Source organism: Oryza brachyantha, chromosome 8, assembly GCF_000231095.2.
Source record: "Oryza brachyantha chromosome 8, ObraRS2, whole genome shotgun sequence".
Taxonomy (NCBI): domain Eukaryota; kingdom Viridiplantae; phylum Streptophyta; class Magnoliopsida; order Poales; family Poaceae; genus Oryza; species Oryza brachyantha.
The window spans coordinates 4,795,261-4,856,312 of record NC_023170.2 but is presented as its reverse complement, the minus strand read 5'-3'; the positions used below and the strand labels follow the sequence as shown (position 1 = coordinate 4,856,312).

Sequence of the window (61,052 nt, the reverse complement as noted above, 5' to 3'; positions counted from 1 at the left end):
ATATAAGGTATATATGTTTTACCTATAAATAAATTTTTGTTTGCAAAAAACAATGTTTTGTCTTTTCTTCTAAAAAGCAAAAATGATGGGAGTCTATAATCGTTTTCTTTTCTTGTTTGACCTGCATTCTAGGAAGTTGGAGGTGCGCAATTAATTCAAAATTTTAATTTAGTTGGGGGAAAATACAAAGGCTCTCTTAAAAGTTTTTTTTTTTTTTGAGAACGGCTCTCTTAAAAGTTGATCAGTGCATTTGTCGTGCTGCTTCATTTTAAAGGAGTCATTTGTGTTATTTCTTAGTTGTATTTAGAGAAGTGATATTAACAGTTACCCCTAAACACTAGGTTGCAAAGCAACCACCAGTGCATTGCTAACATACCTCATTACATTTGTCCTATCCTATAATTATACAGCATGGGCATAATATTTACTTATGGGTAGAGTTAAAATCATTGAGAGCCATACCCATTCGACTCTACCATCGCCCAGCTATGCTTGCATTCAGGCTAGTAAACTAAAACTCACCTACAAGTCTTTAAAAGTGGGACTCATGAGAAAGCTGTGGACAAAATGTAAGTTTAGTTTGGACACCGACATATATCTGCAACAAAGAATTATAAAACTAATATACTACGAGAAAGCTGACAAAATGTAATCACGTGCCATGGTGAACAACACAACGCTACTTAAAAAAGAGAATAATACATTGCGTACCAATGACTTTAGCCCAATTCCATGATTTGTCACTTACTTTGTTTAGTTCTATAATATGATATGGACTTTTTCTTAACTTCTACGATTTACCATTACTATTCAGTTAGCCTCCATTAGTATGTTTCATTTTTTATATTGACCAAAATACCCTTGGGTCAAAAACTCCCAAAACTTGGAGAAAGAAATCCAAAATATCAAATTCTAAGTTTTCGGTCAAATTTTAGATGCTTTACAATATAATATTTACAATATGAAATTGCTACAGGGCATCGAAAAAATGCGTAATTAGCCGGTGGACACCGTAAGATCACGAATTTGCTGCAGGGCACCACAAAAGTGTGGTAATTAGCTATAGGGCACTCCAGCCAATTTTTTTATTATTTTTGAAGTCAAAGATTCTAAAAATGACGAGATTGCCCTTGGTGGCTAACCCGTTATGCGCCCTTATCGCCACTGGGTTGCCACTGTCGCCACCTGTTCACTCGCCCTGTAGGCTAGGGTTCGGGTGTGATGCGGCGCCGAGACCAACTGGGTCTGGTTTGACTGGACCCAATCGACATAACATGTCGGCCGCCGAGGGCAATCTCGTCATTTTTAGAATTTTTTACTCAGAAAATAATAAAAAATTGGCCGAAATGCCCTATAGCTAATTACCACACTTTTGTGGTGCCCTGCAGTAAATTCGTGATCTTACGGTGTCCACCGGCTAATTACGCGTTTTTTCGATACCCTGTAGCAAATTTTGCCTTTTAGAATATTTGGACAAATTTTGAATGTTGTCCTAGGGGTATTTTGGTCATTAAAATAAAAATGAATAGTACTAAGATAGGCTAACTAGACGGTGATGGTGAATTATATAAGTTAAGCAAAAGTCAATGGTATATTTTAGAGCCAAACAATGTTGGTGGCAAAACATGAAACTAGAACAAAGTCTGTGGTATACATTATATTCTCTCCTTAAAAAATGTTGATAGTTCAGTTCCAAATCCCTTGTTTGTGGCCGATTTTCATCCTGCACCAATTTAGCAGCACTCATGCAAGGTACATTGACTATGACTAATTTAGAACCAACACCTTTGTGTTTCCAAGAGTAAAAAAGGAAAGACAACTTTCGAGTAGCTTGAATTGAGTTGATTAATCGAACCTATGTATCTCTGAAATGCCCTAGACATCCAAAAATAAAGATGAACATATGAACACCAATTAATAATCGTCATATCCTTATTTCAACATATGAACAACACATCCATATCCTCAAGATCAACACAAGAACATGTATATCAACAATCACAAAAGTGGATGTGGGTGGATCCACCTACCACCAACACCATCACACCTCCAATGGGCCCACATTGTCACACTTCCAACCCATAGTTGACGTCATACCTTTCAAACATTGCCATGTAGGTAAGAGGTAGTTAGATATAGTGACCCAAACGTCCATGCCAACAGATCCACTGACTAGGCCAAAGAGGAAGGGAGAGAAGGAGGGGCGACAAGACGAGAAAGAAGACCATGTAGCCTCCGTCATCGTCTCAAGCCGCCACCATTGTCAGTGGTGAGGGAGAGAGGTAGAGAGGAGAGGGGAGGAAAGAGTGCTATCTATAGAGGCAGAGGAGGAGAGGGAGAGAGAGTTTTTATTAGTGTAGTCGTCAGCTCAACTTGATTTATTATTGGTCCCTTTTTTTAAAAAATTTTTGACACCTATAACATTTTATAGGTGCAAGATATTTTTAAAAGCTGCACCTGTAACATATTATACTATAATAGATCATATCATTGACTTTTTGGTACATATTTGACCATTCGTTTTTTTTGCAAATATGCAAAAATTTAAGTTATAAATAAAATACTCTCTTCAGACTGACAAATCTTGTCATTTTGGACAATAAATCTATCTTTATATGTGATTTTTATTAAAATATATACAATAAACAAATAAAAAATTATTTTTTTAATGTACACTTTATGACTCATTTGTACATGTTGTCCTCCTAGCAATTTCAAAATACATGTTTTAAAAGTTATTAATAGTCAAAGTTTTAAAAGTTTGACCACACCGTTATCCAATACTACATGAATTATGGAACTGGAGTGAGTACACGTGGTAATAAATCCAACCACAACAAAATAAATATAGTAAAGTTTATGGCCGGTCCTCAAAGTTGTAGTGAGGTGTCATATAGGTCCATGATATTTCAAAATGCACTTTGAGATCCAAAATCTTGTTTTAATGTATCATCACGGTCCAAAACTCGTTTGACTCTGTCTAGGCGTCGACGTGGCATGACACGCGGACATGATTCTTGCATTCTCCTCGCTGAGCTTGCCATTTAATCCCTCTCTCACACCCTAAGTGCACAGGCTACCAAACCTTATTATTCCCCACCGTTGCTCCAAGGGTTTACTTGCTACGAGCTTCATCTAGAAACAATTCATGGGGAGCAGCGGAGGGTGGTGGTGAGGTGCGTCTTCCATGGCTAATGCGACTAGCTCATCGTCATCCAATGTTAGGAGGATAAGACCATGTTTACCTTAATAATATATATCCATTCATCTTTTTTACCTGAATAATATATATCCATTCATATTCTTTTACCTGAATAATATAATTTAGGCCCGCTGGTATTAGGCCCTATAAAAAGATGAATGGATATATATTATTCAGGTAAACCTGGTCTTCTCCGAACATTGGATGATGATAAGCTAGTTGCATTAGCCATGGAAGATTGTCACGCCTAGAAATTTGGTGTAAATTTTTGAACAATAGCATGCATTAATCTCGGTCCAGGAATCAGCCCGAGGACATACTATGACAAATTAATACACAGTTCCACGACTTAAAAACATATAAAAACAATTAACTATCGAAATGCAGCGGAAAAAGAAACAAGGCTAAACCATCTAATCTTCAGCTTCGGCTGGCGATTACGGCTCCACACCATAGGCATTCTTGACGGCGAACTAAACCTCACTTCAACTTTGGGAACAGCCTTCTGACTTCTGACTTAGGCTCTAGCACTTGCTCTGGTGGGAAAAAATTAAGCAAGGCTGAGTACAAACCACCGTACTCAACAAGTAACACCCATGAGAGAAAGAATAATGAATGCAATCGGGTATGAAGGAATAGGCTAAGGTTAACTTGCATAAAAGCATCAGTAATTTAGCAAAAGAGTAGAATAAAATAGACTGAAATAAAAAGTAAAGAAAACATTTAAAATAATCATCACTGTTCAACGTTACACCATGTTGCAACTGGCCCAGACCGCTGTCGAACGTTACACCACGTAGCGACAGGGTCAACCCTCTGTCCAACATTAAACCACGTTACGACAGACCCGAACCACTGTCAACGTTACACCACGTTGTGCAGGGTCAAACCAGTTCCAAAATTAATCAAGTTATTAATGGTGCAACTAATCCTAGTGAATCTATCAGTTCGCCCAATAGCCGCGGGCACAACTATTCGAATAGTTTTTCTCTGCAGAGGTGTACAACTTTACCCACAAGACATGGCTCCCAAGCATGTTACCATGCCCCAACGTATCACCACGATACCTCAGTACGGAAACCATGATAAGACCTTTTACCTAACCCTCCCTAGACAATCGCACCACACTTCAGGTTTCGCCCTCTCCTTTACACCAAGTCGGGCAGCTCCCTCTTGTGCCTAGGTGAATCCGGAAGCAGCACAGGCCATCGTTACACCACGATGTCCCGTCCATACTCCATCATGCTCACCCTTGCCTCGGTACGTCGAATAGGGACAAACTAGACTACGAGTCTCACCGTTGCCCATTCTGGTTTGTGGTTAGTACGTGTAAGACTTCCAGGTTTCCTGAGAACCGGTCCTTAATTGCTATGGGCACGACTCTCAAAAACATGCACCCACAGCCCACCATAAGCAATATTTTAGTTGTCATTAATCCACATCGGGAAATTAATCATGATCTCAACCATTAAAGGTCTATCAATGTCTAACAAATAATTAAATAACAATTGGTGAGCTAGTTGAACTAAGCATGGCTAAGCATTTCCTAAGCCTATTTCTCTTCAAATTAACCCTGGGATGACAATAATAATAAATGGGAAACAACGGATATAAGGGTAATTGTCCAATAGATAAATAAAATAAATAGATTTGCATAAAACAATGCATGTTTGAATGTAAAGCAGAGATTTTATAATCATGGGATCAATATGATCAAAGAAGGGTGCCACTTGCCTTGCTCAGACCAACGAGGAACTTCGGCAACGACTTCGAGAACGAACGGCGCTGCGACGGGGTCAAAACCTACGACAACCAAAGCAAAATAAGCAAAAACAGACTATAAAACTACTGAAACAGAGAAAAAACTATTTTTAATGGATTCTTGGCATTTTTCTGGATTTAATGAAACTTGAATGGACCTAAACTGAGACTAGATAAATTAGTTATGGATTTTAAAAGATTAACTGTGTTTTTAAACTAAACAGAAAACCTTATTGGTTTATTACACAATTAACTGAAGGCATGACGGAGGAAAAGGGAGTATGACAAGCGGGACCCACTAGTCAAAAACTCGGAGAGAGAGGAGAGGTGATAGTGGCTGGCGTCTGGGGCCCGCGGGGAGAGAGGGAGCTAATGGGCGGGGCCCACATGTCGGCAGGAGGTGGTGGCTGGTTGGTTGGCCCTACCAGCCAGAGGGGACACAAAACAGAGGAGAGGGGTGGGAGAGATTGGCCAGCAGCGGCGGGGAACGGGCGGTGGTGGGCGGCAGCCGGCATCGATGGCGACGAGCGCCGGTGGCAGCGAGCTCCGGTGAGCGGCGGCGACGGAGATCGCTCGGCGCGGGGAGGAGGAAGGGGGAGACGGTGGCGATGGCTGGCAGCACGTTGGCTAGCGACGGTGGCGGCGACGGCTTGCACGCACGGAGGCGGCAAGAGGAGGAAAGGGAGCGGACGGGGAAGGGGCAGCAGTGTCGGTGGTGTGACGACATGACATCGAGCGACGCGGCGCGACAACGAGCGCCGAGGGAGATAGGGAGGAGGAAGGGGAGATGGGCTCACTGGCGACGAGAACGGCAGCGACGAGTTGGCGTGGAGGAGGCGGAGGTGGCGATGGGGTTGCGCGGCTCGGAGCGACGGCGAGCGGCGGGATCAGGTGGTGGCGACAGCCAAGGGAGAGAGAAGCGGCGGCACAGCGACGGTGCCCGGCGACGACACAAGGGGAGGGCAGCGGCCGGCACGGGGAGAACGACGGCGGCGACGAACGGGCACGGCGACGCTCCGACAACGGCGGGGTCGCATCGGCGACGGCGAGGCGGGGGTGACGACCGGCGGAGGGGCGACGACGACGGCCCGAGCGCGCGAGGGCATGGCGGCGGCACCGGCTCGGCATCCACAAGCGGAGAGGAAAAGAGAGGGAGAGGGCGGCGCTCACTGGCGGTGGAGAACAACGACGATGGCCGATGCCACGTGGGACGGCGCCCAGCGATGACGCTTCGCGATGGAGACAGTGCACGCAAGGAGGAGCGGCGGCGAGGGCGAGGGCTGGAGAGGCGAAGGAGGGCGGCGGCGGCTCGAGCAGGCGAAAGGGAGCGAGCAGCGGCCGGTGGGGATTTTATGGGTAGCGGCCAGCGCGTAGGGCGAGGAGGTGGTTATCAGCGTGGCCAGTATGCGGCGCCGGGAAGGGCGTGTGGCGGTTGGCGGCACCCGGGGAAAGCAGAAGGTGGTTGCGGCGGCGCGAGGGAGCGAGGCGGCGTCGCACGGTGAGGCGTGGCCAACGCGGGTGACGCCGCGCGGATGTAGCGCCCGCACGGCGTCAACGCGGTGCTGGACGCGGGCGAGGCACGTGGCGCGAGCACGGCTGAGCGCGGCGGCAGCGCGCGACAGAGGGGCGACATGACACGATGGAGACAGCGCATGCGCGGGCGTGGGCTAGGCGAGCGCGAGGCGCAAGACCGGCGTGGTGACCGGGCATGGCGCGGCACGGTGGCGTGGCATGGCGCTGGTGGATGATAGCGGCGCAGCTGGGGCACGCGATGACCCGAGGACGGCGAGCTCCCGCGAGGAGGCTGTGGCGTGGGAACGGCGATGGGCACGCGCAAGTGGGCGGAGTGACCCGGTGGGCGACGATGCGACACGACACGCGCGGAAGGCGGTGCGCAAGCCGGCGTATGGCGGGGCGAGCGGGCGAGACGACGGTGGCGCGCGCTAGTCGGCCGGGCGACCAGCGCGGCCAGCGCAGCGGCGAGGCGTGGCGGGACGGAGTGCGGCTGGCGATGAGGCGGCGCACCGACATGGCGAGGCGACGTCGCGGTGCGACGCGGGCATGCGGCCAGAGGAAGACGACGGGGCTGACAGGTCAGTGGCCTGGAGAGAGGAGACTGAGGCAGGAGTGAGTGGGCTGGGGTGGGCCAGAGGAGAGAGCTGGGTCGGCCCACGGGGGAGAGGGGAGGAGGCCGAAGGGAGTTAGGCTGGGAGGCCGAGGGGAAGGAGTTGGGCCGGACGAGCTGGGCCGGGAGAGAGGGAAAAGGAGGAGTGGACCGAGGGAGGCGATGGTGACTTCGAGAGTGAGTTGGGCCGCGGCTCGGGAAAAGCGCGAATAGAACACGCACTCGCAAAACGGAACTAAAATGTACACGAATTAGAGATTCGCACGACGAATCAGATTCGCAACACGAACTTGTGCACTGTTAGCGGGAAGACGACGGGATTGAACGACCTGTTAAATTGAGGTGTAACGACTCGCTAAACGAAAACTATACGACTTTAACGTAAAACCAATCCACGTGCACGAAATTGAATTTCATGCTGTAGATCAATCTCACGCTAGCCAATTAGATTAGAAAATTTAAGCAATTACATGGTAGATCAGTAATAGATTGATTCGCATGAGTAAAACGTACGCGAACCTGAAGATTGACGACGGATTAGATCGGCTTTGGCTGCTGCGAACAAGGAGCAGCAGAGTTGCTAGCGGCTTGCTAAGCAGTTGCTGGACAGCGGCGCCGGTGAAGCAAAGCGACGGCGTGGGCGCAACGTGGCTGAAAACAAAGGCGGGGAAAAGTGATGGCTTGGAGTTTTATTTATACGAGAGAAGGTAGAGATTAATATTGGAATCCATCTCCTATTAAAAAGGAAATAGATAAAATTTCAAAGGGATAATAAGAGATATAGTCCAAATAGAAAGGGATTGATTTTACCGTCAGAGAAGGAGAGGGTGCGATCTGGAGGGGAGGAGGAAGAGGACGTGCGACAGGGGGTGGAGGTGGCACACGTACAGGGGAGAGGGGAAAGGAATTGAGGGCGCATGAGGGAGGATCGCACAGGAAGGAGGGCAAGGAGGGAGATCAGCCAGGGAGGAGGTGGGAGTACGGCTAGGGTTGGGGAGGGGGAGAGATCGCAGGGAGGAGGGGAGAGGAGAGCACGACAGGGGAAGGTGGGGGGGTGGAGATCGCACAATCAGGAGAGGGCAGAGGGGAGTTCGGCCAGAGAGGGAAAAAAAGAAAAGAGAAAAAGAAAAGGAAAAAGGGAGAAAGAAAGAAGGGAAAAAAAAGAAGGAGGGAAAAAAAGAAATTGCCTCCAATTTTGCCGATTTTTATTAAGTTGATTGGAGCAAAATTTTACTCTGAAATTCAAATATAACTCTTGTTAATAATTTAAAATGCTTTCGGGACATTTTAGAATATTCCAAAGAGCTTCCAATTAAATTAAATTAATTTGTACTGGGTTTTTCTCCTGAACTTCAATTAACAAATTATTTTTAATGCATTATTTAATTGAGTTTTAGCTAGGGTAAAACTCAGGGCGTGACAAAGATGCACCTCACCGCCACCCTCCATCGCTCACCACGAATTGCTTGTAGATGAAGCTCGCGGTAGGTAAATTCTAGGAGCAACGGTGGGGAATAATAAGGTTTGGTAGCCTATGCACTTAGGGTGTGGGAGAGTGATTAAATGGCAAGCTCGGGGGAGGGAGGGAATGCAAGAATTATGCCCGCGTGTCATGCCACGTCGACGCTCGAACTGAGTCAAGCAAGTTTTAGACTGCGATGATAATTTTGGAGCTTAAAGTGCATTTTAGAATACCATGGACCTATGTGGCACCTCGCTACAACTTTGAGGACCGGCCATAAACTTTACTTAAATAAATAATAGTTAATTAAGTTTTTTAAATAAGAAGAATGATCAAACTTGCACCGAATAGTCAATGTCATTATCTTTACTACTATAAAAACTTTTAGTGGTGGTGGCAGTCAATCTGCAACCACTGTTCCCTTAACTTTGTAATATTATAAATCAATCAAATCTAGATAGATATCTACATAAAATCAAATTGACATGGATATTTTCTATATAAAAAAGATGGTCACATATTTCATGAAAAGTATTTTTCTATTTATTCTAGTAATAACATAATATATTTTTATCTTTTGCAAAGCACAAGCATTCAGCTAGTCTATTGAAATATATAAAGAGTATTAGTGCTGGTTTTTGAAATAAACATCACCTATTATTTATTATAGGCGTTGGTTTTAAATTAACTGGCACCTAGGATACATCCCCTATTAGGGGTTTTATAGTAGCTTTCTATATGATTGCAGCAATGTTGAATACTTGAATTGACAAAACTTGGACGAAGTGACAACACATCTTCTTACAATTCATATGTTTCTGGACTGTTACTGGCCATGCTTACAAGGCATTTTTACCTGTAAGTCAAACATACATGGCCAACGCAAATGAAAAGTAATTTTTGTGGAAGGGGCTGTTTGGTTGAGTGCCGTCGTCACTCATACCATATATAAGGGCCAATTTTCACTTCATCTTCTTGCTTCTGTTTAGACTTATAAATCAAAATTTAAATTTTTAACCTTAAATTTGGAGTTGATTTTAGAGTTTTTCAGCGAAGTTCATTTTTCAGCCTTGACTTTTAGATAGCTAAGAATACATATATAAAATTTTTATTCATAAATTATTTTTTATTTACAAATATACAATATGACGATCACCCTTTTATCATTCTTAAAGAGGTATCAAAATTTTTAGTGTAAAATTTCATTACCTCTATATATTAAGTATTAGTAATCTAGAGCTACCAAAATTCTACATAAGAAATTGATAACTCAAAATAAAACTAACATAAAATTTTCCATATATTAGACATGTTGTAGATTTTAAGTGGTTATTTTTTTATTGTCACACTTGTGACTAGCCGAGCTTTTTTTTATTCATGTGGGCTCGCTTATAGTAGACTAAGGCTGCGTTCGTTTGGGTTTGTGTTGGGTAAGTTATCTGACGTGGAAAACGTAACAATAGATTAGTACATGATTAATTAATTATTAATTATAAAAAAATATAAAATACATTAATATGATTTTTAAAACAACTTTTCTATAGAAAAAATACACCGTTTAGCAGTTTAGGAAATGTGCGGGTGAAAAACGAGAGAATCTGGGGTTAGAAGATAGAACTCCGAACGGGGTCTAAGTGTGGCTAATTACTTGATAGCATAAGCCACAAGCTTGTCTAAAAGTGGTGGTTTGGCGAACTTGACCATCTTCCAAAAAGACTTATATATTTGTACTCTGGTATAAAAGCCAACATTTAAAAAATAACACCTAATCATATTGTAAGCAACTTAAAAAAATTCAAAAATGCTTAGCTTCTCAAATTAACAGGCTGGGCAATCTTATCTCACGTAAAAGAAGTACTAAAATATATAAATAAGAGAATCTATTTACCATTGAGTTTATCTCGGGTAACAATTTATCACTGATATATTGATATTATCCACTTCTCTACTATATCGCTGAGTTTACAATATGCCATTGCACCAGATGATTTTCTCCAAAATACCCTTATAGACTTACGTGGTTAACAATTGAATATATACACACACAATGAATCCAGGGAACACCAAATATCTTATAATATGAAACAAAAGAGAGTAAAAATTTGTGTATGAGTTTATACTTTTTTATCACTACATTTTTTTAAATATAATTTGTATATTATACTTTTTTGCGAGGAATTTATTTGTATATGATACATAGAATACTTTGTTTGTGCTGCTATTATTAATGTAAACTATCCTTCATATCCTATATAAAATATTTTGTGCTATTTTTTGTGTAAGTGACTCCTCTCATTTCACACAAAAGAAACTTTCAAAAAAGAAAATCTTGAAACATATAAAAAAACCTCTATGTCCTGAAAGAAGACTATACAATTTTTTTCATAATTATCTTAAACTTCTACGTGGGCTAATGTTATATGTATTTAATGGTATATTTAGATATTTTTGGAAAAAATAGTGAAATGGCATGTTATAGACTAATTGACATCATAGCTATACACATATGAAAATCAACTTGTTAAGGTGCGTAGGTAAAGTTTGTTATATTTCAAAAGACGGAGTTGTCACTAGATAAAAATTAGCCATGGTTTCACGGTCATGTAGCTGCAAACCAACAAACTTCTTAATATAATTTCAAACTATGAACCCAAATACAAAGTATTCCATTCCAGTCTGGTCGTCCAGTTACCACCGGTCACTACCTTCACACTGTTAGGCTACGTTCTTTTACTGAGAATGATAAACGATGAAATCTTATCTAATTTTTATAGCTATTTAATTATATAAATAATAAATTAATTAATACAATGTTAAAATATATTTTAGAAATATGAGATAATAAAATTTTATATAAAAAGTTTATAAAAAAGTTATTTAACAGTTTGAGAAACTAACGTGAAAAAACCCAATAAAAAACCTGTAAAAGAGCCCAGCCTACCACTAACATTATCATGAACAAAGCAAACTAAACTACCCCGTCCAGATGGCCAGGCCAGGTCCCCAACCAACCAATCCACCTGCAATTCTGTCGATTTCCATCCATTTTCCCCCCAAGATCCATTCTCCTCCTCTTTCTCCCTCTCTCTTCACTCCCAGAAAGAGAGAGAGAGAGAGTGCAGTGCAGGTATATATCAGCAGAGGAGAGGAGAGGAGAGGAGAGGAGGGGAGGAGAGCAGAAGGCCACCTCCCATTTGCATCTCCCTATCCTATGGATAGAGCCGTCGCGACAGCCATAGATATCGTCGTCATGATCCCGTCCTCGCCTTCGCCTTCGCCTTTGTAGCACCTCCACCTCCCCGTGCAGCCGCAGCTACCTCCTCTCTTCTCCCTTTTTCTTGGATTGGATCCCCCGCCCCCCTCATCGCGCGTTTCTTGACATGGCCGAAATGGCCGTCACCGTCGCCCTCCGGCCCTGCTCCGGTGTCTCGCCGGCGGCGTCCAACCACCGCCGCCCCGCCGCGGCGTTCTCCGGGTGGCGTGCTCTTGCGCCGGCGGCCACGGCCAGGCTGAGGTGAGGATTTTTTTTTGGGGGGCCAAGATCCAAGATTTCGTTTTTATTTCACCCACATAGCATTTCTTTTAGGTTTCCATGGTTTTTTTTGAATTTTTTTCTTTCTAAAATGGTAACGCGCCGTGATTGGGTTTAGGCTTTCAGCTTTCTAGTGTTTAGAACCGCGTGCAGCTTATAAATTTTTTGTTTTTATCAGCTGGAAGCCTGGAAGTATGTAATTTTTTTTGGGAGATCGGAAGCATGTACTTTAGTTTGATTAGGGCTACTTAGGCCGCGTTCTTTCGTTGATTAAGTAACCTGCACGAAAATTGTGTTAGCGGATTAATATATGATTAATCAACTATTATTTATAAAAACTTGAAAAATGAATTGATATATTTTTTAAAAACAAATTTTATATAGAATTTTTTAAAAAAACACATAGTATTTAGCAATTTGTGAAGCGTGCGAAAAAAATGAAAGATTATGGGCTACTAAACCCGTCAGCCGATAGCGGCCTTAATGTGCTAATGGATGTCGTCGTAGACAGTATCACTTGATGCTTAGATTCGTATATTCTGTTTGAGTGGCATAACATAAAAGTTATTGTTATCATCAGGATGGATTAGAGAGGGTGTGTTTTTTTTGGGGGGTCAAAGTTCTTGTTGCAGGTATGGTATTGATGATTTCTGGATCTAATTGGCGAACCCATAGGTTTATTTATATTCTTTCCTTAGATGAATTAACCAATGGCTGTTCTCCAATCCTATGGTTGGAACGGGTTAATAAGCTCTATGGCATACCCATAAGGGAATGTCTAATCAGGCAGGCTTTCACAATTTCTCCAGTGAGGTGGAGCAAAAAAACGCTATCGCTGATTCTGTGTTATCTTAATCCTATATGGGTTGAAATACTGTGTGCTTGTGTTCTTTTTTCTCTGAAAGTAAGTAATATGTTTTTGTCGCTACAAGATTAGATGAAAATTAATGAAAACATGGGTAATAAACTAAGAGAACTTTTTGTAGGATGGTTTGTACTAGATTTGGTATATATATATATCTTGGTTGGAAAAATGCTTCACTCTTAGTCTTCCTAGATCTGTGAACTCTCATGACTCTTTATGATAAATTATTTTATTTTCATAGTATTAGATTGGAATAGTAACTTGTAGGCCTTTAAGTATGATAAGTATTGTCTTTTTAATGGAAGTCTCGAGTACGGGACACATGCTGTGACCTGTGGACAAGCTCAAATGGATGCTCTATATTGCTTTTCTGCAAGCTGATTCGTTTTCTTCTTGTACAATAAAACAAGCTAAACTGTTATGACGAATTTACTTCTGGATTTTGTTGCTGCGGATTGCATTTATTATTTATCTTACCTAAGAACCAATTAGTAGAGTTATATTTATAACTTCTCCAATATGTGTTTCTGTTTAATTGTGTAGTGTTAAAATTGATCTTTGTTTCTGTGTAGGCTGTCCTCTCCTGCTGTCAAGGTTCCTAGAGCTGCTTCCTCTGCGGCTGTTGAGGTAGATAGCATAGCTTACAGAAAAACATTGGATGAACTTCCATGTTCAACTGCATATACTTTGGTTAGCAGGATGGGAGCTCTAGCAACACTGACACAGTTCCTACCCCAAAAGTTATAATAGATCAAGACTCAGATCCGGATTCAACCATTGTGGAGATAACTTTGGGTGACCGTCTCGGTGATCTTGTTGATACTGTATGCATTTGTGTTAACCTCTCAATTGGTCTCATCATTAAGCAATAGATCGAACTTTCATTTTCATTGAGCTGATTATTCATTCTCTGTCATGAAGATGAATGCCCTGAAGAACTTAGGGCTAAATGTTGTGAAAGCTAGCGTCTGCCTCGATTCTACTGGCAAGCACATTAAGTTAGCTATAACAAAATTGTAAGTGAATGTTCTTTTCTACAATATTTCAGATATGCAAATCTTGACATGAGGAATATGTCATATAAGTTTGATCTCCTACTTACAACAGAATGTGACGTCTTTCTTCATTGTACTTTTCTGCAAATATCAGTTCTTGCCTAGAGTGACAAGAATACTCTACAGGTCCACTGGTCGCAAAATTACTGAACCAGAGTTGTTAGAAGCAGTTCGGCTGACAATTATAAACAACATGATTCAGTACCACCCTGTAAGTTCCTTATTTGCTTCTTTATTTACCTGCATGCCATTAATATTAAAATTTTTACTAAATGCAATCTGCTGGTCATTTGTTTGATACCAGGAAGCTAGCAGCCAATTGGCTTTGGGTGCAACCTTTGGTCCAGAACCCCCTACAGAACAGGTTCTTGCTGAAATTCATTCGTAGGTTAAAAATTACACATCTTTTATGACTTTTCTCACACAATCTAGTAAAACTGGAAATTGACTTAACCGTCTTATTGATGCCATTAAGGCTTTTAATCCTTCCTATACATAAATGTTTTCTGCTCGTGAATTTTTCAGGTTGATGTGGACATAGCAACCCACATAGACATATATGATGATGGCCCTGACAGAAGGTATGACATGTGTCTTGCCTTTTGCTGTTATTCTTCATATTGTTAGGAAAGTTCACATTTTTTTAACTTAACTGGAACAAGAAACATGCTGTTAGATTAGAAGATATACATGAGTATGTTCTTCTGTTGTTAGGTCTTGTGTCCTAAAGAAAAAGCTGACCCATGGTTTAGCTGCCAATTGATGTGTTTACCATCAAGGAACTATGCCAGATTTTTCTCTGAAGAACTTTTTAGTAACAAAATACAAGTGCCTAAATTTCTATGACGTTTTTCCTTAGCTGTATTGCATTAAGGTGGTGATTGGGGTGCTGAATTCATGATGCTGGTAAATTATATTTATTTATCTGATATGTAGTTCCATTTCAGCTTACTTGTAGTGGAAGCTGCTGACCGACCAGGTTTGCTAGTTGACCTTGTTAAGATCATTGATGACATCAACATCACCGTCCAATCGGGAGAATTTGACACTGAGGTAACACTAATCATTCGAATCCTTCTTTTATATGGGGGATATGTTTCTCCCCGGATTGATAAATGCTAACATTTGCATCTCTTGTAGGGCCTACTGGCTAAGGCGAAATTCCATGTCAGTTATAGGGGTAAACCACTGATCAAAGCTTTGCAGCAGGTAAAACTTACCGTACCTGCTTTGTTTTTGTTGTACTATCTAATTCTCATAAAACCATGTATATTGATGGAATGGAGCCTTTTTTTTTCTTCCAAAGAAAAAAGAAATCTGAATATCAATGAAGTTTATTACAAGATTAGCAGTTTGAAATTTGGTCATTTTTGCTGATATATCTTGTTTCTTTAGGTTCTTGCTAATAGCTTGCGCTATTTCTTGAGGAGGCCGACGACCGAGGAGGCCAGTTTCTAGGCAGATAAACACAGAAGCTCCCCACCTTCAGATACCTTGTGATACATGAATTTGATACCATCATCAAGATTATTCTTGAATATGCAAACAATTTATCAATGGCTTGGAGGTATACTTTGATCTTATGGCTTATACAAATTTAAGCTGTTCCCATTTGAAGACAAGGCCATCTGCTGTATTAACTGCAGAAGCCTTGGAAGATTGCGTGCTAGTGCGATTCCCAAGCATGAGAAGCTTGATTATTTTGCTACCTAGGATGCATGTTTAATGATAAATAAGAAAGCAAGTTGGGAGCCATGCATAAAGTGTTTTGGTGAAATAATGTGCTTCTATTGTTCCCACCATTCATTACCTGATTAATGAAGAGCAATAATGAATAATAAATATGTGATGAAAGGCTTGACAGTTTGCTCCAAAGAACAGTGAGTAATATATATCGCGCATTTCTAAATTCAACCTTTAGTAATAACCATTCTCTTTCTGGAACCAGTTTGTCAGAATTCTTTAAATCGCAAATCGATGTGGATTTTTCAAATATATTTGTGATGCATGTAATTGAGGTGTATTTTTTATATTTTAAAGAGAAGTATTTTTAAGATTTTATATTTGAAACTTATATGTAAAAACAATTTTCAGTTCATGAAATTAAAATGCAACGTTTCGTGTTTCAACATTTGTCAACGCTGTATAATGTTTAAATTAAAGTAGTACAAATTAAATTCTGTGCAATGTTTCAAAATGTACAAATGGCTACCGATTGCGGCCAACAGCTATTTTAAAGCAGGCCGAAATTTGAATGGGCCAAAACGATGCTTCTGGCAGGCCGAGCCCACTGATGGGCTGGATTACGTGCTTTTAAGGGCTGGATTTACAAGCAAACTCGGGCCAAATTTACTCACATATGGGCTGAATTCACGCACTCTCACGGGCCAAGTACATTGCTGTCACGCGTGAGAATTCATGGGCCTAACGGACCTAATTCATTCATGGGCCAAATTCACGATCACCTATGGGCCAAAACTTCATATTTATGTGGGCCGAATTCAGCCGCGCCCACTGATGGGTTGAATTATCGATTAAGCCTTCTATCTAACATGGGCCAAAATGATGCTTCTGCAGGCCGAGCCCACTGATGGGCTGAATTACGCACTTTTATGGGCTAGATTTGCACGCACACTTGGGCCGAATTTGCGCTAACATATGGCCTGAATTCATGCACTCACACGGGCCGAACACGCATGCGTATTCATGGGCCTAAAGGACATAATTCATTCATGGGCTAAATTGACGTAATCTATGGGCCAAAGCTGCATAGTGATGTGGGCCGAATTGAGCCGGGCCTTTCGGTCAGAGTCGTGCACACTTATGGGCTGAATTTACACATGCTTATGGGCCAAAATAATGCACTCTCAAATGCCGAATGTGCATGCACTCCGGCCCAAATCTGTGCACACAACGGGCCAAATTCCCGCACACTCATGGGTCAAATTCACTGCACACGACAAGTGTCAAACATGATAAAACCGGCTAGTTAATCTAGCATCACAGGGTGTAATTAATTAGGCAAAACTAACATTAAGCTAGTTTTTAATTAGTGATTAATTAGTACGATGCGCCGCCCTGCACGCACGCGCGGTTGTACAGTACTACTGTGTCTCCGTTTCATATATAAGATTGTTTAATATGTTTAGATTTATTTATTGATCAATACATTTTTTTTATATGTATATGTCTAAATTTATTAGTACCCAAAGATTCTAGAAATTTATTAGTATTGAACGATGCCATTTTGTAGGCAATAAACACAGAAGCTTCCCACCTTCAAATACCTTAAATGCAAATCGATGTATATTTTTCAAATATATTTGTGATGCATGTAATGTAGGTATATTTTTTATATTTTAAAGAGACGTATTTTTAAGATTTTATATTCGAAACTTATATGTAAAAAAACAACTTTCAGTTCATGAAATTAAAATGCAATGTTACGTATTTCAACACTACTATTTGTCAACGCTGCACAAGGTTTCAAAATGTGCAAATTAAAGTAGTAGTGCACGTTAAATTTTGTGCAATGTTTCAAAATGTACAAATGATTACTGAATTTTGTGCACGATGTTTCTGGCAGGCCGGGTCCACTGATGGGCTGAATTACGTGCTTTTATGGGCTGGATTGGCAAACAAACTCGGCCCGAATTTACTCTAACATATGGGCTGAATTCACGCACTCTCACGGGCCAAATTCATTGCTGTCACGCGTGCGGATTCATGGGCCTGACGGACCTGCACATTCATGGGCCAAATTCACGATCATCCATGGATGGGTTGGAGCTGCATACTTAGATGGGCCGAATTCAGCCGCACCTTTGGGCCAGAATCCTGCAGAGGCTTTATCAGTTGGAGCCTGCTAGGCTATCTAACGATGCTTATGTAGGCCGAGCCCACTGATGGGCCGAATTACGACGTGCTTTTTGGGCCGAATTTACGCTAGCATATGAGCTGAATTCACACTCTCTCACGGGCCAAATTCATATTCATGGGCGAAATTCATGATGATCGTTGGGCCGAAGCTGCATAGTTATGTGGGCCGACTTCAGCTAGGCCTTTCGGTCACACCTATGGGCTGAATTCACTAGCAGTTATAGGCTGAATTCACGCCCATCGACGGACATAATTCACAAGCACTTGCGGGCCGAATTCATGCCCATTACGGACCGAATTCACTCTCACTCTCATGGAGTAAATTGAGACGTATTTATGGGCTGAATTCATGATAACTTATGGGCCAAGTTCACGCAGAGCTATCGTGCACTCCCATGGGCCAAAGTTGCACATATAGTCTGAATCAATGTGCCTTGATGGGCTAAAAACGCACATATATGGGCCTAATTCATGGGCATATTTGGGCTGAATTCACTACCAGTTACGGGCCAAATTCACTCACTCATGGAGTGAATTAACACATGTATGGGCTGAATTCATGATCTCTTATGGGCCAATTCATACAGAGCTATCGTGCGCTCCCATGGGCCAAAATTGTGCAAAGTTACGAGCTGAACTGAAATAGTGATAATTTGTGGACAGGTCTTGCAGCGACTGATGGGCCAAAATTACGCTCAGCCAAATTTCGAGCACCAACAGAGGCCGCGTTTGGCTGGTGGAAGAAAGGGGTTAACCTGCAGGCCACCAAACACTACTCTCCTGCACGCACGGATGCAGGCCAACCATCCTCGGGGCAACCAAACACGTCCTAAGTTATTGGCACGGAAAACGGTGTAGAAGGTTAGTATATTATTAATTAATTATTAATTATTAAAAAATATACAATAGATTAATATGATTTTAAAGCAACTTCCCTATAAAATTTTTTTAAAAAAATACACCGTTTAGCAGTTCGGAAAGCATGCGCATGAAAAACGTACATGCCTCGCCGAATGAGGCCAAAGTAGCCTAGCGAGAAGCCGAATATACTCTGCATATTTCAACCTCACTGATTTTAATATATAACGATGCTGATTTCAGGTATACGTTTGACTATTTATTTTATTTAAAATTTTTAATTTAATTTATTACTAGATATAATTTTAGATATATAATAAATAATAAATATGTGATGAAAGATTTGACATTTTGCTCGAAAGAACACTGAGTAATATATATCGTGCGATTCTAAATTCAACATTCAATAATAACCATTCTGTTTTTGAAACCAGCTTGTCAGATTTTTTTTTAAATGGTAAGTTGATGTGAATTTCTCAAATATATTTGTGATGAAATGGAGGCGTGTTTTTTATATTTTGAAAGAGATGTATTTTTAAGATTTTATGTTTGAAACTTACACGTAAAAAAACAACTCAGTTCATGATATTAAAATAAAATGTTTCGTGTTTCAGCACTACTATTTGCCAGCGCTGTACATTGTTTCATAATGTGCAAATTAAAGTAGTAGTACAATGTTTCAAAATGTACAAATGACTACTGAATTGCGGCCAACAGCTATTTTAAAGCGGGCGAAATTCGGCCGAAATTTTAGGCTTTATCAGTTGTAGCCAAGATGGGCCAAAACGATGTTTCTGGCAGGCTGGTTCCACTGATGGGCTGAATTACGTGGTTTTATGGGCTGGATTTGCAAGCAAACTGGGGCCGAATTTACTGTAACATATGGGCTGAATTCACGTACTATCACAGGCCAAATTCATTGCTGTCACGCGTGCGCATTTAGGGCCTAACGGACCAAATTCATTCCGGATCACCTATTGGCTGAAGCTGCACAGCCATGTGGGCTGAATTCTGTCACACCTTTGGGCTAGAATCGTGCACTCGTATAGGATAGGCTTTATCGGTTGGAGCCTGCTATCAACGATGGGCCGAAATGATGCTTCTGGCAGGCCGTCGTCCCCACTGATGGGCTGAACTCACCGAATCTGTTCACTAAAGGTTCCTCGGCAGCATTGACCTATTTTTTGATCGGTTTTACTGACGTGGCGGCTGGTGGGTTCCACATGTCAGATTTTTTTAATCTTTTACTCTCTCCCCTCCCTCCTCTTCTCCTCTCTCCCTCACAGAGCACATGCGGCGGCGCGACAGCGGGGGTGGCTCGGTGGTCGGGAGTCGCGCGGGAGCCCGGGGCTCAACGACGCGCGGTGGCAGCAGAAGCGTGGCTGTCGGGTGGCGCACGAGAGCCCGGCGACGCGACGACGGGAGCGGCGGCACGACAGTGAGCGGCCGCGTGGCGGAGGCGGTGGCTCAGCGTTGGGTGGCGCACGGGAGCCCGGCGGCGCGACGACGGGAGCAGCAACACGACAGCGGGAGCGGCCACGCGGCGGCAGCGGTGGCTCGGCGACTGGGTGGCACGGCGAGGCGGCGCGACCGGGGCTCAACGACGCCCGACGGCAACGGTAGTGCGGGGCGGCGTGTCGGTGGCTCAGCGGCCGGGTGGCGCACGGGAGCGCGGCGGAACGACGACTAGAGCGGCCGCGCGGCAGCGGCGGGGGCTCGGCGGCCGGGGGCGCACGGGAGCGCGGCGGCACGACAGGAGCGACCGCGCGGCAGCAGCAGTGGCGCGGTGGTCGGGGGGCGGGGCGCACGGGAGCGCGGCACGACGGCGGGAGCGGCCGCGCGGTGGCGGCGGTGGCTCGGCGACCGGGTGGCGCGACGCAGAGGCGCGATTGGGGCTCAACGACGCCCGACGGTAGCGGCAGCGCAGGGCGGCCTGGGGCGGCGCGGTGGTGGCTCGGCGACTGGGTGGCGCACGGGAGCACGGCGGTGGGAGCGGCCCGGCGGCGATGGCTCGGGGGCCGAGCGGCGTGGCCGGGGCTCGACGACGCCCGGCAGCCGGCAGCGCGGGGCGGCGGCGGCGGCTCAACGACCATGTGGCGCACAGGAGCCCGACGGGGCGACTCGGCGGCTGGCTGGAGGAGCCAGGCGCGAGCGTGGGGCGAGGAGATGGCGGGCGGTGTCGGCGCCCGGGCAACACCGGAGACGGGGACAGGCGTGTCGTTACTGATTCTGATGAGGACGGGGAAGGCTGTTCGGGCGCCGCGACGGAAGCCAAGCTCGTCGGTGCATCCGCCCCAAGCAGCCAAGCCTGTGCCCGCCGTCGCCGCTGCCGTTCCACTGCCGCCCAAGTTCGCGCCCAGTGTGATCGCCTCCCCGTGCCCACACCCGAGCTCACCGATGCCCAGCCGCCGGCCTCGATAGAGAGGGGAGAGTGTTGGTTTTTTGTGTTCTTATGAGGCTGACAGATGGGCCCATGAATTTTTTAATCTATTTTTTGCTGACTAGGATGCCATGTCAGCGAAACCACCCTCCAATACTGCCCAAGGACCTGAATTGAACGTTTTCGTAACTTCGAGGGCGAACATTTCTGTATTGCGGTTGAGAGACGATTTTGATACTTCGTGACAACTTGAGGGACCAAAAGTGAACTTATTCCTTGGCTGAATTCACGCACTCTCATGGGCCAAATTCATTGCTGTCAAACGTGAGCATTCATGGGCCTAACGGAATTAATTTATTCAGGGGCCAAATTCACGATGATGTATGGGCTGAAGCTGCATGTCGTGTGGGCCAAATTCAAGCGCGCCTTTGGGCCAGAATCCTGCACTCGTATTGGGGCTTTATCAGTTGGCTCAGATCGTTTCCGCCAGGTACAGATACACACACATACACACTTATATATGCTTTAGACATATAAACTTTATACATACAAATTTTAGACATACAAACTCTGTATTTAAAAATCTGCATATATGCAAATATTATAAACAAATATAAACTTAACATATAGGAATCTATCAGCTGGAGCCTGCTATCTGACATGGGCCAAAACGATGCTTCTGCAGGCCGAGCCCACTGATGGGCTGAATTTCATGGGTTGGATTTGCACTCACGCTTGGGCCAAATTTACTCTAATATATGGGCTGAATTCACGCACGATCAGGAGCCAAATTCATTCCTGTTACGCGTGCGCTTTTATGGGCCTAACGGACTGAATTCATTCTGGGGCCAAATTCACGATCACCTATGGCCGAAGTTTCAGAGTTATGTGGGCTTAATTCAGTCAGGCCTTTGGGCCGGAATTGTGCACATCTATGGGCTGAATTTGCATAAACTTATGGGCCAAAATAATGTACTCTCACGACATGAATGTGCATGCACCCGGCCGGAATCTGTGCACACACCGGGCCAAATTCAGGTATACTCATTGGCCTCCTGATTTTCACTACAATCTCAAGGCAAAGTTAAACTTCACGATGGGCCGGATGCATGTGCGCCTATAATCTGGGCTGAAATAGCACACATATATATGAGCCTAATTCATGGGCACCATGGGCTGAATTTGCGCCCATCGACGGACCGAATTCATAAGCATTTATGGGCCGAATTCACTCTCATTCATGGAGTGAATTCAGACGCATTTTTGGGCTGAAGTCATGATCACTTATGGGCCAAATTCACGCAGAGCTATCGTGCGCTCCCACGGGCCAACATTAATTAATTTGCATTCATGGGCTAAAATTGCACATAGATATGGGCCTAATTCACGGGCAAATGTGGGCTGAATTCGCTATCAGTTACGGGCCGAATTGACGCACATTACGGGCCAAATTCACTCTCACTCATGGAGTGAATCCACACACATTTATGGGCTGAATTCATGATCACTCATGGGCCAATTTCACGCTGAGCTATCTCACGCTCCCACGCGCCAAAATTGCGCCAGGTCTTGCAGCGATTGATGGGCCAAAATTACGCTCGTTTACAAGCCAAATTTCGAGCACTGACAGGGTAGCCTAGTGAGAAGTCGAATATACTCTGCATATTTCAACCTCAGTGATTTTTAATATATAATGCTACTGATTTTAGGTATTCATTTGACTACTTATTTAATTTAATTTTTTAATTTGATTTATTACTAGATATATTTTTGCTTATTTTTAAAAATTAAATACTGCGAATCGTCAGACATGTGTTAAAAATTTAAGGACGTCGTGTATTAAAAACCAGGAGTACCAGTCTCTTGTTTCCCTGCTTGAATCTTATGAAAGTGTTTTGGTTCCCAAGCAGAATTCTTAATTAGCCTCCATAAGTGAAGACCCTACTAAAGAGTGCTTCAAAAACATATATGATGGGCTAACTCTTGTTTGGTTAGAGTCGATCAACAGCATATTGGACCGACGACCTTTCTGAATCTCGTACGCTGATCGAACAGAAAGCTACAAACGGATCGATATAGCTAGGCTGTCATTTCGCCGCAATTAATTACTATCTCCGTTTCACAGATGTTTGATTTTTTTTTATTGCAACGTTTGACTATTCGTCTTATAGATTACAACGTTTGACTATTCGTCTTATTTAAAAATTTAGTATAAATATAAAAAATGACAAGTCGTGCTTAAAGTTTTTTTTAATAATAAAGTAAGTCACAAGCAAAATAAATGATATTTTTATAATTTTTAAATAAGACAAACGGTCAAATATTACTAATAAAAAAGTCAACCATTTTACGTTATGAAACGAGAGGAGTATCTAGCTATTTAGTTTGGTTAATTGTACTTATAGCTAGCCCCTGCAAGCCCTTGTACATGTTGACTGCAGCTATCAAATGAACTGCCCCTAAAGATCAAATAACAAACAGGAGTCCAGAAACAGGCCAAGCATAATGGGAAACATATATAGCGCCAACCCTTTGGACGCATTCACGATGAGCTTTAATTCTTTCCACGTCTCCACTAATTAACGGAACTCTTGAAAGCTGGATTAATTTATGTACAGGGAAAAAAAGAAATCAAATTGATTACACTTTCACCTAATTAATTAATTAATTAAATATAGAATTTCAGTTGGCTAACAGCTCGATCGAATTAATATGTAATCAATTAATATATGTAGCAAAAGCTTAGGTACCCCCTCGTGCATGCTCTAGCTGCATACCGACAAGCTAGCTAAGCTTTTGGAAGCAGCAAATTAAGCTAGCGTGGCTAATTAACATGCATCAAAACAAGGGGATTAAAGGGAGGGAGAGAGAGATGATCACGATGGATCCGTGTCACTCTAAAAGAGATCACACATGCTGCTACTGCACACGACAAGTACCAAACATGATAAAACCGGCTACTTAATCTAGCATCACAGGGTGTAATTAGGGCACAACTGACATTAAGCTACTTTTTAATTAGTGATTAATTAGTACGATGCGCCGCCCCGCACGCACGCCTGGTTGTACAGTGGTACTATTACTGTCTCCGTTTTATAACAAGATTTTTTAGATATGTTTAGATTTATTTATTAATCGAATAAGATTTTCTTTGGATATGTTTAGATTTATTTATTAATCGATATATACTATTTGTATGTATATGTTTAAATTTACTAGTATATGAAGATGCTAGAAATTATTATTATTGCGAAACGGAGGAGCTGCATTGCCCACTGTTTGCGTCGATCGCCACCCCTGAAACGGTTTGGTTATTTGGTCGATAGATCGATCAGTCATCAGACGGACGACGGTGAAGCAAAATAATGCAATTGGAGTGGTGTTAATTAACGTACTTTTGAGTGATTCTATTAAATCAATTGACATATTTTATTTTTAATCGTACAGATATATTAGAGTTTTGTTTTATGATTCTTTAGAAGGTATCATAATCTTTTATGGTGTAAAATTTGGTTGCTTCAGGTACCTACCTCTGCAGGTAGTAAAAATTCTAGAATCCCCAAATACTTTCTTATAATTAACAACTGAAAATTTTGCAGTATGTGTATTTATATGTGCATGTGCTGCTTGTGTGTAATATATATATTTTTAAAAAGCTTAGTTTTTGTTGCAGCAATTTAATCAATCAAACGTAGCTCTACTTAGTTCTATAAATTTACTCATTCCCTCCTTTAATTACACAAATTCACTCGTCTTCACCAGTGTGCCTAAATTCAACTGCCATATCAAGACAAATTAACATTATCTACCTGTCCTATAAAAAAAAAGAAAAAAGAAAACCACTACCTACTTGTGAGCTGTGACCTGTAGAATGAATGTTTATTTATTTAATTATTTATAATAATACATATCGTAATTACATTTTTTTTGACAAATTAAAAAGAAACGATGAACGAAAAGGCAGGTAGATATATATAGATAGATTGATGGGTAGGTACGCGATGATCGTGCTGTTCTTCTCTTTGGACGGTTTGTCGCTCGACAGCGCCACCCATCGCCGCGCAGTCCGGACGGCCGGACGATCCTAAACTTAATTAACTAATCAACTGATTATTAGCAACATAATCTATAGACCTAAGCACCTGTGATTAGCCAGGAATTAATTAGTTAGTTAATAATCGAATCGAATCGAGCCGTGCAATCCTGTTTAATTAGGTAGGGGAGCATCGGGGGATAGATTCGATCGCATCTTTCTCCGGCCTGTCTGGTTGATGTCCAGACTGGCTAATTGACTAGCTTCATCATTGCTACGACTTCTCCTTCAAATTAGGTTAATTAATTTGCTGCACCATCGTATCGTTTGGCTGTGTTTTGGCTGAAAAGACAGACATATTTACAAACGAAAAATAATTTATAAATAATTTTTAGCAATATAAAGATAAAGGCTGAAAAATAAATTACGATAAAAAAACTTAAATAAAAAAATTAGATTTTGACTCATGAGTATAAACAAAACCGAAAAAATAAGGCACCGTATATATCAACGTGTCCATGGCTCCATGCTAGCTGCATCTGTACGATCTCGATCTTAACATGATTTCTCGTTCACGATTGCACTATATATGTATCTCTGTGCACGGAGAGAGCTCGATCAGCCATTTGGAATTAATTAGGAGTAATTAACAAGCATTCGTATATATGTATATATGTGTATGGACTGCGCTTACAAAGAGATGCCATGCATAAAGCATGTAGCCAAGACTCGAAATCTTAGTCTCATAAGTACATGGACGATCCGATCCAAAATTTCTTTACTCCCTATAAAAAGTAGGAGCGGTCTACCCTTGTTACAGTTTTATAATTTAGCACTTAAATTTTTTGATATAAAACATTAAATAAATATAGATTGATATCTACATATAAATTTAAATTAAGATGACTATTTCATATAAAAAAATTTAATAACAAATCATAAAATCCTCACATGTATTTAACTAGTAAGTAAGTAGAGAAGTATCATCTACCTCGCTGCAATTTTAGAAACCATATGTCTTGTACTTATTGGAGAGAGTTGGATGTTTTCCCATCAACTTACTTTTGTTTCTGGTTTATATTTAATTCTTAGGCATGTGCCAAAAATGGTATTTATGGGAGATGTAACCCGTTTTCATTATTAAAAAAAGCTACATATAGATTAAATCAAATTAAATTCAATATTTTTAGATAGAAAATGAATATTTTCATGTATAATATATTTTATTTATTTTAAGTAATATTATAATATGTTTATTTGTAGGTCCATGGACATTTAATTAGCTAGTGTGTGGGTAGACACACACTTACATCCACACCTGGACAATCCAAAATACAACAGTAACCAGGGTTTTCCCGAGGTTATTGTGCAAGCAACAAATGCTGCTACATAACCCTCAAGTATAGGCAATTTGATGTGGATATATATAGCAAAAATATGATATGACTAGACAATGCTTCTAAAAATTATTAATTTATTAGAGGACACTGTGATTACCATTTTATTATATCCAAATCAACTGAAGAGAGGAACCACATGTTAATATGACGAGTTTGTTCATTGTGTCAGCACATGCTACTCCAATTGGCTTGGCCGCATCATCCTTCCTTCGATCCCATCCAAAAATCCTAGAGCGGGAATATGAATACATTTTTCATCTTTTCTAAATTGTCTATTTTTCATAATTTCATAATCTTTATATTTTTCTGGTTTTCCTCTAAATTTTTGAACTTTTAATTTCAAAATTTCAAATTACACATTATACGTCGACTGTCAATTAATCTATCGTCATTCTAAGGACATTGCTACCATACATTATATTCCATTTTCACTCGAGTACTAGGTTACAAGTTTATGGCCCTAGAGCATTCTTGTCTTCTTAAAGAATTTCTCTCTCCAATTAGATTTAAAATAGTAAAATAATGAATAATGTCCCGTGATAAATTACTAGTTTTAGAGAGATATCCTTTAGTCATGACTAATTTTATGATGTTCACTAATAAATTACACAAGCTTAGAGTGTCACGTGGCAAATAACTATTATACTACCGATAATCAGGGTTATCCAGATGGTGCAAATAATTACACAAGCTAAATTGCTTGTGTTGCATGCGGTGGAACCTACCCACCAGGGTTCAAAGCTTAGCAAGATTTAACATGGGTTCTCGTACGTATGGCTCACTGTTATTTCAGTGGTTGACGAGGTACTCATCGATAGCGAGACACTAATGATAACTTCGTTAATATAAAGATATAGCCAGTCTAATCTTTGGATGTGCTCATATATGTATAGCAAGGCATTTTGTATATTTATAGAGACAAACGTGTACTCCCTCTGTCCCACTATATAGAGGATTTTAACTAATCACTTGTAATTTTTCATCATTCATCTCATTCAAATATTTAGTGCAAATAAAAAATTTATAAGTAATACTTAAATTACTTTTAATAATAAAGAAAATAATAAACAAAATAAATAATACTTTTAAGACAAGTAGTTAAAGATTATAAACAAAAAATCAAAATCCCTTATTACGTAGGACGGAGGGAGTAAATGTTATGAGCGCATACGATTACACCATGTTTCAAGAGAAAAATATTATATCCCTGATGGGATTAATGCCCCTAAGCCTGGTGGTGATTATGCAAGCAACATATCGGTGACCGTGCTAGGTTGGAATATTATAGTACAAACCATGTACTACAGGTGTCATCCAAAGTCCAAACGGTCTCATTTAACCCACTTTTCGTACAATGACCGCTATCGAATTCCGATTCTTCCGTACCATACACAGCTTAAACAAAGTTCATTATTTTACTTATGAGGCATATCCTTTTGAGACATTCCTTCACTACTACTACTATCTAATAATCCTACTTTACTATCGATAAAGAAAATATATTATAATATGCCTAAAATAAGTAAATATATATTCGACATAAAATGTATTGTTACAATCTTTGCCTTAATTTGATTGTATACGTGGCTATCAATTTAGATCTAATTGTTTCTTAATATTAGGAATTTTACCGGGTAATTTGAAAAATTACAACCTAAATAGATAGAGCGTCGGATTCATCCACCGTTGTCTTCTTATAAATAAGTATAAAAATTTCTACCACATCTAATTTTGACCACAAATTATATTTTAGAAAAAATAATAGCAGATCAATTAGTGGAGCTATATAGTTAGGAAATATTATGCCCATATTGTTTGGAATAAGCTCTATGGCTTACTAGTAATCCGAAATTAATTTGTCTCTATAAATTTTTGTATCAAACGCTATAAGACGAACTATATAAAAGACCATAAGATGAATTTTAATTAAATGGAGTACCGACATACAACCTCCGTTCCATATCATATGAGATTTTGATTTTCTATTTATAATGTTTAACCACTTGTCTTATTACAAAAATTTGAAAATATTATTTAATTTGTTTATTATTTTGTTTATTATTAAAAGTAGTTTAAGTATTACTTATAATTTTTATATTTGTACTAAATTTTTAAATAAGACGAGTGGTCAAACATTATAAACAGAAAGTCAAAATCCCATGTAATGTGGGATGGAGGGAGTATAATTTTAGATTATTTATAAGCATAAATAAAGGCGAAAAGGTGGGAGCCATATATATATATATATATATATATATATATATATATATATATATATATATATATATATACACACACACACTATATTATACAACGCTTTGAGCACTACGTAATAAACAACGCATATCCCCGACCCACGGACTGCCCATCGTTCCCTTAACTTTTTGAACAACACATGGCATATATCGATTTGAGTTAAAATTTTACTAAAACACACGAACCATCGAGCACACCAATAGTCTAAACCAACTCGAGTTAATTTTTAACTTCTTGTTTTTCAACGCAGACATTCACATTAAGTGTAGTAAAAAATTTACGGAAGAACACACAGAAGCTCATCATCTAGCTATAACATACAGTAGCATTTTTTGCTTGTGTCTAGTTAATTTTAAACTTTTAGGTGCATCCTGCAAGCGGAGTATAAGTTAAAGTTTAACTCAACAACATCGTGTGGGTATTAAAATATAGTTGTTTTGATATGTCAGTTACCGTGATTAGTGGCAGCGGCCTATTCATTTTCCATTTTTCCATTGTGTGAGAACGACTCCATTTTTCTCACAGCGTTTGTTTTGAAGCGATCTCTGGCGATGGCGCAGCACTTTCCCGACAATCTTTTTCTCCTCAATCTCAGGTGTCTAGCAGATAAGTTCAAACATCATTGTATTCACAATACATTACACATATCATCACGTCCGTAATACATAGGGTTTATCGCTAATTGCATCTTACACAACACACAAGCCCGATCATGGAGGTCTCCAGAAAAATGTTGTCAAAGGTGAAGAAGATTAGGCTCTCAGACTCCCAAAACCGGTGCGGTTATCGCCGCGCACACGCTTTCCTGGTTTCATTTTCTATTTTTTCGTTGTGTGAGAACGATTCCCCCATTTTCCTCACAGTGTTTGTTCTTCAAGCGATATCCGGCGACGACGCAGCGCTTTCCCGATGATCTTTTTCTCCTCAATCTCAGGCGACTAGCAGGTAAGTACAAGCATCATCGTCTCCATAATATAATACACATATCGTCTCGTCCGTAATGCCTAGGGTTTATCACTAACTACATCTTACACAGCACACATGCCTGATCATGGAGGTCTCCAAAAAATGCTATCAAATGTGGTCATCTGGTGGGTTTAGGTCATCGGCGACCGACGTTGGAGAAGGGCATAGTGTAGAAACGTAGCACATATCCTTGGTGGTGGCAACGATGTCATTTTCCATTGACGGTGACGGCGGGATTAGATATGATGATGTCAGAGGAGGAGGACTCGACACACGAAACTCTTCTGGCTTCTCATAATCTGTTGTAAACTCTTTTGGCAACTCAACTTCAGACATGGTATCAGCGACCACGACAGGTTTTTCACACACCTCGCTAGGGTTCTCGGTGGTACACATTTGAGTATTTTAGTCAATGAATCTGATTGGTGTAGATGAAACCGACTATACTGTGTGTTTTCTGTGCAATGTCTAATGTGTCATAAACAACTGAAAGCAATGTCTGAACCCAACAACATGTTGCGCGTGTGCACAGTAACATTTACGTTTCTATGTATTTTGTTATGTAAGATGAAGGTATATATTTTTATTATTATTAATAGGGGTGACAATATTTATATTATGCGACGTGATAAGTGAATGGTCTATCATATTTTGAGGTTTTTTTGGTTACTTGATGTTTTCCAGCCATGTTTATAAACAAATACAATACGGGGCCAGTCTGAGTTATTTTTTAACTCGAACATGCTACCAAAGTTTTGGTCATCATTGAGTACAGCTAACAAATAATCATCTTACGCAACAGTTAATTTTTAACTTATCACCTACCGAGCCATGTAATTGTTGATTTGGTACTGATGAGCATATGTGTTAGTTATTTTTTAACCAAACAGATGTTAAGTATGGACGGAAGTATTTTTGTTATGACCATCGATAAGTTATTTTTTTTATCTCAACAAGTACAACATCGCAATAACTAGGCCATTTTCCTAGGTAGCAATCTCACGCAGACATTTTGAATGATAGTTAAAATTTAACTGCACATCGAATGGCTACAAATGAACCAGTAAACGAACATATTCCTTCCATGTTGTCATTAGTTAATTTTTAACTCTATAGACCTTCATGGGGACTAAAAATCTGTGGGGGTCATCAGTTAATTTTTAATTCCTCAACCAGTAAACGAACACATTCCTTTCACGTTGTCATCAGTTAAATTTTAACTTCACGGTGTATCGTAGTAAACACCCTCACGCATATATAAGTTATTTTTTAACTCAAACACTTGTATATATCGGTCATCTTTCACTCCACTAGCTCCGTTGGAGGTAGTGGGAGGGGGTGGGCTAACGTGGAGGGTGGTTGGTTGATCGCTGTGTAACATGCTACGTTGTTTCGTCGCGCATATTTTCTCTATGACGCGTTGTGTAGCACCACCATATATATATACACACACATATACATACGTTACAAAACAACGTAGCGCATCACACAACGATCAACCAACAACCCTCTATGTCAGTCCACCCCCTCCCACCACCACTCCCCAACAAAGCTAGTAAAGTTAAAAAAAATAACTGACAGATAGTATTATTTAGGTGTGTGGACACATACACCAGTTGTGTTGATGAGATGGATTAGTGTAAGTAATTAATTAAATAACGGAGTACATAGGCAAGTAGCATTAGTTTAACACCCATGCACACTTCTCACTCACTCCCACACAGTAATTGAACTCGTCCTATATGCTTTCTAAAAAAGGGAGTGTTTGCTTCCTTCCGTGCGACTCTCTACCATTTGAGGCCACACCGGGGGACATGCACGGAGGGAAACTCGTGTGCCCTGTCGCTCTCCTGGTTGATTTTAAAAATAATATGTTGTTAACTGGTGATCATAACTGTTATGGAATATATCATAAGGACTTGGACCATCCATTAATTGGTGTGATATCTGCAACTGACCTTAAATAAAAACACAGTCTACTGATTAACATCATTACACATATGCTATCTATGAATTAAATCATTAATTTATTATACAAATCTAACAACGATTCCAAGGGAGAAGGCCGGCCCCAGCATCTTTGTTGAGAGTCTTGGTCACCTTTGGCCCAGTTTGGAAGAGATATTGACTGCTGCATCTTCTGACAGGATCTTCCGAATTCGGAAGTTTTTCCAAACAATACCTAGCTTTCGAGAATATGTAGTTGTAGAAACTTTGAAGACAAAAGCTGAAAAAACCAGCGTTAGATTTTGAGAAGATGACTTCTCACTAGTTGCTTCTCGAAATCTAAAACTCTCTCAATACATGTTCCTTGGTCACACACACACATATATATAAAATGCTGTGAAAGGGTTCTTTTCCGTCGGACAACCCGCTTATGGGCTCCCCCGTGTCTATTTAAGCTCACCTCTTGCCTCACAGGAATTATACAATAACAATAAGTCAAAAGTACAGTAACACGACAACTAATTTACAGTAATAATATCGAACATACCCATGAGAGATCTACTTTTTTAAGCACTTTTTTGTAACAATATGGTACAAAATTTTTTAGAAAATAATAAATAAGGCGAGAGATAAAGTTGTTTAAAGTTCAAAATCTTAAGAAATATACGTAGGATTTGTATTAGTATACACTAATGGTATGATAATAGCTGCAGTAACGATACATTTTCTGTATAGTAATAGCGCTATGTTGCTATAAAATATGTGTATTGTTATTGTATAATTGTAGTAATGTCGTGATACAAGTGTAGTAACATCGTGATACATGTGTAGTAACATGTGCGTTGTTACTGCATAATTACAGTAATATCGTGATATAAGTGTAGTAATATGTGCACTGTTATTGCATAATTACAGTAACGTCGTGATATAAGTACAGTAACATCATGATAGAAGTGCAATAACACACGGTGTGACTGCATACTGTTGCTACAGTAGCACTAATATATATGGGAGAGCTAAAAGATTGTATTCCCAATCTTTAGAGAGCACTATCTCATGTGTCTTATATTATTTTTTAAAATTGTTTTCATCCCAGTGGTTAAAAAAATATGATTTAAAAAACTAGATCCATCGTGACTATATTACTGCATTTTATAAGGCATATTACTGTATTTTTGTCTTCGTGTTACTGTACTTTTTAGATAGACGGAAGTGGACAAAAGTAGGGTGTGGAAGAAGGTCAAAGCACAGGTTTGACCGATCGGTGAGAGCTTTGACTGGTCAAGAGAGAGGTTATGGACCCTTAGGAGGGGTGGTTTAGGATTTATGAGGGAAGGAGGCATACAATAGCTTATTCAAAGAGGGGGCACATATTAATTTTGATATATATATATATATATAGCGCGAGAGAGAGCAACCTTATGTAAGCTAACGGATGACGCCTAAACATACAAGGGCCTTGACACCTATCAATAAAAGACTATGTAGCCTAATTCGGTAACAACTAGGACTGGCTTGTTCAAACCCTAGGGTAGGCCCGAAAAATCTAGCAAAAAAAACCAGGCTCTTGAGCCCAGCCCGATCTTGGGGCTTTCTCGAGCTAGGTCATGCTTTTATATCTAGGCCTAGGCTTGGCCCTGTGCATTATCGAGCTAGGTTCAAGATTTTTCGGACTGGGTCGATCGAGTCAGGTTGGGTCGACTAGGTTGGGTGAACATGCTTATCTAGGATTGCTCCTACATATCCTCGTATAACTCTTGTTTTCTACTTGGACAAAGGGTATCTCGAGATATAAATACAAGGCCCCCCTTTGGGGAGGTCATCAAATACCGACTCAATCCACCAGCCTACTAGCTAGCCGTATTGAACCATGCATAATCTTGTGTTTGCAATCATTCTGATGTGTTTAATACAATCATCCCTGTCTGGCAAAAAATGTACAGATATATTTAACTAAATAAATGGACGACCTATTTTATGAGTTTTCAGCATCCAAATATCACACGTGGAAAGGTTGTACAAATATTTTTCCTCTAGGTAATAACTACCGTTTAAGTCTAATATATTTACTAATTGTCAGATAAGCTAATGCCATACCTCAGACGTTTTTGGTTGAGAAACACTAGTGAATCATTATGTTTTTGCAGCTAACGTACAATTGTCTGCAAGGTGTATAGCTTAGATTCCATTTATATGTTATTACCAAACATGTTTGCATCTTGCATATATGGACCATATAAGTAATATAATGTGTGATTTTGCACAATTAATGATTTTTGGGGATTGATCAACAGTGGAGCAGGTGGGTTCTGAACTACTCCCTCCATTTCACAATGTAAGATGTTTGACTTTTTTACTGGTAATGTTTGACCATTTGTCTTATTTAAAAAATTATAGAAATATAATTTATTTTTTTGTGACTTATTTTATTATCGAAAGAACTTCAAGCATGACTTGTCATTTTTTTATATTTATACTAAATTTTTAAATAAGATGAATGATCAAATGTTGTAAAAACAATCAAACATCTTACATTATGAAATAGAGGTAGTATTTTTCAATCAGCTAACAATAAGATCCTGACCTCTAAAAAGAGACTCATTCCAAATATGGTATCCTGATACAGTAGCCTCACACAGTGCCACTATATGACATACGTACCTCGGGTAGCATGCATGCCCTTGTTATGATTGGCTTGTCTGTCTCACTGCGTATTTCTTTTGACAGCACCACTACCTTAATCTGTTACTCTAAGAGAGGCAGGAAGAGAGTCACCATAGTCGTTTTATAGGCTTAAAAAATTACCATGTTAAATCGAGATAAACATAAGATTGATGTCGTCCTCTAAATCATTATATTATGCTTATGTGGCCAGGATATACCAACAATATTGATGTCGTCCTATTGAACGACGGCGCCAACGACGTTGCCGCGATTAAAAAGGTCTATTCGTGCAATAAGTTTTTTAGATATCTATTTATAAAATAAGTTTTTAAAAAAACCGAAATGTCAATAGCAAAAAGCTCTTCCTCCTTGAAACCCCATGCACGTTGAGTTATTTGCATTGGCTGGCAAGATAAATCTCTGAATTCACATGCCGTGGGCATGCATGCATGATTGGGATCGAGAGGGAGAGGGAATCTAGCTAATTGCATGCATGCAAGAGACGGACAAACAAGAGGGCAACACGTCGTCTCGTCAGTGCGTCTTTGCGAGCATGCGCATGTAATGCCATGCCTGCAGTACACACTACTGAACAATCATGCATGTGTGATGTGTCACATCGTATCTCGTTTCAATTTAATTCATCAGATATAATCACCGCATGCATATTGCGTTCATGCATCTGCAGTACACACTAGCGAGTGTTGTTACAGACATATCAAAATAAGTTATTTTTTACTAGTTTATATACGATCTCGTTTGACTCTTTGTCATATTTGAAATTCTTTGTGAATAATATTTTTATTGCAGTTAGATGATAAAACATGAATAATACTTTGTATATGACTAATTTATTTTTTTTGACTTTTTTATATTTTTTCAAATATAACAAATGGTGAACACAGAAATTAAAAAATGAATTCTTTCTACGATGGAGATAGTACGTATACATATACTGATCGATAGAGAGAACATTTCGTGCAGAGAATATATTTCTGCATCGTCGTGGTGGTGAAGGAAGGGCACAAACTTAGCCGATCACTTGGGCCAACCCCGTGTGATTTGCTCGTTTACCATGTCGGCAGCATATGCAGACATGTGCAGTACTCTGCTGTGATGACAACTGCCGCACATAGTGTTCATAGTATGAAGCTGTGGTAGCTTTTCAGCGGTCAGGGGGGCTCATTGCTGGCTGCAGCCTGTGTCCTGCTGCTTATACGGTGCTAGTCCTAGCCACCTAGCTAGCTAATTTTTTTTATATTGGAAGATATTTTAGCTATATCTAGATTAATCATATATATTATTTATATATATACACATACACATATATATGTCCATATATATCAGTAACATCCCATATATATGTTTTATGTGTGTATAGTACCTGATTGTTTGGCAATGTCCCGGGGCGGTGATTAATGGTCAAACTACGTATTTGGTAATAAAAATAATTTAAGAATAAAATTTTTAGATACGTATTTTTGTGATCTAAAAGTTAAAAGTCGGAAAACAAACTTTGGTGAAAAAAAACCTAAAAACAACACTAAATTTAAAGTTAAAAATTTAAATTTTAGCTTATAAGTATAACGAGAAACGAAAAGATTTAGGAGTTAAGAAACCTGGCTATATATACGTGTGCGTGATGTAAGAGAGCTAGTCTGAATGTCTGAATATGCCTATATATGCAGCATGCGCGCATGCATCATGCTCTTGTGGTTGCAGTGAACAGTATTACAAGTGACTGTGTGTGAATGTCCAGCTAGCTGCTGCATGCATGCCGAATCAAGGAGCTAGCATGCTTCCAAACATGGTATATATACATAATGATGATAATATGGTGATATGTATATTCAGTGCATGCATGCAAAAGCACCAGTGGTGATTGATAAGTAGTATATGTGTGCATGCATGGAAATGGCACTGGCACCTGCTTAATTTGTGACTGTACCAAATGATCACTGGCTGACTCTGTTGGCAAAAGCTATAGGAAATGAGACGAAAGATATATAGTCGATCACAGTGGATCGATGATCCTGGAGGATGCATAGATAGATACAGCAATTCTATAGTAGACAGGTCGATCGAGCTCCAGGTTGTTGGAATATATGTGCAGTAGTACATGACGATGCATGCCCACGGCTATCTCGTTTTGGCTTTCTCTGCGTGGGTAACTTTTTCCTCCCTTGGTTGGAAATCCACTTCTTACATATATATATATATATATATATATATATATATATATATATGTTACCTGAGTAACCATTACTCGCTCCATTCTATAATCATAAGACATTAATACTGTTTTTTCTTTGTCTTATACATGCAATTATGCATTAACTAGCATATATCTTTTCTCTAAATTAATTTATTTTAAATTTTTCACTATCGAAATATCCGACCATATTACATGCATACATATATGCATATGGGTACTCTAAACGAGGAGATGATTATAACTATTTCTTGTTTTTGTGTTAGTGATATATAGTTGCGCCTTATATTTGAGATGGTGGGAGTAAAAAATAAAATAATAAAAAAATAGATTAATATAACATATATAATTACTCCACAAATATGCAATTTCAAATTTGTCTTCTACAGGTTCTAACAAAAAAAACGAATTTAATTGTGAAGGTGCACATACTAGTTTCAATTTATTTTTCCTTACAATTTGCTAAAATCGAATTTAAACTTGCATGTTTACGGAATGATATATTTTATATTAATCCATATTATTATTATGTTAAAAATAATGACTATTTATGTGGCATATAAGAAATGAGTGCATGTCCAACCGAGGGATGAAAATCCTTCTTCTCTGTACATCATTTTGCATGCATATGCTCTCCAAGCTTTGGTTCCTGGCTTGAATGGTTTTGTTCCTTCCTTAAGTGATTTGTGTACAGGCTTGCCAATAATATTTCTCATGTCATGCTTAATTTTTTTCATATATGCACTAGCTGCTAGATACCGGGCCATGATCAGAGACTATTGGAGACCCCTCAAAAAGAGAAATTTTACGAGTTCATTTGATTCTTGTTAGAGATGGTTAATTATGACCCTGGACTACTATTACTGACATATGCACGGAGATATATGGCTGATAATCCATGAAAATGAACTAGGAACTAAAAACAATTTATGAACAAAAAAATGTGGGGAAAAAACTTCTCAAAATCAACTCTGAGATTAATACCTAAAATTCAAATTTTAGTTGGGGCTGATAAGACGGTTGTATATATATTGCATTGATCAAGTGTCGTGTAGTGTGCGGCGTTGATTCTCACTTAATTAAAAGTTGGATTAATAGTTATTCTTAATTAAGTTCATGAACGTACCAGGGGAGCACGCATGCATTCCAAAGTAAAAACGAAAAGTTAGCTAGAGAGGAAACATGCATGCATGTACACAAGACGACACACCGACTTTGTGAACTAAACTACATATATAATTAGTCGCTAATTAAAATGTGCATGCTTGCTAACATAATCCTGTGTGAGTCATCCGTGGTCAGTATAGAACCTACCATCTACCAAATTCTTTTAATTTAAACCTGCGAGTAACCTGTCTAGCCCAGCTACATATTCAAATCACAAAGTGCCCGGTCTGAAAAGCATATATATAAACCAAATCAAAGGAAGCATCATCTCCAAACATAAAAATCCACATGTCTCCAAACCCGCACATGCAACAATAATCTAATCCAAGGAATAATTAAGACCAGATCAGACCCCCAACATATATATCTTTAGATTAATTAAACAAACACCATGCACTGTCCTAGCTTTGTGGTTTCACATGAAGAGGCCCACATGTCCCAGCAAAATAGAGAGCCCAGCAAGATGAACCGATCCCCAAAGTGTTGGCCAGCTGATCCAGATGGTGCTCAGCTCAGCTGCATGCATGCTCCCGGTTTGCAAACCAGGTAGGGTGGCTAGCACACATCTGTGCCTCCTTTGGTAGGAGCAGATGGAAATTCTTTTGATTGATCTGGTGCAGAAAAGGGTGTAAAAGTGCTCCCATGTTCACGGTAAGGGCGTGTTTATTTGACCAAATAAACAATTGGCCAATGTTGTTATGTGTCCAGGACGGACGATGCAGGTCGGTCTCATTGTAGCAATGATAGAGTACTGACCATGGTATTCTGGATTGGCCTGTACTGCTCCAAGGAAGGCCCTAGAGAGCTCCATTAATTATCCACTGGCAACTAATACGTACCAATATTACCAAGGTTAAGGGTGAAGGAGCAACAAATGAAACCATGCTCAAATGCATCGGTCTTAACATGGAAATTGGAATATATATATATATATATATATATATATACCTTAGTCATCAGTGTTATTCCAGTGTATCAAAATGTGAACTTCTTTTATCTTTTAGTTTATACTAACTATATACAGTACTGATCTATTCACAATGCATGGTATATGCATCATATGAAAGCTACCTTTTCCAAAATAATTGCCATTTTTTGGATTGCAGCACCATAACATTAATAAGATTTGTAATAAATATCTCAAAAATAAAATAATCCATCACAAGTAGACACACAATAAAAATATTCGAGAAATTAATATATACCCACATAATTTATTTTATATAATTAGAATGCTCTACAAATGATTTAATAGTTTGACACCAAGATGTAATCTAAAACAACACATATTTATCTCCCCCATAGGTAGAAAGGTGTCACAGTAGGCACATCCTTTCGATTCACCTCTGGCTATATTGATGTTTAAGGAAATAATTCGGTAAAAATTTTAAAACTTAAATCATCAATTTTACACAAGGATAGGTTAATTTATAGATATACAAGTAGTAATGTAGTCGTATTATTTACCCTTTGAAATCAAGAATTTGAAAATTATTGATGGTTAAATTTTCGAAAAAAATATTCTTGTAATGTCAAATGTTTATGACCGGTGATTTCAAACAAACTACTACCTCTGTTTGATATTGTAAGACTTTCTACCATTGCCTAAATTCATCATCAATTAATAAATATATATAATTTATATATATGTCTAAATTAATTCATTAGCATGAATCTAGACGAGGCTAGTCTTATATTGTGAAACGAAAGGAGTAACAATTAAGCATGTCCAATAACCCCTCTTATGCATTAATGCATGCCATATGCTCCCTTAATTACCACATGATAGCCAATAGAAGACAAAGTCTCTCTCTCTCTCTCTCTGATCTCTCTCTCATCTCTCTCTCTCTCTCTCTCTCTCTCTCTCTCTCTGCAAAGCAAAATGTGCAACCCTCTATAAGGAAATAAGAAAGCACAAGACACACGAAGCCCTATAAGTAGATGGTGCCGTCCCTGTGCATCATGTCCTTCTCATAAGGTTGCTTGAATTGCTGCTCCCTTCTTCGCATGTGTGTCACCCTCTGCTTCCATTGATCCTTTCATCCCTTTAATTACCGCGTCCCTTTCTTCCACACCAACAAAAACTGTTCATCGATAGATCCTGCACGTTATTATCTTAGTAATTAGCTTTCTTTGCATCTGCTTTGACCTTTCCCAACCACTAGAGCGAGGCAGCGAGCTACTATTCCGGCCATGGACCACCACCACCACCTCCACCTCCACGACGGCGCAGTGCAGGCTAGCCATGGCGGCCACCGTGGTGGCGGTGGCGAGGGGGGTGAGCCGGCGAGGTCGCGGTGGGCGCCCAAGCCGGAGCAGATCCTGATCCTGGAGTCCATCTTCAACAGCGGCATGGTGAACCCGGCCAAGGACGAGACGGCGCGCATCCGCCGCCTCCTCGAGCGCTTCGGCGCCGTCCGCGACGCCAACGTCTTCTACTGGTTCCAGAACCGCCGCTCCCGCTCCCGCCGCCGCGCGCGCCAGCTCCAGCAGGCCTGCGGCGCCGCCGCCGCCCTGCATCAGCTCCCATCCGCCGCCGCCGCCGCCGGAGGTGGTGGAGGAGGAGGAGGAGGTTACTACCACCACCACGACGTCTTAGGCCACCACCACTCTCCTCCTTTCCTCATGCACGGCGGCTGCGTGGTCACCTCCGCCACGGCCGCGCCCGTGCCACCGGCGGCGGCCTCCGCTAACTTCTTGGCGGACGACCTCGACGCCGGCGGTGACGACGACCTCTTCGCCATCTCCCGGCAGATGGCCCTCATGGCTCGCGGCGCCGGCGCCGGCGACGACCACCACTACAGCAGCTACGCGGACAACGACTCAACCCAGCTCAGCTACCACCAACCAACAACCGGTCAGTGAGCTAGCAACAACTGTGTGCATCGCATGTATACTCCAAACAATTAAATCTCATGCTAGCCATGCGCGAAGCTTTCGCCATTACTGATGATCATATGTGCTAGCTAGCTGTACTACATTTTAATTTTACTCATATATATATATATATAATATGTTTCAGGGACGATCCAAGTGTTCATCAATGGCGTCGCATACGATGTGCCGAGCGGCGGGGCACTGGACATGGCCGGCACGTTCGGCCGCGACGCGATGCTGGTGCACTCCTCCGGCGAGGTCCTGCCGGTGGACGAGCACGGCGTCCTCATCAAGAGCTTGCAGATGGGGGAATGCTATTACCTGGTTGGTGAATTAATCGAACCATGCATGTTCGTTTCGATTAATTAATTAAATTATATCATTGTTAATAGAGCAATTTTATGTACAGTCCATGAGTTGGTACTGAAAGGTATCAAAATTTTAGTGTAAAATTTGGTACCTCCTAGTACCAGGTACCAAGAGATTTCAAAATTTTACACTGAAATATTGGTACCTTCTTAAAATTGATTTTATTAATACATTATTTTGTTTATAGTTCACTGGTTGGTTAATAGTTTGTCAAACTAATTGTTCCATGATTGCAGGTTTCAAAAGCGATCTAATTAGTCAGTCAGATGGAACAAGCTGGTGCAAGAAAGATCCAAGGTTTATGCATGTATGCTTGTAAGCATGCGGGTTAATTTGCTTCATTGATTAATTGAGAGATTATTGATTCTCTCTTTTCTCTCTCCATGGATTGTTAGTTGTCCAGGGATCATATCAGCGTGTGTACTAATATGGTTTATTCTCTCCATCGATGTATATTATCTCGATGCATCGTCCCCCTTGAGAGTTAATTTCAATGTTGGAGATGTTTATTGGCTTTGATTACTTAGAGAAGAGAGGGAGAATTTGATATGATCGAGTTTCCAATTAAATGTCTCACAGCGCGCGTGCATTAATTTGGTTGCCCTTAATTACACTGCACAGTGCAAAGTACTCTTTATATGTATTATCTTGTTGTGGTAGAAAGAATGTGTTTACCTAGCGAAGTTTATGTATTTCTGTAACATAAACTACACGATTTTATGCAAACAATTAATCACTCTTTAATAACAAAAGAAAATGTACATTTTCCTAGACAAATAATTTTATTCTCTAGAAAATTTTGAATTCTGGGGCCAAATACATCTTGTTTGCTCCGATAATAATATTATGCCATTGTTTTGGCAATAATATTGGTGGTCTAGTACTCTAGTTGATTGGACAATCAAGAAATGTATCTTATCCAATTAACTATCCAATTGAAATCAATAACCGATAAAATCTCTTTAGATCTCGGTAAATTTTATCATATAATAATTGAAATATTCAGTTCAACATTCTTTCACTCTGTCTGTTGACTTTGCATTGTAAATTTTACAAAAAAAATATATAACACTGCTGTATGTCAAGCCTTGACGACCACAATTTCATCATATATTATCTTAGCTTCTTAATTCACTCTTTAATATATTGTGAGATAGCTAGTCTGCTACTATGCACTTCGTGCTCTCTCCTGGCTTATCAGTTTGCATGTCGATCTGGCTAGTACAATTGCGTATTCTGTTTCATAATATAAGAATTTTTAGCCTTACCTAAATTCTTATAGACGCTAATGAGTCTAGACATATATATAAATTATATACATTCATCATTTTATGAATTTAGACAAGGCTTAGAAAGTATTGCAATATGAAACGGATGTAGTATTAGTGAACTAAATTAGGGCCAGTCTCAGTGAAAATTTCATGGGCAATAAATAGAGTGTCATGTAGATATTTTTGATGATGTGACAACGTATTAATGAAGAGAGAGATGAAACATTATATGCACAATTACCTAGACATCTTGTGTCTTGCATATAACCTAGGAAACAACAGATGAAACTATGCATTAAGGGATGGGTGTTTTATCCCAGTTTTAAACATTTTTAGATAACATGTCACTCTGGGTAATCGTGTTCATAAAACATACATTAGGAATGGCCTTATATAAATAATTGTAACTTACCGTGCCAGAATCGCATTATCACATTTCATCCCACATAATGTACTTAATTAAATATGTCCTTTTTACCCCCCCCCCCCCACACACACACACACACACACACATATATATATATATATATATATATATATATATATATATATATATAATATAGACAATAAATGCGAGCATGCATGTAATTAAGGCGTGGTAGACCTATAGAGGAATGTCAACCCAGGATCGAATAATAATATAGGTTTCGAAAAAAAAAGGAACAAAAAATCCCTCCTCACACAGTACAAGTATATATGCTTCTCGTGTTTCAGTTGCGCCATTTTCAAAGAGATTTTTCTCGACTTAGTTGAATGATCCGGATAATCTTAAACCCGCGCGGAGTTTTTTTTTTAGTAGACAGTAAAATATCTATACGTAAATAAAATCACCTTATTATTTTCTCAATTCGAGCATACCACATGCCTTCTAAATTATATATGAACACTTATAAATCCGGCCTTTTGGAAGGTTGAAATCTGTACATTAAGCATCTTTTTTTTTTAAAAAAAAAAGAGTACAGACAAGTATCTAAGTAGGCTGAGCCAGAAGATTTGCCTGACTACTCGGTCCCCAACGAGTTAAATAAATCCAGCCCATTAACCCAATTGCAAACTACAATGCTGGACTCACAATTGGCTCGGTTTGGACGGCCTTCTGTCCAATTTTCCGTTTTCACTTTATCAATTAAACATTCGGCCCACATTTGGCTGAGCAAAACAGTAGCATCTAATTATGGCCCATATCAGTAGATTATCCTACTTAAGGATTACTTATATGTGGCCCAAATTAAAACCCAAACCTTATGTTGCTTTATAGGCCTATCCTGCGTTCAAACCCAAACCGTCACAGAACATGGGGACTCATGTACGATGTATCTATATCTATCTATACATATATTCATTAAGAGTTTTTTAACATTAATACCTCAAGTTAACACATTTTTCAGTATAAAAATTTAGTACCTCGAGGTACAATATATCTTAAGGTACCATAATTTTGCACGACAATTTTTAATACCTCAATATACATTTTAAGGATACTAAAAAAACCCATTAATTAGACATTCTAGGAGCTCTAATGTTAATCAAAAAGATCTAGCATCCATTATGGCCGTAGACTAATTGGACACTTGAGTGTAATCAGAAATATCTAAATCGGTTATGTTATTATAACATGATCATCTGATATCTGGGTGAGATATTGCATTCATTCGAAAACCCATGAAAATTCGAAAACAAATCAAGAAGAAAAAACCATAACTTGCCAAAAATAAACTCCATTTGCAAACAAAACTCTACCCAATTTCTTTATTTTAAAAAAAATCAACTTGCACCAGCAGCAGCTAGCAGTAGCAAAAGCGGCAGCTAGTGCATCGATCGTCCTCACCAGATGAACCGCCTCGTCCCTGATGTGCTCGAGCCGCACCTGCATGCCGTCTGCGAAGCTAGCCGCCACTAGAGCTAGCGCTTTGCAGAAGCGGAGGACGATTGGCAGCCAGCAGACGAGGAGGCTGAGATTAGCTAAAGGGAGTACGAATTCGGCTGAGCGTATCTCTTTGCTGTAGAACGGTCTCCCGGTCGACGGGCCACGACGCGTGCTGGGTCGAAGTTGGCGAGCTCCAGCGAGCCCTGCGCTAGGGAGCCCACGACACCGTCCTTCATATATAGTACTGATGAGATATTATGTTTGATTAATTCTGAGTATTAGATTTGATATGGACGAGGTGACGTGCTTATACCTCATCGCTCTATTATATTGAAAGCTGGCCGTTTTCGCGCGCTGCCATTGGGCCACGTGGCACAGCCTGCTTCCAGTGTTCACCCCACGCACGCAACGTTCGAATCGAGGCACGGCGGCGGTGCATCGAGGCTCCGCGGCGACGGCCGGATCTCGGAAGCGGCCGGGCGACGGATCGAGGCGCCACGGCGGCGGCTGGAGCACGGACCGAGCGGGCAGCGAATATAGGCAACTCGGGGCCTAACGGCGGGGCCGGTGGCTCTGGCCGGCGGTAGGGGACAGCGGCTGGAACTCCGGCGGCGGAGCTCTTGGGACGGCGGCCAGGCGGCAGATCGAGGCGTAGGGGCGGTGGCCTAAGCTTGGACCAAGCGAACGGCGGATCTGGGTGGCTCGGTCCAGCCAGCGCTGACCTCCGGCCTCCCACCACCACCGCCGGGTCGCCCCGCCATCGTGTGCCGCGCCGTTGCCTGCGCCGCCCACTGCCACCGGATCTCCCCGCCGCCCGCGCCGCTGTCTCCGCCGCCCGCAGAGCCGCCTCGCCGCACCGCCGTCTCCGCCGCTCGCAGCTGCGCTGCTGCCCCTCCGTACCGTGAGGGGCACGGCTTTTGCCATGCGACCTTTCTAGTTCTTTTTCGTTGCAGCTAGCTAACCTGATTAGCGACTAATTAATTAATTAAAATTTAGATTGATTCTTAATTTAAAGTGTTTTTTATTATCAAATACATTAGACAATAGATTGCAATTTAACACCAGATAATTGACACCTAAAAAAATTCTTACATCAAGTTGTCGGAGATATGGGCCTGGAGATATCCCCTGAGTGGTTGGCACACGGCAACTGTGGGTCTAGGAATTCCCAAGCCTGAGAGGAAAGGGAGGTCGGGCCTAGGAGGCGCGCGCCCCTGAGGGTCGGGCCCGAAAGGGTTGGTCGAGCGGAGGGGTCGGGGCGCCCCAGACCCCCTCGGTGCACGGCTCGGGCACCACGGGGCCCATTGCGTGGCGAGCGCAGCCCTGGTACCCAACTGCCGCATTTATTAGGATGGGAAAAGGCCTGAGGTGCGCAGTCCTCCATGATAGGCATGGGCATGCGCCCCCCTATTCGCTCCCCACAGAAAAAGGGACGAAAAAAGAACATGCGTCCCTGACAGCGCGGCGATGCCCCTGTCACCGCAAGGATGACCTGTCCCCTCTCTGTTGTCGTCGCATTAAATGCGACGGACAGTTGTGGAGAAGCAAGGGCAGCTGCCCCATTTAGACTGTTGGGTCCGAATGAGTGCTGGCCCTAAGGTCTAGACGCTGACCGATAGGACTGGGTAGGAAAGGGGCGGCCACCCCTCTACCAGCTTTTAGACTGATGGGACTGGGCAAGGACAGCATGGCTGCCCACTACACCTTCCCTTTGACGAATGGGACTGGATTGGATCCGAGTGACATCAACCAGATCGCCACAGCGTTGACCAAGCATGATGATAGGCTATAAGCCGTAGCGTAATGATAGTCTATGCTTTGGTAGTTGGTAAGATCATGGCGTTTATGGTGTCCCCTTACTACTATAAACGGAGGCTCTGCCCCACTGTTAGAAAAGGAGTGCCAGAAGAAGACATAGGATAACTTTCCCACAGACGCCTGTACGCATTTACTCAGATAGTGCTCAAGCAACATGAGTAGGGTATTACGCCTCCCGGTGACATGAACCTATATAATTCCTTTTGCGTTTTCTGTCGATCGGGGTGTTTTCATGGACCTAACTCTGCACCCCTGTGCTGAACACAAAAGAGGGTTCAGTGAATTCCCGCTCGAGGAGCTCGGACTCTGACACAAGTCATTATTATTGTGATTTTAGTGTAGATTATTTTGATTGTTGTGAGCAAATATATTTCTACATATAAATATTTTATTTATGTATAAAGTTTATGAATAGAAATATTTTATTTGTGTTTAAATTTGATGGATACCTAAATGTGCTAGCTACAAATACATTTATTTTTGTCTTTTAGTTGCCGATACAATTTTGATACACTTTACTTTTCCCAACTCAACGCGTAATTTTTTTTAAAAATTTATTTTAATTTTCATAATAAAAATTGACTTGACCCGATGCAACACGGTAGCATCAACTATAACATTTTTATTTTGTGAAAAACATTCACATAGAAAAAATAATATAATGTTATAATATTAATTAACATGTCACTGGTATAAAGAATAACAAAATAAGCATTCAGTAACAGAATGTCCAATAAAATCTAGCCAATTAATTGAACATATTATTTAGAATTATTGATACACTTAAAGGATATTTCGTGCGCCACTTACTATGTTGGTTTCACATTTATTCTCTTTGTATACCAGTAGATTAAACAATTAATATCTCTTTAGCTCATAGCCATCCTACATATTTATTTATTTATAAATTAGAATATTATGCACTATTATAAAAAAAATCAATGGAATATTATGGGGCATAAATTACATTATGTAATATACATACACACTCTCATATACACATGTTCAGTTTGACACGCAGGGATTTGTAATACGCCCTCTGGTTTTTTACGGTACCATTGAACTTTGGATCTAAATATAGACCCAAAAGTCGATGGCCTCAAATAGATAAATTGCATCATAAATAAATTAAATATCATTATATATATATATATATAGTGAGAGATATTATGTAAATTAGTATATACTTTCATATTGGCAAAAAGGTTATAGCATACGTTGTTTCTGACATGGTGGTATTTGTAGTACTCTCCAGGGATTTTTTATGACACCATTAAATTTTGGATATATGTACTACCATCATATTTTTCAGAGTTTTAATGTAAATACACATCTATCCTACGGTGCATAAACTCCCATAGTGCACAAACTTATTTTACTTATTAGATAAATCCAATGGCTCAAATCATATACATCAGGTGGAACGTCCACATTCAATCAATCTTCCTTCTTTTATGGGTTCCCTAAATCATACATACATTTCATTAAACCATCCTTCTATTTACCGGCTCCTAAAATCACGCACACTTTTTATCTATCCTCCGTGCATCAAATTTAATGCATTAAATCTCGGTCAAATATAATTTAAAATTCAACTAGAGTTCAAGCCAATCCAAGTCAAGATTGATACAAGCCGATTCAGATTACGAGTTTCAATTTTTTTTATCCCATAGGTACAGTGATGACTGCACCGGTTAGTGGAATAGTGGGTGTTGCATATGTTTGAAACATTTTTTGTGCAGTTGTCAAAGTACAAAATATGGCAACACTAATAACTACGGAAAACACTAATTTACACGTATAACGTGCTTTTACATTGTCATCGTGAAACTTATGTTTAATATAAGGTGGCAATAATCAGGATTTCCAACCACGGTTACTGCTGCGGTAACCGCAGCCACCGCTTGGGCTCGGTTTCAGTAATCGCCGACGTTTAAATTCCAGGTAAATTCATAAAAATAAAATAAAATTTGGAAACAAAAATATATGTATAGACTATAATTTGTAGTGAAGTTTGGTAAAAAAAAGTATAAAAATAATAAATTTATGAATGATTAAAAATTTATTAGTGAAAAAAGAGGGGAAAAGGAAATTTGTAATAGTTTATTAGGTAAAAATTATTTGCAGGCACATATAAATTTGACATGAGAATGGTATTTTTGATGAGATTAATTTGTAGATATGTAAGTATATGTTTGTACGTTGTCCGGTTAGATTATTATGAAAAATGTTATTACTTCATAGTTATGGATAGCTTTCTATATCAATTAATTTAGGTAACATCTCTAACTTTGGCGTGCATACAAAATAATATAAACTGTAAACACAGGGAAAAAATGAATACTCAAAATTATATGAAAAATAAAATAAAACAATATAAATTGACGAAAAAAATACTTTAATAAACACTCGTGAGAGACAATCTACTGTACATGCAAGTACGACAGGACCGAACATCCGTCTGATCTTTGCGTGTATGCATGTACATTCTCCTCTTGCATGCATAAAAACAAAAGCAGATAGGGGGTAATTATTTGCATGTTTTATGAAAAAAGCCGAACGGTATATTTATAAACTATAAATAATATATGAATAAAATTTTTATACGTGTAATATTCTTAGCGATTAAAAGTCCAAGCTCAAAATAAACTATGGTAAAAAAAAATCCTAAAATCAACTTTAAATTTAAGGTTAAAAATTTAAATTTTGGCTTATAAGCCGAGTGGAAGCGAAAAGATGAGACGAATATTTTCTCCGTCAACACAACACGATCGATGGATTCTTGTCTCCAATGACAAAAAAGGGATACAATCAAATCCAAGAAACATCATATGTAGAAAAAGGAAGAGACGAATATATATCAAATCAAAGGGCAGGGATGTGAGCTAAGAATAAAGCATGGATGATACTTGGATCGCAGTTGGAGCATATCCATGGACAGTAGGGTCTCTTTTCATGCCCTGCAAGCTTTGATATATATGTTGCAATTAGCAAACAACCCATGATCCAGCTACATCTATAGTAGGAGCAGCATGTCCTAAACATGCTTTTGGTCCAAGCTTAATGGTAGGAGCAAGCACTCACGTTTTCCCAAATTAATTTATATATATGTTCAAATCAATTACCATTTATCTTCAAATTCCAATTGATTAAGCTCGTTTTAATTCCGAAATTGGATCGAATTCCTTGCTTGCTAAGTTGGACTTGATCGAGCTGGAGGTATCACATTGCATGCAGTCGTATACTCCAAGTGCGTCATGTCGTATATGTACCTTTTTTCTTTTTTTTGATAGAGAGAGGGTATATATGCGTGCATGATGCATAGCTTGAGGTGAGGTTAACCGTAGGATGGCGTGGATACCTGTCCATTTAAATAAGAAACGGTGTTGCGTGTTTTATCTAGTCCATCTGTATAGTTAGAACTCAGTAGCTAGCTCTAAATTAATTAAGCTTAACATATAAATATGACATATTATTCGGAATGAATTCTAATCCTCCGAGGGGTTGTTCACTCTATGGTACCTTTTACTTCTAAATATAATGCAAATAGTTACAAAAAAGTATGAAAAAATTATAATGTAGAGTATAGTAACATCCATTACTCCACAAAAAATCAAATTCAAATTCGATATATATACACATTGAGAAACAAAAAGATATTCAGGTGTGTGTACTGTGCCACTACTATTCCTACGCTGAATTTATTTTTTTTTTATCTCAATAGATGTGTTGAGTTTAGACCTAAGAAATATGTATATATTTTGTATAAGTGTTGTCATTTTTTAAGGTTTTTTTTATAATTCTTTGGATGGTTTTTGAACGGAGCTTTTTTCCTATGCTCCTATGCTTGAGGAGGTACTATGAGGTGTCATTCTTTTCTATATAAAATTTGGTACCTTCTAGTACCTAAGGTATCAAGAGATACTAAATTTTATATAGGAAACAGTAGTACCTCTTGGTGATAGTGAAATTGCTCTTTTAAACAAATGAAGCGACATGATCCTTTACTTCACTTTCACATTATTTCAAAATATATCTATCCATCATTTCAATAATATTTAGAATATGCATTTATCCATGCATTCTTTTATAACAGGTAGGTTGTTATTAAAAATAAATTTTTAAAATAAGTTTTAAAAATAAATTATTTGTCGAGTCAGGAATAGTAAATTATGATCAAGATATAATTGAATTGGGAAGTATGTGTTGCATCGGAAAGCTGATAATTGAGAACATTAAATTTTGTTCAACATCGTAAACAAATTAAATAAGATAAGTGGTATTTCAACTATAAAGTAAGCTGAGGCACACTAAACCCTATTAAGTAATTTGCAACAAAGTTATCTGAATACTACTCCTTTTGATTTTCTATGGTGGGCTGAAATTAATCCGAATTGGACATAAATTTAGGTTCTGTTGAGGAGAAGTAGGGATGAAAACGGATCGGATACGGACGGAAACTAGTTTTATCATATTTTTTTTCATATTTTTTTTCGGAATCGGAAACTCCGGATACGAAAATAGAATCGAATATTGTTGAATACAGATACGGAGCGAATGCCAATCGGAACGAATACGGTAACGAATAATTACCAAAGTATAAAAACCCCTCAAACCGAGCTTCTAAAATCAACGAAGAGATATAGCTTATTATTTATCTAAAACAATAGCTATACAACTGACTTCCAATGAAGCACATTATGAAAAACCATCATAACCATATCTCAATCACACGCACCTAGAAAATTGACACACATCAAATAGATAATCACAAGTCAACCAGACTAAAAAATTAAAGAAAAGTGCCCAAATTTATCGTAAGTATATGTTTGCCACGCAGGACAAACCAGCCGTCAGTCCCGTCACCAACCACCGTGCGCCCCTTGCCCCCGGCCGAGACGGCCTCCGGACCCGACCTCGCCGCTCGCTGCCTGCCTTGGCTGCCTGCAGGTAGCTGGCCAGCTGCTGCTTCGCCTGCATGAGGCCATACCATACGTGCCAGGCCTGAAGCGAGAGAAACCGAAGGAGGAGCGAAACAAACCGGATATCCGGTAAAAAAAACCGGATAGTTTCGATCGTTTCCGTTATCAGTTGGATAAAAGTACTACCGTATCCGATCAAAAATATCTGAATTCGAATCTGAATCCGAGAATATCCGAAAAAATCCGAACCAAAGCTATCCGAATTTAAAAACAGGTCCGGAACTCGGAAACTATCCGTACCACTTTCATCCCTAAGGAGAAACATCTAGTTGGTTTTTTTTTTAAAAAAAAGTGGAATCATAGCGCTATTGTCATTTTATTTTTAAAAACGAAATCGTAGGGGTATTACTATTGTATTTTTATTGTTAATTGTATTATTACATAGATTGGATTTTTTTAGAAAAAAAAGTAAAGTAAATTACCTTTCACACATAACTGATTCGAGCGCTTAGCGCTGCAACAAAAAAGAAAGTAAATGGTCGGTGTTGTGTGCTTGCGTGGGTTCAAACCGAATACTTCTGGTACGAGAGACCAGAGCATCTTATCCTTCGATTCAGCGTGACTCGGAACAAATAGTTACACAGTCATGCTAAACGGACGACGGAACCCTTAAAAATTGGGAGATGGAGAGGTTATGTTCATGACGATCTTAGTATGATTGTGTCCGGTTGGGACCTGTTTTGATCATTACGTACCATATATAATTATATAGTACACGGATTGATGTGCATTAGTTAATATTAAATGGGTTTTTTAAAAAAAGCCCATAGCATGCAATCTTTATAGATCTTTCGTCTTAATGTAAGAGCTCCTATCAAAATATATTATTAGTATACGTATTAGTATATGTATACGTTGACGTCAAAATACGATCCGACAACGTGTCACACATGAAGGTCTGTGAGTCACTTTTTATAACGCTCCAGTGCAGGAACTAAATTCTTAGAAGGTGCGCGGGCATGTCAGTTAGTTTGATCCTGCAACTGGCAAGATATAAACAGTAAAACAAACCGATCGGCTATCGAGCCGATGGGTAACTGAGAAACCAGCCGATCGGACGTTGACGTAGCAGCGCTTAGCTGATCGGCTAACCGATTGGCTGTTGAAAGGTTGGATTGGCTGAGAATCCGATACATGTAAACTCGAGTAGTTAAATAAACAGGGAAATCCTTTGTTACGATCGGTTAAAACCAACTTGCATGTAATACTCATAAGTCGATGCAACATAAAATGATTATCAATCTAAGTAAATCCAACCGATTGGTATAAAAATAATACAGTTAGGCAATTGACTTACTCTACTGATGTAAATATGACAAGCATGTAGACCGACAAAGATCATCGGCTATAAACAACTGACAAACGATCAAGATATATAAAATATCTAGCTCAAATTGCTAAGAATAATCATGGAAGATCGGACCAAACCGAGACAGTTCAAGATTGCGTCTCGCAATGTCAGGATAGATACTAAACACATCTAGATTGTTTTCAAGCCAATGAGTAATAACTTATCGGCTGGTACTTCGATAAAACAATGAGCAAAATACATTGATATGATATAAACCATCTGATAAACACAATCTACTAGATCGGACCGAACCGAGACAATATTAGATTGAATATGTCAAATAGCAAATATCAAATCGCCCAAATTGGTCGACCCAAAATTAACTCAAGACACGAATGTGACCTAAGCTGAAACTGATAGGATAATTAGCAACCGCACAACCAAATTAGAAGATCGGACTGAACCGAGACAGTTCTAATCTAGCCGATACGGTTACCTTGGCCGGCGGAACGTAGGTCTTACCCCTCCACCGAAGATCGATACGATGTAGCCCCACGTCAGGTGCCAAGTTTCACTGGAGTTAGAAACCTCGGGAAGGAGGCTGGCGATACGCCAAAAATAATTGATCTATACTACGTGGATATAGATGATTTACAATGACTTTGGGCATATATACTTATACCCTTGGATGGATAGTAGTCCATGTCGAACATGACACATGACTCCTAATAGATAAAAAGAAATAACAAACGAGTCCTATTTGGACTCTAACTCTAATCCGTATTGGATACGACACGGTTTCTAATAAATAAAAGAAAACAAATAAGTTCTAATCGGACTCTAACTCCCTTAAAGATAAAGAAAAATCCTTAACTAACTCTAATTAGTAGATAAATTTATACCGTCATGTCTTGGTCTTTACGATTTCTTCTTAAATTTGGTCTCTTCCAAATAAAATCTTCATCGGCTGATTACATCTTTCCTTAACCGAATTTACTAAGAAATTTTACCAAATTTTGGTGTTACATGGAGTGAGAAGCCGTTACGATTGTATCTGGCCGTCAGGCGTTACTCCTTAGAGATTGGGACGCTGGTTCTGTTAACAATCTTAAATTATGATTTGTATCCAACGGGGAGCTTGTTTTCATCATTAATTACGTACGGTATATGCACGGATGACGGATCAATTTGCATAAAATATTAAGAGAAAATCTACTCCATACCATTAAGTTGGTATCGATTCATCGATCTGCCATTGACTTTATCCGGTTCTAAGATATACCCTCAGTTAACAGTTTTCTCTACAATATATCCTTGGATCCTATGCATTTCTAATAAATATCCAAAATACCCTTTAGACATACAAGATTGACTATTAATTAATCATGTTAGAAGATCGAGAAAATTATAAAAAATTTTGTCTAGCATCCTAACAAATCATTATAGTTTGTGGGTATCTTTTAAGATCGAGAAAATATTTTTCCAAAAAATAAAATACGAAAAATAATCTTAAAAGATATTCAGAAACTATAATGATTTGTTACGATGCTAGGAAATTTTTTTATAATTTTCTTGATCTTCTAACATGATAAATCTATAGTCAATCTTGTATGTCTAAAGAGTATTTTGAACATTTATTACAAATGCATAGGATCAAGAATATATTATAGAGAAAACTACTAACTGAGGATATATCTTAGAACTCGACAAAGTCAATGACAGATTGTTGAATCGATGCAAACTCAATGGTATGGACTAGATTTTCTCTATATTTTACCGCTCATCTTATTTAGATTTTTATCTAAATATGAAAACTATAAGTCATGCTTAAAGTTTATATAGTTATAAATCAAATCATAAAAAAATTAGTTAACTATTACATAATTTTTTGAATAAGACAAAAATAATCAAATATACACCTAAAAGTAAACGGCGTCAAATTAAAAAAACAACATGAGTATACGTAAAAACTCACTATCGAAAATATGTAAATATATATGCGTATATGTTAACAGAGATTGATTAATATGGTATCAGCATCCAGTAGAGATATATATCAGTAAGAGTGAATTAATAACTCGACAGGAGTTTAGATCGACTCACCTCAGTGAGCTATACATCATCTCGAGTTTCTGGGCAACATGTAGCGAGATAAAATTAACTTTAAAATCAACCTTATAATGCGTTCGCGGATGACGTCACGTAGGCCCACTCAGGTGAGGCTAGCCCTAAGCTCGCGCTTAGCCCACTCGGGCGAGGTGAATGACGGCATGCTGCCCACTCGATTGACAGAAAATTTCTTGCAGAATTGTTAGTCCTTTTATAATATTGTAGAAGAAATATAAATTCTTAATATAATTATGGCTACCGTAATATATGTTAATTACGATGAACTCCTATCTAATTAACAAACAAATCCACCTCTATTTGAATGTCGTGGGATCTAGGTTAGCTTTATAAATAATTTACCGATTACCAAACTGTGAAATTTTAGCGGAAACCAGCGCTCTTTAATTGGCCTTCTAAACTATATACAGGGCTATAAATAAAATATTTATGTTTGTAAAATTTATACATAAATAAAATATTTATATGTGAAAATATTTTTCTCGTCAACTTTGTACAATAATCAAAATAATCTACCAACAAATCACAATAATAATGATTATTCATTTAGGTGACAAAATTTTGATGTTAAAACTTACAGTACATTGTCTTGACATATCTAGTGATTAAAAATTACAACAACGCTGTAAATTTGATATTAAATGCAGGGCAAAAGAAAAAAGATGCTCGGTCCGCAGCAGAAAAGATGAAAAATCATGCTCTGCTCGAAAACGAGACTTCAAAAGCACACAGCCGATCCGTTTGCCGTGAGAGGCCGTCACATAGACGAGAGACAGGCTGTCCGACTATAAACGAACGAGTCGGAGTCGGGCAGCACCGGTCTACCCCTATATTAAAGGAAGCTCTTTTCTTCAATCTCAACCCGGCCGGTCGTCTGTTGCTGCCGTCTGCTTCTGCTTCTGCGGCGGCTGCGACCCCGGTGCCCGCGCGAGCGAGTTGGAGATGGCGATGGCGATGGCGATGGCGACGGCGACGGCGAATGGGCTCGAGCAGATCAGGGACGAGGCCATTAATTTGGTGAGGACGATGCACTGTTGCTGCTGGTGCAAGTTGATCGTATTGTTTGCAAATGGAGTTTATTTTTGGCGAGTTATGTTTTTTTCTCTTAATTTGTTTTTGAATTTTTCTGGGTTTTTGAATGCATGCAGTATTTTGTTTTCTAGTTTTCTTTTTCCTAGTTGGAAGCATGCAATCGCTGAGAAAAAGGTATATCGAATCTGATTGCTTCAAGGATTTAATCTCCTCTCGCTCATGTGATCGACAACAAAAGGAAATCCCTCCTTTTTTTTGTTCTTTTTTTATTCACGAGGGAATTAGCATGTACCCAACCATCTAACTAATGATAACGATAATCATCACTGATTAGTTGCCTATGTTGCAAAGATTTTTTTTATTAACCAACTTCTTAATCTATGTTTATTATTGCTTTTCAATAGTTAAGTAATCGTTTTCCATGGCAGGAGAACATCCCGTTGGCCGATGTGTTCGAGCTTCTCAAATGCACCGAGAAAGGTCTCACCACCGACGAGGGCAACCAGCGCGCCGCCGTCTTCGGCCCCAACAAACTCGAGGAGAAAAAAGTCCGTCTTTTCTTTCCTTTTTTTCTTATTTTTTTTGGTGTTGATTTGATTTTTGGTGTTGAGTTGGATGATCTTTGGAGTGGTGTAACAATAGCGGTGGTGGTGTAACAGGAGAGTAGGATACTGAAGTTTCTGGGGTTCATGTGGAACCCGCTGTCGTGGGTGATGGAAGTGGCGGCGATCATGGCGATCGCGCTGGCGAACGGCGGCAACCGGCCGCCGGACTGGCAGGACTTCGTCGGGATCGTGGTGCTGCTGCTGCTCAACTCGAGCATATCGTACTTCGAGGAGAGCAACGCCGGCAGCGCCGCCGAGGCGCTCATGGCGAACCTGGCTCCCAAGACGAAGGTTCTGCGCGACGGGAGGTGGGTGGAGGAGGAGGCCGCCATCCTCGTCCCCGGCGACATAATCAGCATTAAGCTCGGCGACATCGTGCCGGCCGACGCGCGCCTCCTCCAGGGCGACTCGCTTAAGGTGGACCAGTCGGCGCTCACCGGCGAGTCGCTGCCGGTGGCCAAGTGCCCCGGCGAGAGCGTCTACTCGGGGTCGACGTGCAAGCAGGGCGAGATCAACGCCGTCGTCATCGCCACCGGCGTGCACACCTTCTTTGGGAAGGCGGCGCACCTCGTCGACAGCACCAACCAGGTCGGCCACTTCCAGAAGGTGCTCCGCGCCATCGGCAACTTCTGCATCGCCGCCATTGCCATCGGGATGGTCATCGAGGTGATCGTCATGTACCCCATCCAGCACCGCCTCTACCGCGATGGCATAGACAACCTGCTCGTCCTCCTCATCGGCGGCATCCCCATCGCGATGCCCACCGTGCTGTCGGTCACCATGGCGATCGGGTCGCACCGCCTGTCCAAGCAGGGTGCCATAACCAAGCGCATGACGGCGATCGAGGAGATGGCTGCCATGACCGTGCTCTGCAGCGACAAGACCGGCACCCTCACCCTGAACAAGCTCAGCGTCGACAAGGACTTCATCGAGGTGTTCGCCGATGGCGTGGGCAAGGAAGACGTGATCCTCCTCGCCGCCAGGGCGTCGCGCGTCGAGAACCAGGACGCTATCGATACCGCCATGGTCGGCATGCTCGGCGACCCCAAGGACGCCCGCCGCGGCATCGAGGAGGTCCACTTCCTCCCCTTCAACCCCGTCGACAAGCGCACCGCCCTCACGTACATCAAAGTCGACGACGGCACATGGCACCGCGTCAGCAAGGGAGCCCCCGAGCAGGCAAGCATCCATGGATTCGATTTGATCTCACCTGTTGCTTCGTCCTGCTTGCTTGCATCTCCGCCATGGCTGTAGGCTCCAGCTCTCACTTCCTTTTATTTTTTCCATGGCGGCGTTGTCGTGCAGATTCTGTCGCTGTGCAACTGCAGCGACGACATCAAGAAGAGGGCGCACGTGGTGATCGTCAAGTACGCCGACCGCGGCCTCCGGTCGCTCGCTGTCGCGAGGCAAGAGGTGCCAGAGAAGAACAAGGAGAGCCCCGGCGGGAAGTGGGAGTTCGTCGGGCTGCTGCCGCTGTTTGACCCGCCGCGGCACGACAGCGCCGAGACCATCAAGCGTGCGCTCCACCTCGGCGTCAACGTCAAGATGATCACTGGTAAAAGCTCACTCACTCTGGTTCTTTTGGTCGAACACATGGTCCGCAGTTCACGTTGTTCATGGCGAGATATATAAGCGTTTGCCGTTGGTGGTGCAGGTGACCAGCTCGCCATCGCCAAGGAGACCGGGAGGAGGCTCGGCATGGGAAGCAACATGTACCCCTCGTCGGCGCTTCTCAGCCATGACATGGATGACTCCATCGCCTCCGTCCCCATCAACGAGCTCATCGAGAAGGCCGACGGCTTCGCCGGCGTCTTCCCAGGCATGTGTTCTCACGGCCATGGCTGGCTGGCTTCAAAATTCCATGGAGGTTCTTGGTGTGAACTTGTCGCCGCCAATGTCGTTGTGTGGTTGCAGAGCACAAGTACGAGATCGTGAAGAAGCTTCAGGAGATGAAGCACATCTGCGGGATGACCGGCGACGGCGTCAACGACGCGCCGGCGCTGAAGAGGGCGGACATCGGGATCGCCGTCGCCGACGCCACCGACGCCGCCAGGAGCGCCTCCGACATCGTGCTCACCGAGCCGGGTCTCAGCGTCATCATCAGCGCCGTGCTCACAAGCCGTGCCATCTTCCAACGAATGAAGAACTACACGGTAATCACCATGGCCTGCATTTGAAGAATTTTCCATCACAATCAGAAACTCTTTTTACTGATGGTCACATTTGTTCATGGTTTGCAGATTTACGCGGTTTCGATCACCATCCGTATCGTGGTAAGTTAAATTGATTGTTTGTCGTTGTCGATTCTTCAAGAATCATGCCATGAACACTTTGTCTGAGAAATATATATCTCTGTTACAAATGTGCAGCTTGGGTTCATGCTCATCGCGCTGATCTGGAAGTTCGACTTCTCACCGTTCATGATCCTGATCATCGCCATTCTTAACGACGGTGAGCTCCGATTCTTGGAACAGAATTGAACAAGCTCAAGTGCTTTAAACTGACTATGGTGCACTGACGACGATGATGCAGGAACAATCATGACAATCGCCAAGGACAGAGTGAAGCCGTCGCCGCAGCCGGACAGCTGGAAGCTGCCGGAGATCTTCATCACCGGCATCGTCTACGGCACCTACCTTGCCGTCATGACGGTCGTCTTCTTCTGGGCCATGAGGAGCACCGACTTCTTCACCGTACACCTCCTGCTGCTGCTGCTGTCGATCATCAAAGATGCAATTTTTTTTCCAGCACTGATGGATGGATCAATGTGTGTGTGCAGAACACGTTCCATGTGAAGCCGTTGCTGGAGAAGGATGAGATGATGTCGGCGCTGTACCTGCAGGTGAGCATCATCAGTCAGGCGCTCATCTTCGTGACGAGGTCGCGCAGCTGGTGCTTCGTGGAGCGCCCGGGGATGCTTCTGTGCGTCGCCTTCGCCATCGCGCAGATCGTAAGCAAAGCCCCCTCGTCCTCCTTGCGTCTCCTCGTCGTCGGCGGGCTCTCCTCGCGCCGCCGATGGACAGGTCCGCTGATCGATCGCCATTGTTGCTGCAGGTGGCGACGTGCTTGACGGTGTACCTCGACCTGGGATTCGCGCACATGAGGGGCATCGGGTGGCGGTGGGCCGGCGTGATCTGGCTCTACAGCGTCGTCACCTTCATCCCCCTCGACTGGTTCAAGTTCGCCGTCCGCTACGCCCTCAGCGGCCGCGCCTGGGACACCCTCATCGAGCGCAAGGTATCTATTTCTTTTCCGGCCAGCCAGCCAGCCAGCCATGGCGCGCCGCCGTACGCCGCCGCCATGAACTCTAACATTGTGGGTGCACGCGCGCAGGTGGCGTTCACGAGCAAGAAGGACTACGGGAGAGGGGAGAGGGAGGCGCAGTGGGCGACGGCGCAGAGGACGCTGCACGGGCTGAAGACGCCGGAGGTGGAAGACCTGGTGAACGAGCGGAGGAGCTACAGGGAGCTGTCGGAGCTCGCCGAGCAGGCCAAGCGGCGCGCCGACGTGGCCAGGCTGCGCGAGCACGGCACGCTCAAGGGCCAGGTGGAGTCCACCGTCCGGCTCAAGGGCCTCGACATGCACAACGTCCAGCACCACGTCTGACTCGTCGGAGAAGAAGCAGCTCCTTGGGGGTGCTCTGTAATTTTTTTTTCTTCTTTTTTTAGGTTAGGGGTTTGTTTTGAGGTCTGGACAGGATTGATATATATACTGTTTGAGTTTGCCTTTAATTTGGGGTTTTGCTTGAATTATCACTTGGCATTACATCGATGTACTTCATTAATTTTATCTCTAATTGTTTGCAAATAACAGTTCAGTCGTCACAGTGGTTTTGTTTGGTTTGTTACATGCCAAAATATAGTTAATGCCAAAATGCCAAATCGTGGACAAGTTTTTGTTAATGCCACTATGTGGCGACATATGTGAGTTATGAGCAAATATTGCTCACAAAACAAACAATAGGCGATTTACTAATCAAATTATGTCAATATATTTTGGTTTCAAACTAAAAATGCCTAGTGTTTACGAAGAGAAGTTTAGTACAGTCAACTATTATTTTTATAAGTTCATATTTGAGAAAAAGATATTTATAAGTTCATATTCGAGAAAAAAAATTAACATGGGTTAATTAGTTCCTTTTTTATAGATAAAAAACGAATTTCTAGGTTTTTGGGTGGGACGGAGAGACTATGTAGCAGGGCTTATTTAGTAGAACTCTAAATTTTATATCGTTGTGATCGACGGATCAAACTTTATCTCATCCAAAAATTTGGTTGAGCTAGAAGCGAGCTAGAAGGAACCTTTGGGTTACTCCATAGCCTTAATTACTCAGCCATCACACAGTCCAGTGATATTGATATTTTTTCAAAAAAAAACATAATATGATATATTTGTACAAAATTTTAAACAAATAGTCAGATTGTATTCACTGATTAAGGACATATTTAGTGTATAACTGGCAGAAGAATTCAGGGCAATATTGTCAACCTTCTTCCGCTCTAATGTTGTAGGATCTTTGTAACTACAGCGCCGAAACAGTTTTTTACACACGAGTGTACGTACACCCGTTGCTTGCATGTCATTTAAATAGTCATTAAAAATATAAAAAAATTTGATAAGATAGTTTAATGTGAGTTATATCACTCCACAAACATACAAGTTTAAATTCAACTTCTATAAGTTATAGCAAAAATAACAAACAAAACTAAAACTACACATATTCATAATTGTTTTTGTTATTTTTGCTACAACTTATAGAAGTTGAATTTAAACTTACATGTTGGTGGAGTGATATAACTCATATTAATCTATCTTGTTAAATTTTTTCATATTTTTATGACTATTTAGATGACATGTAAGCATCCCACTACAGCGCAAGTCTTGTTTCAATTGTGGTCACATTAAATACTGGTCTTGGATAGTTGTACTATAGCGCAAGTCTTGTTTCAAGCAGCACAAATTATTTGCTGCCAAATATATCCTCGTCACACTTTAGTGCGATCATTTTCCATTCTCTTACAATTAAATATGGAAATTTATCAGTTGGAA

At 40.7% G+C, this 61,052-nt stretch overlaps 3 protein-coding genes across 4 annotated transcripts; all 3 read left to right on the top strand.

Annotated features, from left to right (window-relative positions):
* Nucleotides 1-11,674: 11,674 nt before the first annotated feature.
* Nucleotides 11,675-15,869, top strand: LOC102702207 (ACT domain-containing protein DS12, chloroplastic). 2 transcript variants are annotated; one of them, XM_015840570.2, is made up of 10 exons: nt 11,675-12,064; nt 13,520-13,574; nt 13,643-13,771; nt 13,869-13,963; nt 14,129-14,213; nt 14,307-14,366; nt 14,528-14,583; nt 14,950-15,055; nt 15,143-15,211; nt 15,398-15,869. In XM_015840570.2, the coding sequence occupies exons 1-10, from the start codon at nt 11,931-11,933 to the stop codon at nt 15,458-15,460; spliced, it is 852 nt and encodes a 283-aa protein (XP_015696056.1). In that variant the 5' UTR covers nt 11,675-11,930; the 3' UTR covers nt 15,461-15,869. The 2 variants fall into 2 exon arrangements, with proteins under 2 accessions (XP_015696056.1, XP_006659236.1); XM_006659173.3 differs by having other exon boundaries at nt 11,676-12,064; nt 13,646-13,771.
* A 24,088-nt stretch (nt 15,870-39,957) lies between these two features.
* Nucleotides 39,958-41,010, top strand: LOC102715415 (WUSCHEL-related homeobox 10-like). Its single transcript, XM_040526737.1, has 2 exons — nt 39,958-40,621; nt 40,787-41,010. Exons 1-2 carry the CDS (start codon nt 39,958-39,960, stop codon nt 41,008-41,010), a joined length of 888 nt encoding a protein of 295 aa, XP_040382671.1.
* A 14,238-nt stretch (nt 41,011-55,248) lies between these two features.
* LOC107304707 (plasma membrane ATPase-like) lies at nt 55,249-59,865 on the top strand. Its single transcript, XM_040526635.1, has 12 exons — nt 55,249-55,383; nt 55,827-55,946; nt 56,058-57,182; nt 57,309-57,558; nt 57,658-57,822; nt 57,918-58,156; nt 58,244-58,276; nt 58,373-58,454; nt 58,536-58,696; nt 58,783-58,953; nt 59,058-59,240; nt 59,337-59,865. The coding sequence occupies exons 1-12, from the start codon at nt 55,309-55,311 to the stop codon at nt 59,607-59,609; spliced, it is 2,877 nt and encodes a 958-aa protein (XP_040382569.1). The 5' UTR covers nt 55,249-55,308; the 3' UTR covers nt 59,610-59,865.
* The last annotated feature ends 1,187 nt before the right edge of the window (nt 59,866-61,052 follow it).

Coding starts and splice junctions, on each gene's coding strand:
- LOC107304707 (XM_040526635.1), top strand. CDS start 55,309: ATGGCGATGGCGATGGCGATGGCGACGGCGACGGCGAATGGGCTCGAG. Junction 55,384..55,826: donor GGGACGAGGCCATTAATTTG/GTGAGGACGATG, acceptor TTTCCATGGCAG/GAGAACATCCCGTTGGCCGA. Junction 58,455..58,535: donor CATCGCCATTCTTAACGACG/GTGAGCTCCGAT, acceptor ACGATGATGCAG/GAACAATCATGACAATCGCC.
- LOC102715415 (XM_040526737.1), top strand. CDS start 39,958: ATGGACCACCACCACCACCTCCACCTCCACGACGGCGCAGTGCAGGCT. Junction 40,622..40,786: donor CTACCACCAACCAACAACCG/GTCAGTGAGCTA, acceptor AATATGTTTCAG/GGACGATCCAAGTGTTCATC.
- LOC102702207 (XM_015840570.2), top strand. CDS start 11,931: ATGGCCGAAATGGCCGTCACCGTCGCCCTCCGGCCCTGCTCCGGTGTC. Junction 13,964..14,128: donor AAGTTAGCTATAACAAAATT/GTAAGTGAATGT, acceptor AATACTCTACAG/GTCCACTGGTCGCAAAATTA. Junction 14,214..14,306: donor ACATGATTCAGTACCACCCT/GTAAGTTCCTTA, acceptor GTTTGATACCAG/GAAGCTAGCAGCCAATTGGC.